A 71595-nucleotide genomic window follows, 5' to 3' on the forward strand; every position below is an offset into this window, starting at 1 on the left:
ACTTGGTAAGAGGCACGTAGCCCTCGAAAAGAGACACCTAGTTATTGCCAGACGATGCCAAGTGATGCCATACCCCCTAGCCATGGCCAAACATACTCAAGAAGAGTTGGAGTCATCTGTGGAAGGTGGGCCTAAGCTGTTATAATCATGGGTCATTAGTAAGTTTTTAGTACATTAGGTTTATTTTAGACCTTGTATCATGAGCCAAGTAGTATAAGATTTCCTTTTTAGGCTTTGTATAATAGGCCAAGTAGTGTAGTGTTTTGGTTAACTTAGGTCAACAAAGGTCAACACCCAATTTGACCCAAGAGAGGTTCGTATTGTAGAGTTGACTACATGGGTCAATGTTTAGTCTTTGCCTTGGTAAGCAAAGGAGAAAGGTATGTCCCACCTTTGGGAAAGAGTGGCCATGTGTCATGCTCTCAATGGAAAGGATTTCTCATAGATAGTGGTCATGTGTCATTCTAGGAATGGAGAGGATTCTCCTATGTTAGTGGTCACATGTCCTCCTCCTAAGAGAGAGAATTTGTACTTCGGTCTCCGAGCTAACCAAATTGAGGTTTTTAGGGTTTTACTTCTATAATTTAGAGACACCTTAAGTCTATAAATAGAGGTGTCTCCCCCATGTAAATTAACTTTTGAATTGAGTATTGTTATGCTACCAAATTTGTGTCATACTATCCAACTTAGGTCACCAAGACTAGAGCACCCCTTCTAGGTTTTTTCTAGTCATCATTCCTCTTAAGTTGGTCCAACCTCTCTTAAGAGTACACCAAACACCACCGTAGTCTCTCCACTAGCCATAACTTGAAGGAGGAGTCATCATCTCACCACATCAAATCCACCATTTGTACACAATATTTCTATCACCATCAAGCTTTCGCAACCATCAACACATTTGGAAATCCCCACTTTACTTGAGTCATATAGTTTGGAAGGGCTTATTCTATCGCCAAGTCTTGGTTGGCAGCAAATAGTCTTTAGCAAGCAGCACATGACCACCAACGAGCAACACTTAACCTTCTACATATAACACCCGATCCTAGATACATGGTATTTAGTAGACAGTGTTTAACCTTCAGTAGGTAGCATTCGACTCTCAACCCTCGACACGCAACACATGACACTTAGCATTTAACCTTATGTAGAGGACATTTGGCCATCAACAAGAGACACCAAAAGTGTGCTCTATACTAAGTTGTCCTAAAAAGAGATCAATGTTAATAAGAGTGAAAAATATTCGACTATGTACAACTAATTACAAACTTTTAAAATGTAAAATATTGATCGAAAATAATCCAAAACAAAATAAAATCCTAGTAGACATAAAAGGAACTTGCAATGGTACATTTACGATAAGTATTGTTGTAGGATATATACACTGTTATATACACTGTGATATTTTCCAGTCACCAAGAGAGAATGAGTATGTATAGAAAAAGTGTTAGTATAACGTTATTAAAATAATTAACAAATTATCTATAAGTCTTAAAACATAGGAATATTAGACGAGATCTGAAACTCCTATCTAAACCCCTAGCCCAACTTAATGGTTTTGACTGAACACAAACTAATTCACTTTTAAAAAGACTAGTCAGTTTAAATTAAGTTTAATTTAGTATAATTTTAATTCAGATAATTAAACTAATTTTATTACTATTTATTTAGTAACTTAATACAACAATAACGAGATTAGGTCGAATTAAATCATTAGTTAGATAATTTAAATTGTATAATCACTTCTTAATCTGTTAAAAAACTTCATAATCAACATGTACATTTCTTAATTCTTGTCAGATAGCAGTAGTACTATATAACAAACATAAACAATCTTTCTTAACTTATTTAAAGTTAAAAAGATAATCATATATCTATTTACAATCCTTAAAAAGATGTGTATTATACATTATTTACTATTAAATATTATACATGGAACAAAACATTTATACTGCCAACTATAAAATTGGTTTTCACACCAAATGTATTTGATAGATAATATTCTTGTCATATATTTATTATGTAATTGAATTGTATCAGATTCATCTGTCTGAAACTTAATGGATACACTAAACGAAACTTAACTCAATCCAAAGAATTCAAACCACAAAAGTGCAATTAGACTAGAAGGTTAGGGTTGTAAGCCATCCACTTCCACCGCTGAACATGAACCAAAATATCGAAACAATAACCAACTCAGAAAAGCAACTCACGGCTGCAAATAAATATATTGATGAAAAAATATTTCAATTTGGGAAAAATGGAACTGAAATTTACAAAAGGAAAATGTTTTGACACTACAACTAATGTTTAGAACAACAGAGACAAGCCCTCTTCAAGAGGACATGGTTTTTAATTGATAAATGCCAATGGAAGACCAGTAGAGCCACCATCAAATCGAAGAAAGGGCAAAGCCTGCATCATAACTTGCTGCAGCTAACTTCAAATTTGAAGTTAAATTACCTGTAAAAACTTGAATTATTTTCTTACTCTTGGTTTGTTGAACTTTGTTCTTTTTCCTTTGCTCTTTTACAAGGAGATGACTGTTATTAAATGACTGGTATGTTTTCCTTTCTTGAATTTTTGGAAGACCTGAAAAAGGGAGACAACCAGCAAGATGTTATGGCATATTCCTAGTCAACATAGAAACAGAAAGTATTTGAAGAGAAACGAATGGGAGAAGATCAATCTCCTTCCATTCCCTGTTCTTCACATACTTCCCACGAAAATGGGACTGATTAGAGCATAAAAAGAAAAAACAATAACCATAAGCAACTTGCAGTAAGTAGACTTGCCTCCTTTGGGGATAAGGCTTTAGATGACCCTGTGTGTCTTTACAGGCTTGTCTCCTCTCATGTTGATAACAATGTCCCTGAAAAATGACAGCACAAGAAATATAAAAATTCTTAGGACTGAAAATTATATGTATTTGAAGCAGGCCACATCCACAAAATGTGAATATTATCTCCATGACCCCAAAAAGAGAACAGTTCTTTAAACTGATTGGCTTATTACTACTTATTTCAAAGGTTAAAAACATTGCATACAACCACTTGCTTCACAACCTGAAACGTAAAACGGTTCAGCACAATATATATACACACACACACACACACACACACACACACAACACACACATTTATTTGTTTATGAACTATATGAACCGATAGAACAAGGAGCAGGAACGCAAGTGCTTTTTACCAGCTTTGCTATGTAGAAGAAAAAAAACAAGGACAAACTTGTACTCAATCTATGATGTCTATCATCATGGTAATTTTCAAACAGCACAAAGCTCATAGCAATAGCTGTTGACAGAAAAATGCCTCGCTCTCAATTTGCTAGAACAAGGAAACATAGATGTATCTGGGGAAATTATCTCAAAAAACAGAATTTAAATAAATCTAATCATTCAAGGGCATGCAGATTGAAGTACAACAAACTATTTATTGAAACCTGTGGAAACTTAAAAAAATACAAAGATAATACTATGATTGGAATTTAATACAAGGAACAGGATAAATTATATATGAAAATTGATTGTCTTAGAATGGGAGTGAATAACTTAAGTGGCTGAAGGGTTAGTTAAAAATACATTGACTCATAGGAAAATAGTATGACGCGTTTTTTGAGTACTGTTACTCTAAAACTAATTATGAACAGCTTAAAATAAAAGTAAAATAGAAAAAAGAGTACTTTTCAGAGGGCTTTATCCTTTATCTTTGAAATACAGTGAGAGGCTTGTACATAACAGAGTCTCCTACCAGTAAACTTGATTACCAGGATGTTATCCTTCATTTTCTTTCTGGATGTCAGGTTTTGTTGTCAACCAATTACAGTATTGTATGTAGTTGAAGAAATCCTCATCATAGTTTTTATATTTGAGAGAGGAGACTATACAAGTAGTATTAACAGATCTGCAAGCCCATCTCAATAAACATAGTTAGGAAGCCATAAGCACCAGATTAACTTCCAGTACTGTAATACGGAGATTTGCCCGCTTATAGTTAGATATATTTTTCTGTATATTTTCTTGATCTACTATTAAGCTTCAGGGAGAATGAAAAATGGTATGAAATGCTGAAAAGGTTTGTCTAAAAGAAGCACTCTGACCCAATAGGTAATAAACCGTTAATTCAATACACTGAAACCTCTTAAAACATAAATATCGTGTTTATGAGCACCCAATTAATTATATTTCTTACCAAAAAAAACATAATATACCCACGTCCGCACCACAATCATCTAAACATGCAATAACTAAACAGTAGTAAAGCTATACTTGAACACACAAAGCACTCTTAATCAAAGATTATGCAATGCTTATAAATATGGGGATGGAATAAGATAAGAATCTGTAATGAAATAAATGTTATCATTCGTTTTGGGTTCTAAATAACACCAACATTTCTATGATACATACATGCATAAACACACGTATATATATAGAAGATGTAGTGTGAACATTTACAAGGATTTATCTTACAGAAAGCAAACCTTATCATCAAGTTTAAGAACATAAGTAAGAACAGGAAATATAACGATTAAAGAAGCCAAAATAGCAGTTCAAAACCTCCGTCAGAAAGTGAGTGATAGGAAATATTGAGATAGATCCCATGCAATCATAAAAATCAGGAAGAAAACTAAACACTTTTTTAAGTTGCACTAGAAGTTGCAATTTTATTCTTCATCAAATAGCTGTCAAATCTAAACAAAACCTTCCGTACGTACAGCCAAAAGAATACTGACATTACCACTCCAAACTTCCACCAACACAAATCTTGAACAGGATATTGATCAATCTGCCGAAACCAACATAAAATATAAAGGCACCACCATTTTCCAAGCATGCGATAACGATGCAAGCAACAAAGCACACCCAATAACAGTAACAAAGAATAGAGAAATACAAAAAACAAAGCAAGTGGCAAACTCCTCGTATGTTAGTAAGAGTAACACAGTTCAAAAATTAAACGCAAGAGCCTCAGCAAAGGCACAAGGTATGAGAACTTCAATTTCAAAGTTCAAACCGGAGCAAAAGCATTCCAATGGTTTAAGATTCAGAAACAAAAGCTACGTACGCTCTTACTTGGAGTTCTCAATTGCATTGACATCAGCGTCACGATGCACGAGAGTAGAGTTACTCTTCCTCTTAGCGAGAAACTTGTTCTTAGGTTTCCTCTCTCTGACTTTCCAAACGTTGTTCTTCCTGAACACGAACTTGTCCACCTTCCACCCAGGGCAACTCGTGTCGATCACGGTCACCTCGCTCTTCGTGAAACCCTTCAACTCGTTACCCTCCTCCTCCTCGCCGCGATCCGCGACGGTCTCCTCTTCCACTTCCGCCACCAACGCATCGCCTCTCGGGGCGGCGGAGGCGACGGCTACGGCGGTTTTAGCGGTGGAGGACGAGAGGAAGATTTTAGGGTTGGTCTGTTTCCTGGGGCATTTTTTGTTGGTTTTAGTGATGGTGGCGCCCATGCAAAAGAGCTCAGCAAGGAGGGCCGTCATGGGCTTGGGCTCGTCTCGGGCTGCGGAGGGAGGTTTCCGGGGCGGGTCACTGGGGCGGGCCTGGGGGGACTGAGGATGGGCCGTGAGGAGGAAGGAATCGAGGTCAGGTTCGTCGCCGGTGGGGATGCCCTTGTTGGACCGGAGACGGTCGAGCCAATTCAGACCGGATTTTCCGGTCTGGGCTGAGCAGAGCATGGTAGTTGAGTAGAGATAGAAAGTGAATGTGGACGACAGTGGTGGGAGAGATAAACGAAACCAAACAAAAGAAAGAAAGGGGAAAGAGGAAGAGGAGTGCGCAATGCGCGTCGTGAGTCGTCGGTGACTGCCACGTGGGCGACAAAGTGATATACTGTGTTTAAAATTGGAGAAAACCTATTTATTATTTATTATCTGTTGTCCTTGATTGTATTTAGAATTTTATCGTATTTATTACTCATATACTTATATTTTAATGAAATGTAATGTATTGTTAAGGTAGAATTCTGAACACATTAAAAAAAAAACAACTGCAATATCTGTAAAATCGAAAGGAAAGAAGAAACAAGAAATGTGAGTAGGCAGTGTTTGGTGATTGCACTTACCTATGTATGAATGTATTTGGGAAGTGGCGAGAGTAAAAACAAAAACAACATGGATGTCTTGTGAACCACGCCCCTCAAAAACCGCTGAGAATAGATTTTTACTTTCAGTTTTTTTCTACTTCATCCTCAATAAATAAACAAACACTTTTATTGCAACTCTTAATGTTAGTAAGTAGGGTATTTACTGCATCTGTTCCTAAACTTTTATTGGAAATTATACAAGAATTGTATTGGCAGCTCTTTCCAATAAGAAGTTAGAGTTTAGAAAATAACGAAGTTCAAATTATATTTATATGTGCGAGGATCTTTATTAATTGTATTTCTCGTTTTGATTGTTGTAATAATAAATGTTGAAGTATGACATTAGATGTTATAGTTATTAGAATTACAAAATTTAAATCAATTGTATTAAAATAGGTTTGTTTGTTATAATTCATTCAAGCAATATTTCTTAACTTTTTTCATTATTGAAGTCATATGATTGTAGATAAATGTATATACTGATATTATTAACTTACTAGTATGTTATCAATGGGAATGATGATTATTTATATGATAATTTACTTATACAACATAAAAAGTGTAATTGAACATGAAACCATCAATCATTGGAAATATTCATGTTTCACGAATATTAAGAAAATAGATAAAGATACGAGATATGTGAGAAATTGATGAATTTGCACTATTATACAGTATAACAACATTAGAAAGTTCTCATGACTCTTATGAATTAATATGTAAGTGGATATATTCAAATTTTGAGAGTTAGTTATTAGCACATGATACTTGTATTTAATATTTGTCTTCTGTAAATTATTGAGTTATAAGTTAAGTCCATGATTCATAATAACATTAAATGAAGTTTAGGATACAAGTGAAAATTAATTTATAACTTTATTATTAGATACATTATAGTTTATAATTTTTAAAACAAAATATATTATTTAATTTTATTTAAATTGAAAGTCTTTCCAATTTTGAATCATATTATACTAATTTACCTTTTTTTAAAGTTTATGCCTAGAGTGTTGTTACGTGTGTGTATATATATATATAACATTGTATGTATTTTGGATGTCGCGTACACCAATAATTAAGTTTTGAGTTTTGCCGTAAGAGATAACTTCCCTTTAGTTCGAAACAAAGTTCTTCCTCCTCTAAAGGATAATAATTTTTTTTTAAAAAAAAGGTTATTTAGATAAAAATCCATTTAAGGGTAATCGGAATAAGAGGAATCGTGCAAGCAAGTAATTGTTTAGTATGAAAAACTGTTCCATTACTTTTATTATTATTATGTTAAGTCAAACATATTACAATTAATGCATGATATGGAATAAATATATATTCGGATATACAGCTAACAATTTTTTTTACTGTCTTTAAAGTAATTATTTTGTAGACAAAAATTTCAATTGAAAAATAAAAAACGCAAAAGGATTTGGTTCACACAAAACAAACATGAAAAAAGAAAGCTGGTGGCGAATTACGATGGCCGATGCCCTAACCTTAGTTTTCCACGATCTCATTATTAGACATTTAGACTAATACAAGTATGTTTCATATGCTAAGTTTGGTTATGGTCTTGTTAGAACTTTTTTAGTCTAACAAACACCACTGTGTGACTTATGCTTCCTTTAGTGGATACTTTTTTATTCTCCATAAGAAGAACTAAGTTCTACTTGTTATGATATATGAAAATGGAATATAGACCTTTTTTTGTTATACCATTAGTATAAAAAACAAAATTTTATGATATTTTTTATATCATTACTCACTTAGGTTTTCAACGTTTAAAAGTTTAGTAGTTTTCAATGTTGTATCTCTATTGTTCTTTTTCCTCATTGTCATAAAAGAAATTATTTACTCTTTTAGATGTTCTTCATAGAAGTCTTGCTTTATCTTTGACTTAGAATTCATATTGTAATTATTATTTTGATTATTTTACCCATTGAATTTTATTTCCGGGTATAAGTATTTTTTTCTGTGTGCATAATTAATTAAATATATATATTTACAAAACTATTTTTACGAAATAAATTAGTATAGTTCTTTCTTGGTATAATAAGTTTTGTTATTGTCATTTGCATTTATATAATTGTAGATGCGATGTAATAAATATAATAAATATCATTTAATCGACATAAAAGATATCGGCACTAACGAAGTATTCGCTTGAACAGATTATATTGTTCAGAGGCGAATGCGAGCGACGATTTGAAAATGAAATCATGTTCGGATGAGAGGAAACATGAGGGTTGCTGAAGACGGATTTGCGGGATGCCTTGATTTTTCATCACCCACGAAAGTGAAGAGATTTGGAGGGATTAGTGGTAAAAAGTCAATTGTGCCCTCAGTGTATTATAAAATTCCATCTCTATATGAGTTTAATATACCTAATCGATTCGTTTTTACACAGAACCGATTCCACTCCGACAAAAGATTCACAAAAACGCTGTATTCGGTTCGCATCAAGTGATATTCGGTTCTAGACATTTTGGTAACTTGACGAAGGAGATGTATTCGGTTACCATGGAGTGGTATTCGGTTCCCATTATGTAGAACCACTTCGAACAGCGCTATATTCGGTTGTTTCCTTCAAGCAGCAAGGTTGGCGTGGAGGTGGAGGCGGCCTGATGTTTGACAAAAGTGTTTCCATGGTGGTGGACGGCCGATATGTGTCGATGGTGGACAATCACCCTTGGCCCATGACCCGTGATGTTGGAGGATGCAGCTTAATCCCATGCTCCTACAAGCAGTCGACAAAGGTGGAGAACGACATGAATTAACAGGAAGTGATGGGCGAATGTTGAAGAAGATGAGGGAGGCGCGAGGAAGATGGCGGCCCTGGAGCAGCGGCGTCCGATTAAAGGGAGAGAGAGTATTAGTGGGGCGAGAGTTTGGCAACAAGCGTCGCAGCGACGACGACGATTGAGGGTTCGTCGATCTGGAGCGGTTTGGCGACAAGCGTCGCGGCCAAGGGCAACACTTGCCGTAACCCGCATCCTCAAAGACGATTGGTCGAGCGGTGGAGATTGGTCGAGCGGTGGCGTTTTGCAGGTTCTGCGGTGGCGGGATCGTCCATGACCAGTGATGACCGGCGAATATGACAGTGGTGGGGAACGAGCAAGCCGGTGACACGGTGGTGACTCGCTACTATTTCAGTTGTGGGAATGGAGAAGAACAGAGGCGTATTGGATTACACAACATCTATATTCGGTTTCTGCGGTACAAACAAATACAAAGGGACATGTACTCGGTTTCCTGTGTTTGTATTCGGTTTCCTAAAGTAAAAACATGTGTATTCGGTTCCATTTTTCTGTATTTGATTCCCTTACAATTTGGCTTCACATTACACGCTGTATTCCATTCTACAGTAGTATGTATTCGGTTCTTTTGGAGCATATTTGGGTTGCAAGCTTGTAGGTGGAGGTGCCATCATCTGTGATGAAGCTGGAGAGTGGGATCCTCACCGGAGGTTGCAAGCTTGAATAATTTTGTACTGACCTTTCTAGGTTTGAGAGAGCATGGGATCCTCACCAAAGCACTTTACTGGCGACTGGTACTTCGTGCCGGAACTCTGCTGCTTGCGAAATCACCGGTTGAAGGTCCACCTAGATCACTTATCGGGGACCCATTTTTCTGGATGATATAATCGGTTGATGTTGTTTAATTATTGTATTAAACATACATGATGTATCAACCTTTTGTCAATGGAGTATCTGGTATTAAGGCAGAATGTAGTTGTTGTTTTTTAGATTATATAATGGTTTTGAATCCTTTATTAGCTGCGTTTGAATTGATGAAAGAATATGGAATGAATTTAAGGTTTGGATCGAAAAATAAGAATAGAAAACGAAAGGTGATGTTTTGATAGTATCATTGTATTAGTACATTTTTGAAACCTGGTGGTGTGGAAACTACTTCTGAAATTATAAACACGACACTTCCAAACAGTAATAAAATCATACCGTTTGGTAATAAATAATATTATAAAAATATTATAATTAAAAATAAATTCATTTTACTAAAATAAATTTTTTTATAATATTATAATTAATTTTAATAATTATTTTTAGTTTTTTACTCTTTATAAATATTTTTACAATTAAATATAACATTAACAAATAACATTTTATATTGATATTTTGGTAATCTTTAATTTATATCAATTAAACAAATTTTTTAGATATGTCACATCAATCAAATCTTACACTAATTCTTAGAAATTGTACTTCCAAATCCACTTTCAATTACCTTCAAATTCACTCAAACAAACAACAACAAAATTATCCTCAAATTCATTCTCCCAAATCATCTTCTACAAATCATCTCATGTGAAGAAAACCTGAGACCCGAAATATTACTTCTTTTATGTACTACTTTCTAAAATATATATTATAGACCACTATTGTCGCTAATGTTATTTTCTTGTGCATATAGTTAATTATTTATTTATTGCCTTTGTCGTTTAAAAAGAAAACTGGAAATAAAAGGATTTGAAAGGTAAACAAAAACAACACTCAAGGAGAAACTAATTAATATAAAATACAACATTATAGCCCTTTTTTCATATTGAGAGATTATATAACCTTTCACAAACGCAATCTTCTAACATGTGTATTTGTTTTTGGGAGAATTAATGGGAAAAGGAGGAAGTAGAGTTAAAAGTGAAATTTTCATGATGTTTACGGTTTTTGTTTTTATTTTATTATACTTTTCTTTTGGTTAACTATAATCATATAATTTTATAATTTATTTTCTTATAGGAGGAAAAAAGTTTTAGCTATCTTCTCTTTTCTTTTGTAATTTGTACTAAAATATCTAAAAATAATCTCTTTTATTTTTTAAATATTTTTCCTGTTTTCCTTTATTATGCAATGCCTTCTAGGTTAAGTTTTGCTTATTGTGTTATTCGTTAGGTCTTATGTGTAAGTTTTCAATCCATACTATTGAAAGATAAAGTGTATCCGAGCAAATCCCCTTTGTAGTGAGATGCGTGATTTCTCTTACATTAAATTAAATATCTCATTCTTTATTTTTATACTTTTATTTCTCTCAAATAATAATTCTCAAATCTAGTCAATTTTAATTTGAGTTTGAATTTTGAAGTTGTTGTAGAGCTTGTTAGAATTCATACAATTATAATATCATCCTTTAATTCAAGTGTTATCCCTTTTAATTAAAGTCTCTTATTCTACTTGAAAATTCGTAATTTTGTAAAATTATTTAATAATTAATAATTTTATATGTATTTATAATAGAGCCGAAACTCACTAATTAATTATTGTAGACATCAAACGTTATGGACGGAAACCGTCCACTCCTTAATATATCTTATGAATATATTTTTTTCCATTTCTCCAATAAAAGGAGTACGCTAAAAGATAATTGTAACCAAAAGATAGAAAATTAAATTTAGGAATAATATGAGAGAAAATTACTTTTTTAGAATGCAGAAGAGACATTTTTGTGATCAGATTTGTAGTTGACTGTTTAGATCGATCGATCACCAAACTGACTAGTTGACTATCTAATGTTATAAACAATAATAACACATTAAGTCTCTAATGCAGATTAAAGTGTGATTAGATAATCATTAGATTAGCAAAGCCCTATCACCAATTAGTATAAATAAAAGTCTCAAGTATGACTTTAGGATCACGGTGCACATTACACGCATCACTTACTTAACTAACCGATCGATTATATTATTAACTTGATCGTCGGAATGTCTTTGATAGGTACTGCCCGCACGGCTTTGACGAAAAGGAGGAAGAGCAAATATAAATTGAAGGATGAAGGACCACTAAGAAGTTCGCCCAGTCTTCAGAACAACTTGGAATGATTTAAGTAAGGAACTTCAATCTCGTACTCGAAACAAGGTTCATCTTTGTATTGAACTAACGAAGATGAGAAAAAAAAAAACAGAAAGAGATTAGATATTTCCAATCCAAGACATGACAATATTAACTTCATACCGAGCTGGTATAGTTTTGTTAAGATTACTGTGAGTTTTCCCCTTTTCTCTTATTCTTATTAAACAGATTGTAAAGGAAGCATCAAGAAAGGGAAAATAGAGAGAAGCAAATATTTTGGTGTGTGGAAGTCGTTCTCTTCTTGTGCGCTGTGCGGCTAGAATTCAATTGTACTTTTCTTTTCCTGTGGAAGAGTGAATTGTGTAGAAAGTGCAAGCCCACCTTCTGTGTTCTGTCACTGTCAATGTGGCAAACCATTTTGTTTCTATCCCTGTTCTGCTGGAGACCTTTTTCGTCGTTTGCTTTTTTTTTTTTTTAATGTGCAAAGTGTTTCTTCTTATCTTTTGTTAGGCAAAGACAATAGCATTATTCTAAACTTTGTCCCTCTAACAGTGTTATGCTTTCGAATTAACCTATGATTAGTGTTGCCCCACAGATAGTTAACTCACATAAAGACAGTCAAAAGAATCATTTACTTAACAGCAAATGTTAAGTAAGAAATTTAGTTTTCACCAAATGAAAAAAACAAATACCTTTTACATATTAAACGGCAATCTAGTATGTCACTCTTAGGAATAACCAACGACGTGAGAAAGTTGAAAATTAAACTAAATTTTACATGAAAAAGTTTATAAAAAACATACTCCTTGATTTATTATTTTAAAGTTTAAAAAATAATACCACTTTTTATATAAATTAGACTTAGATGTTATTAATATTGTATTTTTTTATAATTCTTTTTCAAAAGACTCATTGGTTGTATAAAGATAATATTAGCCAAGATAATGGAAACACAATCACTGTTATAATATTCTTCATGTTTGCACTTACAGAGTGTCAGCTTCCACATTATGTTTTGCTGCAGATAATGGTGTCATGATCTCTTCATCAGTCTCTATTCAAAACAATGTGGAGCATATGGTGCATGGTGGATAATATTTTTCTCCATTCTCATTATGAAACTCGAGTCTTTATTAGTGTCTCGTGGGTCTAAATTCGTGTTCCCATTCAGGAAAAAAAAAAATGTTTCAAAACCGTGTTTGATGACTTTTCACTCGCAAGGCCAAGCTATTTAGTAGTTTATTATTGCACAGTTTGTGCACAAGTTGCAAATTACGTTGACTACATCTATAGTCAAATAATTAAGAACAATGGTAATATTACTATAAGATTTAGTATTCCTATTATCACTAAGGTTTTGGGGGTTAAATTTTATTTATATGGATTTTGTTGAATAATTTGATTTATTGTTTCTTTAATTAAACTTGCATAATTTAACTTAATATTAAGGATAAGAATGTGTTAAGATTTCTCACATTCAAACCCCAAGCATCAATGCATTAGTTAATATCACTGGTAAGGATAATTAATGCAATTGTCAACTATTCACTTTGGTCTCTTCAAACATTCAATAAATGAAAGTTAATTTTAGTTATGTGTTGCTGTATATCTGGTCTATGCCTCCCATTTAGAAAGCATAAATTAGACCTGACTATCCAATTTCATACAAATATATATGTACGGCCATTGCTTACCACTTTAATTCTAAGTATAACATATTATCTATATTGACCACGGAATTAATTAAACATTAATTGGACGTGGTAATAAAATGGATGATATCCTCTTAATTAATTTATTGCTGAAGTTAAATATTTCTATTTGTAATTCTTAATTACTAAACGTTAATAGTTATTAAAACTATATGTAAGAACCCAAAACATTATTCATTTATTGAATGAAATTTTTTACACGTAACTTCTGATCATGTTTGAATACGTCTTCGTATCTTATTTATAATAAAATTAGTTGTTCATTAAGAAATACTTAAGTTGTTAATACAAGAAGTATTAAAAAACTCATTTAATCAAAAAAATTATCATAATTGTGGACTTTAATATTAATAGAATTATATTTTAAATATTTTCGAGATTATTACTATTTTGTTTTTATACTAAATTTAATTGCGTTAGTAAAAAATTGATTCACATTTTTTGAAGTTTCAACAACCAACTCGATTAAAAGACGAATGAGATTCAAAAATCGTATTTTTAGTTAATAATCGATCAATAATATAAGAGTCAAAGTTAAACTATCTATTAAATAGTTAGTTTAGTCTTAAGCCGATTTAAGAGTAAAAACTGTCAGATGTTTTAAAAATTTATAGAAATTCTTGTGGATTATGAAGGTACACAATCAAACAAAACTATACATTAATTTTAATTTTTTAATACGTGTATTTGATTTTAGATAAATAGATTTTAATTAATGAATATAATTTTGTAGAAAGGTAAATGTAAATGAAAACTTTTGATATTGCATAACACAGAAAAGTCTAACCACTGTAAATCGTTTTACATGAATTTCGTACACAACAACATGACCTGACTTTTATTTTGACTTTATCGTGTTGTTATCTCTGTTCACCAAACGTTTCAAACCAAAAACCTAAAGTCATATCTTTCCATAATTTATTATAAATTCGTGAGTTTTTTCAACTTATGTTATTTTATTCATTACTATTGCAAAAACATAATTTTGCTATGTAATAAACATAATTTCAGAGATAATTTTTTAACATGATTGTAATAAAAGTTGAAACTTTGTTATGGTGTAATTTATATTTGATTGACAGAATAAAAAATAATATAAATATTTTTCAACTATGGTTTGATTAGGTGAGTGATGTTAGATGATTAATAATTAATAGTTTAATGTAAAGAAATAAACATACCAACCACAGCTAGTCGGTGCCGCAACTGGAGTTGGTCTGTGTTAAGAAATTTGGTAAAGTGTCACTAAAAAGGAAGAAGTCAAGTGTAAAAGATGTGTATGTGGTGCAATTTAAAAAACTGGAAAAAAAAATCAATTTAAAACTTCATTGATTATGATTTCAAATTTTGAAAATTAGTATTTAACTAGGAATGTATATGTGTTGCATTTTACTTATAATATTATACTTAACTAAAAAATTTAAATACAATTGTTTGTAATTTTATCATCTTATTGTTGCTATAAATACCATCCTAATTTTCTATTCACACTTCATATACAGTTATCTAATGATGAAAATTTATTGTATTCCTTCTATATATTCAACGTAGTTTTGCTCCAACTAATATAATTGGTATAACAAATATTTTAAAATATATTTTTAAGGAGTTATTTTTACAAAAGCAACTTACATCCATAACAAACACATCTCTAAATTCTGGAATTGTTATCTCGAGTTCCTAAGTTCATTCCAATAATTGAATATTTTTTGTAAAGTCTAGGAAAAGCTTTTAAGAATGACACGTGGTTATTTTAATATTACGTGATAACATTATGCCTAAAATATTTCCTTGAGTGTGACTAAAAGTATAAATAATTGTCAAGTCTAATTTAGTTAGTTGTGTGATTAGTTTATAAATTTACATGTTTAATTTATACAAATAAAAAATAATAATTAATGATTACTATTAAAGGTGAAACGGGTCAATAAATAAATAAATAATCCCAATTTATTAAAATCGATCTCGTATTAATGAAAATTTATTAATTTCCGTTAGAAAACCGAACTTGTTGGCGTCTTTATTCCTATTAACATTTATAAAATTCAAGTGAAGACTTAAAGAAATAAATCCAATTTAATGAAGTAATTAGGTAATAATACAAATAAAAAAAATGTGTTATATTTTTAGTAAGGTGTTTTAACACTTTGAATAATCATAATGATTGCATGGTTTGAGTGAGTGATAAACATTCAAGTGATATGTAAAACATAACAAAGAAATCAAAAGACTTGCACAATAATTTATTAAAAAAATCAACTCAACCATTTTATATATTTTAATTATTTTAACGATGGATCGAAAATCACAATCAAAACATTCATTCATAATTTTCTTTCTATCCTTTAGGCCTTACTCACTTGAATGTATTTGAGAGAGAGTGATTGAGGAGATTTGAGAGGATTTGAAAGTAAATTTTTTTGTTGTTTATTTGAGTGAATTTGGAGGTAAATGAGAGTGAATTTGAAAGTAAAGTTTATGAGAATTAGTGTAGGATTTGATTGACGTGACAGATTAAAAAAATTTACTTCCAAATCCACTCTCATTTACTTCCAAATTCATTCAAATAAACAACAAAAAAATTTATCTTCAAATCCTCTCAAATATTCTTAATTACTCTCCCCCAAATCCATTCAAGTGAACAAAGCCTTAACGTCGTCTTAGGTCTCTGTTATAAAGTTATGTTTAGTTGTTTATATTCAAACTTTGAATACCTGTTAAAGACACACTGACATTCAAGTTACTTACTGTCCGATCAATATCATAGTAAAGTCTTAAATTCATAATAAATGCAATCATCTACATCCTTACTTTATTTATCTATTTATAAGTTTCAAAATAAGCTTTTAGTTAGAGTTGATCTAATCATGGTCCAAAAGTTGAAAAATGCATTTTACCTGTAAATATATTTGATTTGTAATGTGAGTGTCTAATAGATGTCTAACCAAACGGTTTGTTGAATAGTCATCCAATTTGCATAAATTTAAGATTGAAAATAACTCTTTCACCTAATGTTCTTTTGAAAACATTGATCATCCCATCAGTACGAAACCGATAGGACACACCGTACAGTAATTTATATTAACAACTCTTAGTTTCATCAAAATCGTCAACATAACAATTAGAAATTTCAAAACTAATCATTATACATTTAATATTCAACTCATAATTTCAAATTAATCTAAACAAATCTAAATAACGGTGAAATATATTTAAACTCCTATTTAAAAATTGTTTTCGTTTCATGCAACACTAATTCTAGTTTAGAGGGAAAAAAACTCTTAAAGTTTCAAAAATCTTTATTTATACCACATAACCGATAAAACAATATCGATACGTTAAACTAGTAGAACCTTATGATATTCACAATCTGAACCAAAGACTAAAGGAGAAACTTACAATAAATCAAATTTCGATAGGATAAAATTTATTCAATCAAAACCTAATACTTTTGTGGTCAAAAAATTGTTTAAGAGGTAAAGCAGAGACAACAAAAAAAAGGTATAAAAAAATCAGTTTACAAATATAGTGACTTTTAAAAGTAAATAACTAAATAATTACTTAATTATATACTTAATAGGAATATATTTATAATATTTGATACTTGTATATAGGAGGTTTTCAACTAATAAATAAATAGATCTTATATTTATCATTATCTATATATAAAAATATTACCCTATTTGATATTTATATTTATTTTTTAATTTTAATTTTTAAATATTTTTAAAATTAAAATAATTATTTTATCAATATTAGATTTTAAATAATTGTTTACTTAAATTTAATTTTTTAATTAAAAATATCTATAAAATACATAAAAATTACTTACAATCAAATTATAAAAAATATTTATATTTAATTTTATTATTATCATACAAAAATAACACACATACCTACGTAATCTATGTGTTTTCATATATATATATATATATATATATATATATATATATATATATATATATATATATTATTCTATACCTCTTATAAAAACCTGTGTATATAATATATTTGTAAAATTAATATTTAAAAAAGGCATATTTATATAAATTAGAAAGATATAATATATGTGTAGATATTTAAGCATTTTTTCTACATAATTTTTTTTCAAAAATAAAAATAAATAAAAATTAATAACATAAATAAGTGTAGATTGGATTTGGTATACATGGAGAGTTGGAGAGGCATTAACTTTTCTGAATGGATGACTGTTACCATATAAATAAAAAAATGATGACAGTTGGATACTACTATCTTCAACCATGAATATCATAAAATTGAGTTATATTATCTACAGACAAAGCTACGAGCATCTCAATGATAAAATAAATAAAACTTTCTTTATTTATTGAATAAAATGATTTGTAATAATAGACGTTATGAGAGAATTAAAGGTCATTTTCTAAAAAAAAAATCATACAAAAATATTTATACTTATTTTTAGCAAAGTAAAGATTCCCCAAGGATGTGTTCAATGTTACCTAAACCATGTGCAGTCAAATGAAGTAATTTTTGTAGCTTTTATATAGATAAATGAAAAGAATATACTAAGTAAGGAAGAATAAAATGTATTATGATGTTCACCCAGAGGTAAAGGGAAGCTAAAAAAATACATGTGTGCCCAAAGGAACAGACCCATGTGAGGTAATAAGAAATGCAAGAAAAACGAGTTGGCGCAACGTGAAAAACAAGGCCTATGAAAAACTCGGTAGTCTGGTCTTAAAAAACCACACCCTTGCTCGGTCCTTTCAAATGGATTGTCTCCATTCACTCGTTAACAATTCTTATACACTATTTATTTATTTATCAGCCTCCAATTCAACCAACCAAGCAACAAACACCGTCAGTCAAATAGAGGAACAACGTTAGACTTCCACCCCCACGGTTTCTTTCGGTTCTACGTCACACTGTCGAATAATTCACACGCATCACTTCGCCACCATTCTTTTTTATGTGGTCGTTTTGATTCCTTCCCTCTCACGTCCATTGGCTCCTCCAAAACACTTATCCCTTTTCATCTTACACCGCCATTGGCCACATCACGACACGGCGTCGTTTTGCACCAACCCCTTTCTCCTCCTCTACCCTTCCCATCTCTATCCTCACACCCTTATCGCCTCAAATCTTTTTTGTCCTTCTCCCCCTCTGATTTTTCGCCAAATTTCTCATCTTTTTGTTTCCTCCGCTTGATTTTTCTTCGCCTCAAATATTCTTCTGCGTCTCCTTCTCCCAAACCCCCTTTAACTCTTGTGAGGAGCTCAACAGATTTTGGGGGTTCTTTCTACTTGTTATTATTATATCATTCCCTCCTAGTTTTTTTTTCTTTCTTTCTTCTTCTTATGCCTTTGCCACAATCTTTATACGATATGTTGGAGAACCCTGCAACATTGGGGTTCTGTACACTTGTGGGAATGTTTTTTAGTCCTCTGTGGGTAGCATTTTTCGTTGGGGTCATTGTTGGATGGTTTTGGAAGCCGAAATGGGCGAGGTTGGGTAAGGAAAAATTAACAACTTCTCTTGCCAAATCCTTAGATTTTGCCTCACCCTCCTCGGCTTCTTCTCCTTCTAAGTCTGTAGTTTCTCCCATTAGGAGTTCTTCTTCGTCTCCCTGCCTTAACTCCATTAAGATGCAACGACCGAACCCAGAATCTCTGGCCATGAAGAAAGGGACAGATAAAAAAACTTCTTCTTCGTCCTCTCCCGTGAAATTTGCAAGTTTCGTTAGGTATTTTTGGATTTATACATTATTCTCATGTTATTCTGATAACATAAACAGTTGTTGCACAAATACAGAGTATTAATTAATCCATCTACCTTTTATTGTTCTTATAATGAAATTGGGGAAAAAGATGGAGACAGAAGAAATTTGGACATGTTAATATGAATTTGTAACATGTTCTTGCAGACTGTTTTTTTTGTGATTGACAAATTAGAATGTGGTGTTAGCATGCCGTTGTATTTATCACTTTGTTTTACCGTGCAGTTCACCCAAAACGGCTGAAGAAGCGCCCGATGCCGTGACAATAAGGGATTTTCATCATCTGTGGTTGCTTGTGGAGGAGAAAGATGGAGGTCTCGCTTGGAATCAGATGATGGATCGTTCTACCCCTACTATGAGTTATAAAGCATGGAAAAGAGAACCAAAGGTATGCTATTTCCTTGGTAAAATCTTTTGCTCGTATTTGAATTACCTACTCTACTTGGTTGTTTTTTATATTTTTTTTGTTCGCTTGTTAGGATGGTCCTCCCCAATATAGAAGCAGCACTATTTTTGAAGATGCTACCCCTGAGATGGTGAGGGACTTGTTCTGGGATGATGAATTCAGGCCTAGATGGGACGACATGCTTACAAGCTCCTCAACTATTGAAGAGTGTCCAACTACTGGTACCATGAAAGTGCAATGGATACGGAAGGTGCATAACAAGTTTCTCCTGATTTAAGTGTATTTAATTGTTCTCCTAGCTCAGTGTGCTAATGGGTGCTAATTATCTGTGAAACAGTTTCCCTTTTTCTGTAAGGATAGAGAATACATAATTGGTCGGCGAATATGGGAATCTGGAAGACATTACTATTGTGTGACTAAGGTATGAGAATAAAGCTCACCCTTTGTTCTGGACTATTTGATTATGTTGATTGATGGTGGATGTTTTCCACTGTTATTACAGTATTATGCTTAACTTCGTTTTGTTTTGCTTTTTGTTCTTTCAGGGAATAGATTGCCCTTCAATCCCTAGAAGAGACAAACCTAGACGTGTTGATGTGTACTATTCTAGTTGGTGCATTAGAGCAGGTGAAATTTGATACCCTTGTAATTGAATTATAACTTGTACTTGTTCTTTTCTAACCCACCATTTAAAGTAGATGTTCCGTCACTGCTAGAATTGCTGGGACTGATATGGTATTCTTTTAACAGTGGAATCAAAGAGAGGGACCGGTCAGTTAACTGCCTGTGAAGTCTTACTTTTCCATCATGAAGAAATGGGCATTCCATGGGAAATTGCAAAGCTTGGAGTAAGGAAAGGAATGTGGGGAACTGTTCAGAAGATTGAACCTGGTTTGAGAGCCTATCAAGAAACAAGAGCTTCTGGTGCTGCACTTTCTCATTCAGCCTTTATGGCTCAAGTCAACACAAAAATAAGTCCTGAAGACTTGCAATCCATTGGAGCCAATGATAATTCAGAGGAGGATAGAAGTGTTGCTTCTCCTGAGAAACCACAGGGCGTGAACATTCCCAAGATGCTAGTTATTGGTGGTGCTGTAGCTCTTGCTTGTAGTCTGGATAGGGGTCTAGTGACCAAGTATCTTTTATTTGGTGTTGCTAGAAGATTTGCTAATATAGGTAAAAGATAGTTAAAAATGGAGAAGGAATGAATGCCTTAAATGGCATTCTTTTGGACGATAACTCTTGTTATTATTGCTCTAAAAAATTAGAATTTAGAGGTCTCTTTTGTGGAGCAATTAAGTTATAGTTCAAAAATAATATTAAAGAAAACAAGACAATCCCGAGGTGATGGAGGGAGTAGGTGGCGATTATTTTTTTCTTGGACTATGAGTAGTTCTCGTTGATCAAGATTCAGGGCTGTGTAAGTTTGTGTAAATTCAGTATCAATTAAAAAGGAAATACATGAAAAAGTCTTTCTGTGGTTCCTTTATTCTCCAAGTCACTCCTCTGGTGTAATTCCTTTGTCTGTTTTGAGTTATCCACACCCACAATCACTGTAACGACAGTAGTATAATATCTTTATATCGGTAACATTTTCTAGATTCTATTTGCAGAGCTCTTGGAGCTAATAATGAGTATTTGGCTCTGTCAGGCGACATCAGCTTTTAACCACCGAGATACTGGTTGTTGCTTTCATCTGACAACGTTTTTTTGTGTTTAACGTCTATTTCTACTAATCTACGGTTACCAGAAAATATCCAACATAGAAAATTACAAAGTGGGATTCGTTATATCTAATTTTGAATGAATAATACATATAGACTGCCTCAGTTTTAAAAATTTAAGAAGCTTTTAACGATGCAGGAAGAAAATAAAATAAGCTAGGATTATTTTGGTCTCGTATTAATTTATGCTCCATGTTTTCCTTTTCATTATATTTTAACTAGTGATATGTCAACGCTTCCTCTCTTTAAAACTTGCCAAGACCTAGTGAAGATGGAATTGATATGAAACAGTAATGAAGTTGTTGGGAGGAAATATCATCTTATAATAACAAATGGGTAATAGTAGGTTAACACATATATTAATTTGACAGATTTTTTAATGGAAAAGTGAAAAATAATTATCAAATGAATATAGAAGTATCTCAAAATAATTTTTCCCCGTATCTAACATTCATTCTGCACAAGGCACAAACAGTTCCATCCCAAGCAAACTCAATTCATCACCAAGGTTTCGAAACAATCTAAACCATCAAACTGTGGTGCCAATTTTGGCATTTGAAGGCTCTTTGCTCGTTCTTTCACTTCTGCTAGCATCTTTTGACTGGATACTGATGACCCTTGTTTGATTTCCTGCAGACAAGACATCTTGAACTTTAGCTATACAAAACATTGCATAGCCTTTCTTACCTTGACATACCCTTATGTTCTTCCTAAATAAAACAATAGATGCAACTTTTCTTACCTTGACGTTGTTTCTGCCTATGAAATAAAATCCAGCAGCAGCAGCAATAGCTGGCACAGCTGCAAAAATACTTCCCATGGCCATTATTCCCCCTGAAAGATCAATTCTTGAAATTGGAATGAACAACTAGTCTTTCATCAAGATATAAGGCAGAGGAGGACCTAAAGAGACAGAGAAGATGCCTTGGTGATGAAGAGAAGCAAACACTGATCTATAAAGATAGGAAAAGGATAAAAAGACAGTTAAGTAAGGTTTGCACTATCTTCAACTTTCTGAAAAGTAACTTCAAATGGCGGGATCATGGGAATATTTAACAAATGAAGACTTCACTTATTCTATGTTTCTGCTGTAAAACACCTTTATTTTTTCCCCAGTCGTTAAGAAATAACATTATCCCTTGCTTCATCTGAGTTTGTCACCTATCCCTCAAAGAAAATCCATGGCCTTGTCTCCTAAAATTGACCGGATCTGTAAAAAAGGTTTTAAAGTTTTGAAATTTAATTGAAATATTGAACTTTCTAAAAATAACTTTGTGGTACCTAATAGGAAAATGCATGTACTTTATTAATTAAGACTTGCTTAAAGGAAGAGAATGAGTGTGTGATAGGATTTAACTCTCTAATAAACTAATAGTCCTGCTTAAGTCTGTCAAATTTATAAGTTAACAGTTTTATCTTTTAAAAGAAATATCAGTAAGAAATAAGAGTACATATAAATTGTTATTAACCTTAACTTCTATTCATTGTCAAGCTTTTCTTAAGATGAAACACCTGTATATTGTTGATTCATTGTTTATTTTAGGCGACTCACTACCTTAAGCCCGAATTTCTAGTCCTATTTCAACAAGCATATACGAGCAAGATAATTTGTAAGCTAAAAAAATAGATTGTATGATTATACAATAATGCAAGAAAATTCTCAAATGATCTATTTAACCCATTATATAAAAGAGTGTAAAGAAGTTAGGTGATTCAAACACCCGATTCTGAGAAGGGAGAAAGTAATTTCAATTTTTCTTATTGTTCATTTCGTAATGCTAATTTTATCAATCTCTGCAGAAATTATACATGGTCCGTAGCAAATATACGTTACTCATTGTTGCACCAACCCTGCGCAACATAAAAACATGTACATTTGATTAAAGGATTACTGAGGTTATTGCATGAAGCTCTGTTGAAAGAATGGCACGTTGTTGTGTTCGAACAGCACATGTCATTTAGCTCATGCTTTTCTGTACCCTCCACCGTCCCTTTAGTTCTTCCCGTTCCATTATTTTTTTGTTTTCTGGCAGAAAACATGTTTTTCCTTCCTCTGTTGACTCTAATGAAGGACAGAAAAAGATATATCCACCTTGATGTCGTGGTCGGTTTTTAGTATCTTGAAGGAGAGTGGAGTAGAGACCACCAAATCCAAAATGGCTATGGTCGGCAATGGGAAAACGAGAAGAGCACTATTTTGGTGGCAATGAAATTACGTGGTGCACTACCAACTGAAAGAAAATCTGCACCTGCTTCACATTTTTCTCCTCTAACTCTGAATAAGTGATCACCGACCAAAATACCCTTTTGTTATCCCTTTACCTTGGTGGAATTGTGTGGAGGAAATTGGCAGAAAAAAAAAACATACAGATACTGTATCATTGCCTTTAATTGAAGCAGATTGCTGTGGGAGTAGGATTCAATCACTGTAATTTTAAAAAAAAAAAGATCTATTTTTTATTGTTAACAGCTTATTTATACATCCAGTTTTCTTACACGATGATTGATGAAGATTACTGGTAAAAAAGTAGAACTGCAATTATGGCCACGAGCAATTTTTAAGTTACGGGATAAACATAGTTCGATTTCTGGTGTACACACAAGTTTTCTCAACCGTTGATTAAACTATACAGAAAACAAATTAATTGAATTGAATTGTCTCGTATTTGTATACGACGTAATTATTACAAACAAATTGAGAAGGTTGGAGACGAAGGAATCCGTCTAACAGAGGACGATGGATTCAAAGCAGTGTAACCCGTCGAACTCTGGAGCAAACCTGGGCTTCAAACGGGCCGGGTTTTGCTTGGATCCACCGGTTGAAGATTGATTGGGATCTTTTCTAGCGGTTTTAGACTCGGCGGAGGAAGAAGTGCCGTTGGAGTTTGGTTTTGAATCGGCTCCTTTCACCGGGCCCAGGCCCAACGAGAAGCTCCAGTTCTGGCCCTGCGCGATGTCAAAGTGGCTGAACATAGACATAAACATGTTGTTGAGTAATGGGGATTTTGAAAACAGCGGTGTCTGGTATTTTGCTTAAGTTGAAGTTGTTGTTTCTGCGACGATGGAAATATGTTATACGAGTATTTATATGGAATTAGACGAATAGGTGCAAAGGAAGAGTCGTAGGAAATTTGATTTGGATTTTTCAGGAAGTTTCTGCATATATGCGGTGTTTGGGTGGACGCTGCTAGAAGTTTCGTTGCATTGACACGTAATTGAACGATTTACGCGATCAACCTTCACCTTAGTTGACTCGTGTATGGACAACCAACTTTGATTCAACTTAATTTTCTTATTCATTCTTCACCATACACGGTTGACCAAAATTGAAAAGTTAGTATAATAACAGAATAATAGTTCCATATTGGTTAGTGATAATGTGAAAAACCCTTAGATGATGATGGTAAGGTTTGGTATTTTCACCTGCAATTTACTTCAATTGTTTTCGTTATTTGATCGAGGTTAGAAGCTGACATTCAATTTAACTAAACCCAACTCAAATATCTTAGGTTCAGTTTCTTTTGTTTAATTGTTTTTAAACCACTTTAACCCAATTTAGTTTGAGTAAGTTGTTTTTAGTTGTCTTAGAACAGCTTGCCCAAGTCAATTTAGTCAACCTTCCCTACATGATTAGGTAATAGATGACATATGTGAAATTCACACAACCAAAAGTAACTACATGTGTATTTTTTTTAAATATTAAAGTATTCAAGTATTAAATAATATAATCTATTTTTAAAATATTTTAAAAATCTAAACAAAATCATCTTAAATTATAAAATTTAATAAAAATAAATTTAAATTCATAATCAAATTGATCTAATAACCCAATTAATGATGGATTGAGCTAAATTGATATAACAAAAAAAATGTACAAACTTCATCCAACTTAACTCAACTTTTGGATGACGTTTATGATTTATTTGTCATAAACATCACTATTAATATATACCATATGTGTACGTGTGTGTTATTAATAAAATAAGATAAGATAAGAAATGTTAAAATGAGTCACTACATCCATTTTGGTTACTCTTAATTTTTGTTGCCAAAAGAAACTAAAAAATCCATAAAAAGGAAGCTGAATTTCTAACTCGTTAACTTATCTATATATCTATATAAAAATAATTAGTGTTGATATTTTCTTCTAATTTTATCTTTTAAATAATTTTTAAATTAAAATAATTATTTTATTAATTTTATTTTTGAAACAATTATTTTTTAAAATTTAATCTATTTTTTATTATCCGTTTTGTTAAACTTAACTACTTTTTTCACTACCAGAGAAATTATTTTTAAATAGAGTAATTTTGGCATTTATGACGATTTTAAATTTCACTAAAGGCAGTACTTACGGTTTGTTTTTTCTTTAAAAAAAAAAAGAAAAAAAAAACGACGTTAACGAATTATCGACAGTTTTGACTAACTCTTGATAAGGTAGTACTTACTGGATATCGGATATTTACATGTGATTTGATAACCTTTGTTACTTATTAATGACTATAAAATCCCTTTTATTTATGAGCAGTTTACAAATTCTTAGTACTTTGTAAGAGACCTCACCTAATATAACGGTTTTAAATCAGTATTACAAACCTCAGTGATTGTTATCCTTATAATATAATTAATTATTTATTAATATTTTACTTAATGTTTTAAATTTCCTTAATTTATTTATTACACTTTTTTAATGCACATAATTCCTAAAACATATGAAATAAAAAGTAAAATTTTAAAAATTTGTTATTTGTTTATATTTAGATATAGCATTCATAAAAAAAAAAAGCATTGTTCATCTAACCTCTCATTTAATAGTATAAATTACTAAATAAAAGATTATATATCCTAATATAGTACAACATATAGATAAAAAAACATATAAAATATTGTTAAACTTATCCGAATAATAATTATATAACAAAATATATGTACAACCTCTATTACTAATTATCTCAAAAGAGTAAATTTCATAAACAAAACATCTATACATATAAACATATATATTAAAGCCCAAAACATCACTCAACTCCATCGTCTAACTCCAATAAAGGAAAGTTATCACCTATAGCGTCCTCTGCTTTCACTAATAGGTAATTATTGCAAAGAAATAAAACAAAACACATAGAAACAAAGCAGAATAAATAGTATACAAAGAAATTATCATAGTTTAAAATAACATATCAAGTTTCAATTCAATGTTTACAACATTATATCAAACATATAATCATGCAAGCAAGTGACTCTAGATTCAATTATCCGGATATGATGCTTTGGCACAAACTTCAATGAAGGCTTGCATCCATGGTAGCATTTATGCTCTGCAACATTATAAATAAGGGTTACTCGACCTACTACTCATGAGGTTAATCTTTTACTCCTAAGACTCAAAAGTCTAAGGTAAAAACCTTCTATCATTCTCTTCGCCACGCCATTCCTCTTTACTTGAGTTGAATGGTTGGTAGAATATCAAGATACCTCCTTTCGAAATATTTGTCTGCCAAGCATACATTATAACTTTCTCAAACACGGAACCTATCCTCGAAGTTCTTCTCATATCACATATCTTCCATTCTCACAATCATATATATATATATATATATATATATATATATATATATATATATATATATATATCATCCAATAAACATTAATAGATATCAACATAAGTATACTTTAAACCATTTCAAACAAAGCATCACTTAGAAAACATTTAAGGAACTAAAAGAAATAGGTGTCGTGAGGTTAATAATCTCTATTTCTTTTGAGATAATCGATTATCTTACTTGATAATCGATTATTTCAGAGAACTCTTCAATAAAGAAGGAACTTTGTCTAAAATAATCAATTACTAGATAGGATAATCATTATTCCAAAGAGATTCTAAGCAAAGAAATTTTTTTGACTAAGATAATTGATTATCAGATAGGATAATTGATTATTTAAGAGAGTTTTGAAGAAAAGAAAAAATTTTGATTGAGATAATCGATTATCTGATAGGATAATTAACTATTCCATAGAGTTTTGAAGAAAAGAAGGAATTTTGAGTGAAATAATTGATTATCAAATATGATAATGACTATTTCTGTCAATTTTTGACCACTACCTAATTTTTTGATATGGTTGTACCTAAGACTCATTCAAATGACCAAAGTGGTATCCTTCACACTATAATTAATCCAAAAACATGTTTATGACCATAATTGAATACCATTTTGCTCTTTTGGTCAGGAATCAGATGTATCATATCAAATCATCATTCTAAAATCCGTATACCATATTTTACACATTTCAAATCAAAATTTTGGTGACCTAAGTGGCCAAACAAATCTTAAATGGCATAAAAACAAACTCCAACCATCAAGTTTCTTCCCAATATAACTTCTCTAGAAAATCATCTATCAAACCCTCATGTTAGCACCATTTTTCTTTAATATATTATTAGACCAAGATTCAACAACACTTAATCAAATCAAGATAACTAATCTTATCATTCTAAATCCTCAAGACTCAAGCATAAACATAATAAATCATCTAGACACAAAATACATCAAATTCCACTCAACATACCTACTTTATCAAGTAACTCAACATATCAAGTTTCACAAATCAATTCAATTTCATAAAACAACTACCATACCATCATACAATCATGAGTTAAAACGTGTTTCTAAAATCTCTCCCATAGCTCCACAAACTCTATCCGCTTCTACAAATCACAACAACTTGATCAGAGCATACCTCTATTACCATTAGAGAAAACTCAAACCGCAAATTAGAGAGAGACACAGAGATATGTAAAACACCTCAATCATGAAAACAATAGAAATCAACTTACTCTTTAGCGAAACTTGGTCGGCTAGAAACCGTTTCAAAGATTCCTCAAGTGATCTATGATATTCAAACAGGTAGAGATTATGTATTTTAAAGAAAAGGTAATAAATCTTAAAAGAAAAAGTTTTAGAAATATAAAACTTTTTAAATAATAAAACTCCTTAATAAAAAAATTCTATTTATACTTTTATTATTTTTAAATTAAAATAATGAAATATCAAACAGTATATTATATTTAAAACACTCTACCACATCTAATATTTGATATCTTACCATTTAAAGTAAATAATAAATTTTAAAAATTCAAATATATTGAAAGTCCAATAACATTCTTTAATTATTTATCTTAATATAATAAAAGTCTAATAATATTCTTTAATTATCTATTTAATTTAAATCATTTGTTTTCTAAAACTCCATACTTAACACAAAAACTAAATAACATTCATTATAATATAAAATATATATTAATATACTTAAGATTTTATAATTAAATTCAATTATAAATTTATTTATAAAATAAATAAAAATTATTTATAATAAAATTGAAAATATAATAATATAATTTGATTGGTTCAATAAGATAAATTATTTACTTATTAATTCTTATTATGTCCTGAATAAAAAGAAGTTGTTATGGTTATTTTATGTTTAATTGATTAAATAAATCTGTAATAAATTAATTAATTCATCCAATGATATGTTCACGGTGATTAATACAGTCATTATATAGTCTGACTTGTATAATTGTTTGATAGAAACGTAACATCACTAGTTTTGGTAAAATGAATTTTAAATCACTTGAAGAATTTTAAATATTTATCTCATGACACAATAAAATTGATCCCAGTATTAAACTTAACAGGGTTCTTATCTTGGTTATAGATGGTATAAAAGTAGAACTGCAGTTATGTAATCAGCAACAAGAAGAAGAATAATGCATCAAAATTTAACTTCCGATATTTTCAAGTTTCAGCAAAACACTGTTAGATCAATCCAATACATGGCTTTCTCAAGAACATAACTAGTGATAAAAATAAATTGAATTGAATTTAAACGAATTGAGATCAGAGACTGAAGGAATCCATCTAACAGGCCAAGATAGTTTCAAAACAGTGTATCCCATCCAACTCCGGCGCAAATCTGGGTCTCAAACGGGTCGGGTTTTGTTTGGTTGTAACGGCCGGTGATGGATTCGGATATTTTCCGGTGGTTTCGGACTCAGCGGTGGAAGAAGTGCCTTTTGTGTTGGGCTTGGAAGACAATTCCTTCTTGGGGCCCGTGCCCAAAGAAAAACCCCACTTTTGACCCTGAGCAATCTCGAAGTGGCTGAACATAGACATCATGGTGATGTTGCTAAGGTTTGCAGATATATAAAAACTGGTTAAGGAAGTGGTCGATTTGTGTGTTATTGTTCTGCTAAGGTGGTTGTTGTGTTGTCTGCAACTGTACTAAACGATGAGGAGTATTTATATTGAATGAGACGAAAGGGTGCGAAGAAATGGTGGAGGAGTCTGGTAGAAGTTTGTGTGGTTGACACGCAGTTGAATCATTTACTCGTTCAACCTTCACCTCCGTTTGACTCAGTAATGGTGAGCCGAGTTTGATTCAATTCAATTTTCCATAACTTTCTTGACTCTTCTCCACACACGCGCTTCACCTCCAACTATGTCATCTTTTTATTTTATTAATTACATCACACATATAAAGTGTTGTTAGTACAATAGGACAATTGTTCACAATTGGATTGTTTTTAAGATTTTTTTTCTTGACATGGCACATGTTAGATTTTAAATTACGAACATAGCATACTGTTTCTTAAAATTACACAAGCATATTTTTCTTAGTTCGGAATTCGGTTTTTCGTTAGTTCGGAATTCGGTTTTTCGAAAATCGAATTCTCACTTTGTTATCCTTTTCTTTTTTTATAAGTTTGAGTTAGTATTTGGTTTCTCTGAAAGAGGGTGGTACATCAAGTGTAGTTGAGTGAAAGAAGATAGCAAGTGTTATGAGAATTCAAGATCTGATGAATGCAAGTGAAGAAGATATGATGTTGTTCTTTTATAAGTTTGAGGTGTGATCTCAAGTGAATGTTTGATGGTTTCAATTCGTTTTGAGTGGTTATAGTCTTCAAAAGAAGAGTTGTGTTTAGAGAAGGAGAACCATTGGTTATGCATTAGAAAGTGGATCAAGTTATAGATGTGAAGACGAAGGGTTGTAGAAGCCAGAAGAATTTAACAAGGATAAGTGGAGTTCACTTTAGAATGATGTCTAAAGCAGAACCGGTGTTAGTAATATTTTGGATGGTTCCTATTGATGTGGTGTAGTAACAGAGGAAGGTAGAAGTTTGGTTAGAGCAATAGTGTTTTTGGGACTCTATATAATTGTAAGGGAGTATGTTTTCATAGAATAGAAACACGGTTGGGAAAATAAATGACAAGGTTATTGTGGAAGAGAAGAGTTATAACGATTGTTACAATATCATAGCAGTTAGGAATGAAGTCCTTGAGAGAGATCGTTTCGGGTTACAGTTGGTGTGAAGAGAGTATCCGGTAAACAAAGGAGTAAGCAAGTATGAGAATCAGAGTAACGCAACGTATGATAGTGGATAGGTTCTTATCAGTAAGTGGTGTGGGCAAAGCGTTCTATTAATCATGGATTGGTGGTTTGTGAGGGATGAGTTTCTTTGAAACAATATTGGTGTTGTTATATGAATATGAGTCGGGAGTGTTTGGTAATCCTCAAGAGTTAGAAATGAGTTGGGTATGGAAGAATTAGGTATCTGGCAGAAAAGATAAGTGAGTCTACGGTTTCAAGATGAAAGGTCAACTTTAAAAGTGAGGAAGTATTTATGGATTTGAAGAATGGGTCAGTGGACGAAGGAAATGATTTGAGCTATGGTTTTGAGTTGTAGTGGCAATCTAGAGGTAAGAAAATGTTAACAGATAGTTTGAACAAAGAAAAGATTTAGATTCTTGGTTTGATAAGTAAGTGTAAATTGGTTGAAGAATACGAAGATTTGGAGTCTATAGTGAAGTTTATAAAGTGATTTCATTAGTATAATTGAAGTACTATAACTAGTGTGTTTCCTAAAATGGTTGAGAAAGTGCAGTGTGGACAATCCTAGTTTGAGATGTATCATAAGTTGGCTGGATACTGATCAAGCTAGTGATCGCAAGTTGAGGAGGTTGCAGATCTAAGTGTGATGGAGATAAATGGGTCATGAAATGCATATGGTTCAGTCTAACAAGTTGAAGGAGTGAAGATGGAGTGTTCACTTTGTTTTGGGAAGTTGCAACAAAGAAGAGTTTATTTCGGGTAATGAGATAGGATAGTTGGAAACTATGCTACTCAAGAGTGGAGATCAGTAAAGCAAGGTGAAGCCCCCAAATGTCAGTAGTTGAAGGTAATAAAGAGCATATCAATTAGTAGTTAGATCAGAAGTGGTAGTGATCAAGTCAGTAACATGATGGTTATTAGAATAAACATGAGGAGGTATAAGAGTATCAATCAAGGTTTTATCTGAAGTGAAGACTAGTGGAAGATAGATGAAGGGTTGGCGGTGTGGCAGACAATAGGGTTGGTTATGAGAAAGAAAGGTTCTCAAAAAGCTCAGGTGTAGTAGTTCAGAGTTGTTTTAAGGTTAATGGCTAGACCAATCTACACTATTTAACACTAGAGTATTTTAACACAGAGACAAGGTTTTCTTGTTAGCCAGGTTGTTGGAGAGTAGTATCTTTGTTAAATAGGTAGTTGAAATAGAAAATGTGATGAGAGTAGGTTGTTCCTTCTAGCTGATAAGTGAATTTTTGAGGTCGAAAATGTTTGATGTTGGGGAGAATGTAAAGACCTAGAAAATGGAATAATAGAGTAGATAGAGGTATTAAAATAATTGAACTGAGCTTTTAAGGTTGAAATACACAAACAGTATAAATAGAAATTTCTAAATACTCAGTTCATTATCTTAAAATTGTTTCTCTCTAGAACCACTATTTCCTAATTTTCCTCTCCCTTCTCTCTAGATTTCTCTCATCTCACTTCATCTGATTCAAAATCGTGTTGCGCTTACGACATCCTGGTGTTAAGGGCTCCCTTTTCCACCGGTCAATTTCGTGTTTAGAGCCGGTAAGTGCGTCTCTCTTTGATTCTTGAAATTTCTGCAATTTCTGGTACATGCAAGCACTGTTCGGCTTTGCATGTGTTCATCAACTCTTCATCTGAGTTCTGATTCTATTTTTGGTTCGATGGTTGGTTTCCTTTCATCGATTCAAAGTCTGTAGGATGTTCTAGGATCACTTGCGGTTTAGCAAAGCTGTGAAGAAGGTTAAAATCTGTCAAGTTGTGTTGTGCAATTGAGAGGTAAGGGAAGCTAGTTAATTTAATTACGATTTTCTGAGTATGAAAATCATGTTGGATGACCCTGCATGTGTATGAAATTGGATTTTTGGTGTGCTCGGCATTGTCCCATGAACTGTCATATTCTATGAACATGTTGATTTGCTTCTGTAGTGTTTTGTTATTGTGCCATGTGAATTTCTATGAATTGGAGTAGTGAAATTGGGGAATTTTAGATTGGGTATGGAGTTGGTTGATAGAAAGAGTCTGGAAAAGTTGTTTTGGACCTGTTAGAGCTCTTAGAACCTTTAAAAATGTGTAAAAAGTAGGAAAACAGAGTTTGGGTCTTTGAGTTGTGGATTATGTAGAATTTGAAGAGAAATCTGGTACGAGACTCTTTGGAATGATGTTAGAAAGATTTAGGTACTATTGGATAGGTGTAAATGTGTATATGATTCGTGTTTGAAAGATTAGAAGTTTGGAAAAATATTTAGTTTTGGTAAAATTTGATGTGTTCATAATTCTGCAGAAGTTTCTGTAGAATTATGCAGAAAACTGAGGGTTTGCTGTTGACCGCTCGATCATGCGTTGATTGGCCGTTCGGCCATATTCAGGTGCTCGGTCATTAACTGGGTTTAGTCTCTTTGGAGTCTTACCAGTTCATGACCGTTCGGTATTAGGTGTGGGTGGTCTTCCTCTAGTGTTCGATCTTAACTGAGTTATACTTCTGTGGAGTTTTCAGTTAATGATCGGACGATCTTGCACTAGTACTCGGTATGGTATTGATGTTCAGTCTTAACTGTGTTCGGCCTTTGATGGGTCTTACCAGTTAATGATCGTTAGGTCATGCTTTAGTGTTCGGTCCTGAGAGAGTATTTTGTCTAAGTCCAGAGTGTTCAGTTTTAAGTGGGTACTTTGTCTTGGTAGTGCTCGGACTTATATTAGTGTTTTGTCTTTCCCTGGTGATTTGGTCCTTAATAGTGTTCGAACATTTCCTTAACCTTACCGAGTATGGATCGTTCAGTCCTATTCTTTGGATAGTGAAGACCGCTCGATCTTACACTAAGTGTTAAACTTAAGTTCTTAGTATTCAGGCCAAGATCTAAGTGTTCGGTTGTTATAGTGTTTGATCCTCAAATTGTATCTAGCTCATGTTTGAGCCTTATTCTTCAAATTGACCGTTCGGTCATATTTATGTGTGATAGTTGTTACCGATAGGTTCTATACTGGGATAGTGAGAAACTGGTCGGTCTCCAACATTCGTAGGGTGTTCGGCCTTGTCTATAGGTTGTGTTGATCTTTCAAGTTCGGTTGTGCTCGAGTGTGGTAGTGGTTTTACTATTCGGTTTGATTTTACTTAAATGTGTTATGAATGAAGGAATATGATGGAATTAAAGTATGATGTGACTTATATCAATTGGATATGAACGAGTGTTCCAAGGAGGAATATCTCAAGGATGATTATTGAATGGTAAAGTATGAATGTGGTTATGGTTAGCTGGCATTTATCCTGATATTTTGTGATTACTCATTCTCCCGTAGAGAGGAGTAACTCATGTGTGAGAATGATAGGAGGTCCTAGTCCATAAGGTGAACTTGGGCGAGGTATAACGGACTAACCTCGGTGGCAGCTGTTGGGGGCATCCCAGCTACTACACCATCCGGGTGCAAAAACGTCGTAGCTACACAATTCATACATTCCGGACAATCAAAGTAAAAGTGGTCGGTCATTGCATGTATTATACGTACGATCATTACTAGAAATGTATGTTTGGTTGTTGCATGATTGACATGTTCATTTTTGTTTACTCTTATGTTTGTCTGAAGTATATGTTATCATAGTTAATTAAATTACACTAGCTTACCCTTGCTTTTATGTGGTTTGTTGTTGTATGTTGTTACTCTTTTGCGATGATCGCCTTGATGGTGTGAGCTTAGGGATGTAGTGTTTTCCGTGGAGCAGTCGAAGGGAAAAAAGCTAAGTTTGTAGAATAGGTGGTTATTTTTGTTACTCTGGTGAAAATTTTTATTCACTAAATTTGTAGTTTTGTTTTATCATTATGCATGTAATGTTTCATTTTAGTAATTTTTACATTACTAAATTTGGGATGTTACATTAGTAGTGATCCAGATAATCGATTTCAGAGATAATTTATTATTTAGTTTTTATTTAATTGGAATGAAGAAGGAGAATGATTTTTTTAAGACAAATATAAGTTTTATTCAATGAGTTTAATGATGGGATGTGGATCCTCTAATGCCAGGATTGTGAGGACAATGATTTCTTGTGTGACCTGGGGTTTGACAGTATGAGCAATTTTGTGGGTGTGGTCGTTCTCTAATATCCATTTCAGTCCTGATTCTGGATGATTTTGGTCGACCCTTTGCATTCCTTTTTGTGGCTGCATGAGGCCAAATTTATGTGCCTTGGTATGGTGGCCAATATTCTTCAGGTCGTTGTCGGAACAATCGGTACCGTTATAGAGTCGCGCAACGGAATTAAATAAAGATAGCGAAAAGCGTGTTCAGTCAAACTCGTATTAAGATGGTTCGTTTTTGAAAATTAATTTTCTTAGAGAAAATTTATCGAACAATTTATATGCGCAAAATGTAAAGAGTGTAGGGAGTAGAAAAATTCAACATAGAATTTTTATCCTAGTTCGAATCAAAAGATTATACGTCCAGTTGTTAATCACTATAAAAAGTGATTAACGTTTTCACTAAAAATCAGTTTCACAGATTACAATGGAGTGAAAGAATAGAATGATAAAACCTTCCTTCGACCAACGAACCGGAAGCAGGAATCTACACTTTCCTTCGACCAACGAACCGGAACAGTGCAAATAAAATCTTCCTTCGACACACGAACCGAAAGATGACAACCTTGCCAACTCGAAGAGAACCGCTCCGACCTTTGACCCACAAAGCGCAAGCTTCTCCTATTCACGAGACCAGGCAAAACCCTTGAACTAGCTTTTTGGAACTTCCTCATACAAACTGTATTATCAAAAAGCTGAGAGTTGACCCACTAAGGGTTTTGGAACAACTATATATAGGCAACTGGTCTAAGTTAGAAAAGACAGATTACAACTGCCAGATAATCGATTATTGTTAGTGATAATCGATTATTTAAGTCCGTTACACGGTTTTCAGAAAGTGATAATCGATTATCCTAAGGAACAATCGATTATTCCAGAGACTTGTGTAGTTCTCATCAGGACCAATGGATAATCGATTATTTGAAGGAATAATCGATTATTCCAGAGCGAAATGCTCTTTTCAAGAGTGCTCATGATAATCGATTATAGCTTCACATAATTGATTAAATGCGTAACTTAACTAAAGATACGAGATTTTCTAAGTATTACATATTCAAAGACTTTCCTAATACATTTATATTCTACAAAGTGCTTTTAAAATAATTTTAACAACTTCTTCGAGTCTATCTTCTTGCAGCATCATTAAAATCATTTATCTTCATATTTACCAATGCTCTTCATTGGTAACAATCTCCCTCTTTTTGATGATGATAAAAAATACTTGTTTAAAAGCAACTTTGGTTAGTCTGCAGAAAATACAAGCTGATAGACAACAAGAAAGTTAGCAGTAACTGCACCACTTCTCCCCCTTTTTTATCATAGGCAAAAAGATGAATGAAAAAAATGCTCCCCCTTAATATGAGCTTCCCTTCAATTAAACATGCACTAAAATAAGAGATCATTTTATTCATGAAAAGAAAGGTTACGTTTTTCATAAAGAAGAACATAAAACATAGAGTCAAAACAAACAATCATCAAAGCATACTAACATAAAATCCTAAATCTAAAACTCAAGACTGAGTGGTCTTTCTGGAGGTTGAAGATTAAAGTGATTTTCAATGTTTCCAAGAGGAGTATCAAGGTCATTGAACTGATCGATCACATATTCTTCATGATTTTGTTGCCACTCATATATCTGTTTAAAGTGAGCTTGTTGAGCAAGACGCATATCCTCCATTTGTTTAGACAGGTTTGCAAAATGCTCCTCCATAGTTAGTGAGGAAGAGGAAGGCATTTGAGAAGGACCAGCATCAGCAGCTTGGACTGGGTAAGCCATATGGGCGTCCATATTGTCATTGTCATCATCTTGGTGATCATCATCCTTGTGAATGATGACGTGGCCACGAGCAACAAATCCCATTTGGCAAAATGTTGTCTCATCAATCTCAGTTCCAATTGCTTGAATGGCTTGAGTGAGTTCGCCTTCAACACTTAGGCCTTTGTATTCTAAAATTCGAGAGATGAGAAGGGCATATGGAAAATTATAAGAATTATATTTCTTGGCCTTCAACATGGTGTCGGAGATGAGTATTGGCCAATCAATGTGGATGTGATTTAAAATCCCATACAAGAGTAGAAGATCTTGCTCTGAACATTGAGCATGGTTAGTGGCACGAGGACAAAGAAGCCACATAATTAAGTAGTGGATCATTCGTTCTTCAACCTTGAATCCACAAACTAGCAGTTGTCGACGGTTGGTTTGTTGTTCAAGATGGCGCAAAAAGGATTGAAAGGCGAGGAGACGATTGAAGTCCGGGATGCCAAGATGGACTTTGACAACATCATCCCAGATTGTGAGTTGTGCGACATTCGTCCTGACGTCATCATCCAAAATGATTGGGACTCCTTTCACTTTTGTTGTGATGATTCTGTCACGATAACGCAGATTGAAGTAGAAGACACGGATGAGATCTGGGTAGATGCACCTCTTTTTCTCCACGAGATGAGTAAGTCCTTGAGCACCAAACAGATCTGGAAATTGAAAACCATAAAATTGATAAAAATCAAGGTGTATGAAATTTACCGCCATGATTCGTCGTTCTTACTAGAAGTGGACATAATCTGCATGTTTTTCTTGATCTGAAATCCACCCATCAATGGTTGCAGGACGAGGTCTGGAAGAAGAAGATGCACCAGTGGTTCTCCTACGGTTTCTTCTTGATTCAACCATGAAAGAAATGGACAGAGGGAAAGTTGGAAAAAATGGAGAGAAATGAAGAAAACTGGTTCAGATTAGAATTGAACAAAGTTTTGGGTGCAAAGGAGTGACCATTAATCGATTATAGGGGGCTATTTATAAGAAAAATCAAGAAACTAGCCGTTTTGAGCCGTTTATAGCCGTTAGGATTCGCTGCAACGACTCTATTTTAGAAACTGGTCGTACAATAATCGATTATTGTAAGTGATAATCGATTATTGTAAGTGATAATCGATTATCTGCTCAGAGAGTCACTTTCCAGAAATTGTATGATAATTGATTATATATTAAGATAATCGATTATCTGCTCATAAGTGTCCAGATTTGGGTTTGAGTGAGAATAATCGATTGTTCTATGGGATAATCGATTATCTGCGATTAGATAGTTTTGAAAAAGCAAAAAATAATCGATTATTCTCGTGTGATAATCGATTAAAAACCTAAGTTTACGAGAATTGTGAAAATTTCAGAAATCTTGAGCCTAAGACATATCTAACACTCCTAACTCTCTTCTAAGTTCATAAGGTAAAGATATCCCCTTAAATATGTAATTAAAATTCAGTTTTCAGCATACTCAATTAACCCACAAAATCAACAATCATTTTTCAAACAATTAAGATATCAATGATTCAACAACCAATTTATAAACTAAAATGAATGCAACAGTAGCTTAAATGGAAATAATCCAAGCTACTACAGGTTTGTCATGAAAGCATTTTAGCTAACACAATCAGTTCAAAAACTAACTTTGACAGCACAATTTACAACTTCCAAAACAACAACTATGTTCAAAAAACTAACTCTCATATCCCAATCTGTTCAACCCAATGAATTCAGCTCTGCATATAAAACAACATATATAAAAATTAAAACAACAATATGCAGTAATTAGATTTAATTCAATAACATTGTTTATCTTGGTTCAATGGATTTTATCCATGAAATATTGGTAAACCAAAATTTAAAACTGGAAATTTGACTCAAACAAGGAAATGCAATTTCGGCAACTACTTTTAAAGACTATTCTACAGTGATTTTCACAATGGCAATCAAGCTTTATGCGGAGCAAATCATAGCTTATATGGCATGCATATAAATAGATCTCTACAGAAAACATCTGTGAAACAAAAATGCCAATTCAATCATCAAATAGCTTAATCATCTAAAAATGTCGATGAAAATCTATCAACCAACTCATTTAAATGAATATAACAGTAATCAAATAATGGAAAATCAGAAAGATAAGTAGAACAAAGTGCAACAACACAGTTCAAACAACACTAGCTCAATCACATGAAGTTCGAACCAAGGCTTTGAATGTCATTTGATGGATTCACTTCCCGGTCTTAGATCATTATTTCCAAAAGCATAATAACATGGAGCTCTCCTCTCCTTTTGAGAACTTGACCTGCAAAACCATCCAAGAGAGGTTTGGTCCCCAAAATCTCATTTGGGTCCTTGGGTTTAGTATATGCAAGCAAACATCATTTCACAACTTTAACCCATGCATATTTTCCATTTGGAACTCCAAAATATTTAATGTTGCATTTGTTTGATGTATGACCATGTTTCATGCAATAAAAACAAACAAACATCGTGCACCTTATTTTTCACAAAAGTCCCTTTTTCAACCAAAACTCTACGAGTTCTCTTAACTTTAGACTTTTGATGATGATGCATGTTTTTATTTCTAACATTGCTCTTTCTAAAACCATTTTGAACATGTGAGACAGACTTGGTTGCTTTAGAAAGTAAATTTTCAAGTATGTCAATCTTAAACATGTGAATTTTACAAGATAAACACTCAAAGGGTTTTTCATTTGCATTGGATTCAATCAACTTAGTTTCAAGATTGTTAACTTTATTTCTTAATATGACTTCCTCATCTAATACATTTTCATATTTCAATTTCAATTCTTTAAATTCCTTTTTCAAATTTTTATGAGAAGCATTCAATTTTTCAGATTCATCAAGTAATTCAAGAAAAGCCTTTTTGTAAATCAAATTCACTAGATTCATAGCTAGAATTACTTACTTGGCTTCTAACATCATCAAAAGTAGTTGTTAAACACAAGTTTACTTCTTCAACATAATCACTTGAACTAGAGGTGGTTGATGCATTATCCTCCCAAGCAACGTGAACCTTCTTCTTCTTGTGAATTTTCTTTTCTTTTCTTTCTTTACTTCTTTTGTTGCTTGAATAATCAGCTTTCACATGGCCTCTTTCACCACATCCATAACATTTGAAACTTGAAGAGAAGCCTTGATAGTCCTTCTTTTCCTTCAAGATTTCGCTTTTAGATTATTTATCTTTGGCCATCAAGCATAGATTTTCTTGCTCAATAGAATCGCTTGAGCTTGAGGAGTTTGATGTAGAGCTTGAATCAGACAATGTCAACTTATCCACATCTATGACTTCATTATAAGTGAGTCTTAAACATTTCCACATTTCCTCTGCGCTTTTATAAACAAAAACTTTAAAGAATTCATCAAGGGTTAGTGCAGATAAAATTATATTCCGAGCCTTAATATCAAATTGGGCTCTTCTGTTTTCCTCAACAGTCCAGTCAAGATATGATTTTTCTACTTCTACACCATCAACTGTACTTTTAGGAATATATGGACCATTTTGTACAGCTTCCCAAATGCCTCTGTCAAAAGACCCCATAAAAATTTCCATTCTGACTTTCCATAATGCATAGTTATCACCAGTAAAAAGTGGTGGTCTGTTGATGGAAGCACCTTCGGCATACACTTGAGTTTGATGACCTGCCATTTTTGCAAATGTTTGAAAGAATATCAAAGCAAGCTCTGATGCCAATTGTCGGAACAATCGATACCATTATATAGTCGCGCAGCGGAATTAAATAAAGATAGCGGAATGTGTGTTCGGTCAAACTCGTATTAAGATGCTTCGTTTTAGAAAATTAATTTTCTTAGAGAAAATTTATCGAACAATTTATATGCGCAAAATGTAAAGAGTGTAGGGAGTAGAAAAATTCAAGACAGAATTTTTATCCTGGTTCGAATCAAAAGATTCTACGTCCAATTGTTAATCACTATAAATAATGATTAACGTTTTCACTTAAAATTAGTTTCACAGATTACAATGGAGTGAAAGAATAGAATGATAAAACCTTCCTTCGACCAACGAACCGGAATCAGGAATCTACACTTTCCTTCGACCAACGAACCGGAACACTGCAGATAAAATCTTCCTTCAACACAAGAACCGGAAGATGACAGCCTTGCCAACTCGAAGAGAACCGCTCCGACCTTTGACCCACAAAGCACGAGCTACTCCTATTCACGAGACTAGGCAAAACACTTGAACTAGCTTTTTGGAACTTCCTCAGACAAACTCTATTCTCAAAAAGCTCAGAGTTGACCCACTAAGGGTTTTGGAACAACTATATATAGGCAACTGGTATGAGTTAGAAAAGACAAATTACAACTGCCACTGATTATCGATTATTGTTAGTGATAATCGATTATTTAAGTCCGTTATAGGGTTTTCAGAAAGTGGTAATCGATTATCCTGAGGAACAATCGATTATTCCAAAGACTTGTGCAGTTCTTATCAGGACCAGTGGATAATCGATTATTTGAAGGAATAATTGATTATTCTAGAGCGAAATGCTTTTTTCAAGAGTGCTCATGATAATCGATTATAGCTTCACATAATCGATTAAATGCATAACTTAACTAAAGATACGAGATTTTCTAAGTATTACATATTCAAAGATTTTCCTAATACATTTATATTCTACAAAGTGCTTTTAAAATAATTTTAACAACTTCTTCAAGTCTATCTTCTTGCAGCATCATCAAAATCATTTATCTTCATATTTACCAATGCTCCTCAATGGTAACAGTCGTAACTCCCCAAACATATTATTATACAGTTTCATGATGACATCCAACCTATAGTAGGAACTGATGTAAATGTTAAAGTCTTGATGAGCATGTTTGCAAGCTGCTAAGACATGTGAACACAATAGATTAATCTTTTGAAACTTGCCACAATCACACCATCGTTCATCCAATCTGACAAAAATTTTCATGCAGGTCGTATTTCTCTTGGGATTACAATCTCCTCGACTTTGAATCTTGTGTCATTTCTATCAAATTCAACAACCCTGTGGGTGTTTGATTTCGAATCACCATCCTATAGGACCTTCGTGGCATTTTCAGAATAGACATGACCAACACTTATCATTGCAATTATCTATTTCCCTCTTTCTGTGAAAACGGCGTTGCATCTTGTGTATGTGGCCAATACTATAGAGGAGATTGGTAAATTTCTTGTCTTCTTCAAGACTGAGTTAATTGCTTCAGCTAGATTTGTTGTTAGATGACTCCATCTTCTGCCTTCATCATACGCAAGTTTGAATTGTTGTCTTGGAATTTGATCAATCCAAGTTGTTGCTTCAGGATTGTTTTCCCTAATGATATTGTAGTAATAGTTACATCGCGGCTCAGTCATTGCGTATGCTGCAAAAATATTTAAGAAAATAGAAATGATTACAGATAACGAAGAATAATAAAGACTACATTTAATTGGTTAAAATTTGTAAAAATGAAGTAATTGCCCATGTTGACAAGCTCCTTCTTCAAACTTGTATCCCTGAATCTTCGGTGAAATTTTGTGCAATGTGTTGAATGCAATAGACGTACACACATTGTCCTTCTGTCCACCCACTGGTCGGTCTGTTGAATGCTGCACTAATAGAGTTGTGGCGATCCGAAATTAAGCACAAGTTTTTGTTGAGGTGTGGCATGTCTCCGAAGGTTTTTTAGGAAAAACAACCAAGCGTCTGCTGTTTCACCCTCAACTATAGCAAAAGCAATGGGGAGTATGTTGTTTCTCGCATCTTGTGCCACAGCCACCAGAAGAGTCCCCCTATATCTTTCGTACAGGAATGTTCCGTCCACTTGCACCAACGGTTTGTAATATGGGAATCCATCAACACAAGGTTTGAAGGTCCAGAAAAGTCTTTTGAAATATTGTTGGTTTTGGCGGGCCTCCTAGCCATCAATAATTGGTTGTGTTTTCAATTTGTACATAAAATCGGAAAGAAAAGTTTGCATGGCTTTCAGTAGGCATGGCAATTTGTTGAACGATTCTTCCCAATTTCCATACACATGTTCAATTGCATGTTGTTTAGCATACCAAGCCTTTCTGTAGGATGTAGTGTACCCCATAGAGATCTTGATGGAAGCAATAATTGTTGCAATTGGTGTGGGTGGGTCAGATTCAACCATCTCACGTATGTGATGGGAAATGATTCGTGATCCTAGCCTATTGTGATCTTGTGTGATGAGTTGTGAAGCACATGTGTGGGCAGCATCAATTTTTCTTATTTCCCAGACTTGATCTCGTGTACGAAGGATGGCTTGACAGTTCTATGGACACTGTTGATGTACACATTGCACCCTCAACCTTGTTGTGTTAGAATATGTCGTTTTGTATGTACAATGGTTTTGTATGTGAAATGTGTTTAGAGCATCGATGACTTGTTCCTTGGTTTGGAATCTCATTCCTTGAGTCGAGGTTCCAGGTTGATGGTCGATAGTGTCATGCAAAATCGAATGGTGATCATATGCATGAGGATATTGTTGTAGATGCGAGGGAAATTCTTCATAGCATTGGAAGTGTTGGGGTGGGTTATAGGGTTGTTGTTGTTGTTGTGTGGAGGGGATATCTAAGTTTTGTTGTTCATCATGATCGTGTTGGCTTAGGATTTCATCCTCATCTTCACTAAATGGATCTAATGACGATGAAGGTAAGCCTACTATTTCATTTTCTTGTAAAGTAGGAGGCGATAAGGGTTCTGTGTTTTGATGTGGGAGATATTGGAAAAGTTGTGAGCTGGATTGACCGGTTAATAGTTCAGTGTGTGAATGTATGTCATTTTTCCATTCCCCTAAATATGTGTTGTTAAGGTCACAAGAGTGATGTGTGGGTTGGGTAAGTGAGGGTGGTTCATCTTGGTTAGATTGTGTTCCAAAATTCGGTAAGGAAGATGGAATGGTTGTGGTATAGGTGGAACAAATTTGTATGCATGTTAAAATTGGGTTGGCCTCTGTGATGTCGATTGCACCTTCCAAGTCATCGTCATCTTCAATCTGAGTTGTTGTGAAGGTGATAACGTTGCACAAATGATTATTTGTAAGTCCAACTTTCCTATTAACACAATAATTGAGTTGTTTGTTACATTCACAAGATCCACTGAAGAAATATTTTCTCTTCTTAACCAAAATTCATCTTCTTCCACTACCCCAAATCGTATCCCATATTTACCAGCAATAGTTTATTATGGCGGACCTCTAAAAAGGGCAACCATCACAGATAGTCCATATGGTTATGGTCTATACTTTAGATCAGACACCCCTCTGACCATGTCAATCCCACACGATTATACCTTCAATGACCTTCTACAAAAAATAACCAAAAGAATACATTGTGGGGATCGCAAAATAGTAACTCAAATTGACTACCTTCGTCCAACATATAGATCCATCTATGTATCGTCCTAAAAGTAGAGACGAAATGATGTATTAAACCTTATATTTATTTATAGTTTTATTATTACTATTATAATTTTATAATAATTATTAAAATAATAACATATATTAAATTATATTAAAATAAATTAAATATTTTCTAAATTTTGTAATAAAATTAATTTAAGAAATTTGTTAGATTAAAAAATATTACGTTAAATATTAAACCAAGTTAATTATTTATTAAAATTAAATCAAAAAACAAAATTTTAAAAAATATGTTAAACTTCAAAAACCGTTTAACATTTTTTTTAAAATTTTTTTTTCAAATTAAAATTGATAAATAACTAATTTATTTTAATGTTTTAATATTTTAAAATATATTAAAAAACATCTTATATTACTATTATTATTATTATTACTTTTAGTTTTATTATTTTTATTACTAATTTAATAATAAAATAATAATAACATAAGATGTTATTTAATATATTATAAAATATTAAATCATATTAAAATAAATTAGTTATTTATTAATTTTAATTTTAAAAAATGTTTAAAAAAAATGTTAAACGGGTTTTGAAGTTTAACGTATTTTTTAAAATTTTGTTTTTTGATTTAAATTTTAATTAATATCTAACTTGGTTTAATATTTTAACGTAATATTTTTGAATTAAAAAAATTTCTTAAATTAATTTTATTACAAAATTTAGAAAATATTTAATTTATTTTAATATAATTTAATATATGTTATTATTTTAATAATTATTATGAAAATTATAATAGTAATAATAAAACGAAAAATAAAAATAAATATAATAATATTAATAATAATGTAAAATTTTGTTTAATATAGTGTAACATATTAAATAATATTAGAATAAATTAATTATTTGTTAATTTTAAATTAAAAGCAAAATTTTAAAAATATGTTAAAAGTTAATATATTCAACGGTTTTCGAAGAAAACCGTTTAAGCCTTCAGAGAAAGCGTTTTAAGCTTTCAGTGGGTTTGGAAAACTCTTAAAGCCTTAGATGGTTGTAATCGAAAATCAAGTTAAATCAATTTAGGTTGAGATTAAAATAAGTTAATATTAGTTTAGGTTAAGACAAGTTGGTCTAGACTCATGTTGACTCAAGTCAATTATGACTCATGTTGAAGTAAGTATGAGTGACAAAATAGATTGTAACACAAATTAACTTGTCAAAAGCGGATAGATCAAGTTGAAATTTTCAACCCATCAGTCAGTTTTTGTTCAGCTCACCTAATCCACCAAATTAATGAATCAAAAACAAGTCAAAATCCGCTTTTTATTTTTTAAATTAAAAATTAAAATTAAAATAATTCATAAGATTATAATTTTTGTATTATATTTTTGCAAAAATATAAATATATGATACTATTATAATTTAAATCATTAATACTTATAAATTAAGAATAAAATAATTTCACAAGTAATAATTATTTATAAAAAGTTATGTATTAAATACATATTCTTATAAAATGTTATTTTCAACATTTTCCATATAATCCAATACCAATTAAATTTTTACCAAATAAGTTAACATGGACAAATTCATATATTTTTCAAGTTTACAAAACAATAATATAATTTCTTTTAATAAATTAAAAAATCTAAATATTTATAATAGCTTGAGTTATATTACGTTTGTAACATCCCGATTTAGGATACTACGTGTGTAAGTAAAAGAACAGTATTTGATTAAGATAAATATAACTTTGATATCATTCCAATATAGTAAAATATTTAAAGACCTCTTTACATCGTTATAAAATTAATTAAAATTGGTAGAAATAATAAACAATCTTAATACAACTCGAAATATCGTACTAAAATTCCTAAACATAATTTATTTAAAAGAAATAAAGTTTGAAAACCACGAAAATTCCTTACTCGCCTCTTTATCTACATTTCATCATCACCATCAACAATATCCTCTATAACATCATATGCTCCAATATAAATGCAATCATCGCAAGTGAAAATCATTATCATAAATGCAAGGGTGAGCTAATAACATCAACATCCAAAAACACATATAATAGTACAATTATTATAATACAATTATCTAATAATGTATAAGCTCACAACATCTATTTATTTCACAACACAAAACACATTGTTAATCCAAAGTCTTGTCCAAATAAATCATGTCAACATCACCAATCACTATCGCTATATTTCATCTTTTGTACTCTAGCACACACAACTAGTTAACCAAAAATGGGATTACGCACCAACGTAAGACTTTTTTGTTCACCAAAACGGGCTCATGCACTAATGAAGGTCTTGCCTGCAGGACCCATGCACCAACGCAGAACTTGCTCGTTCACCAAAACAGGGTCTGCTAACTAAAGCAAGGACTTTCTCACATCACAACTAAAAAGTACGTAGCACGACATACAATCCATTGTCTCAAACATAGTTAAGACAATAACATGGATTTTCAAACAATAGTAATGAAAAATAGTTCAACCAACACTACAAACACTCCAAACAACTCGGCACATACACACAACAACTTGACAAACACATCACACAACTTAGAAAGTAATTTAAACATTCGGCCTCACCTATACTAGCTCGGCAAAGTGCTCAAAAAGTTGAACCAACACCATAGACACCTTAACCAGGTGCTAAAACCCTAATCCGACCTAAACCACACTAAAAAACAATTTCCAGAACCCTAAAATTGAGGTCCCCAAACAACACAACCATACAGCTCGATCGAAACATAAACAATGCAAACAACACCTCAAACAACTCGGCCAACCTCACCAGGAAGACGGTTAACATAAAAACACCCCCAAAATGACTGTAAGAACATTCAAATATGAGCTCTAGAACCTCGAGACTGATGCCAACTTGACCAAACACCTTGGCCAGCTTGACAACAACTCGACCAACCCGGTTTCACACCTTATTTCTCCCATAATAGACCAACAAGGCATAAAAACATGGAAACACAACAAGTATTCATCAATAAAATCATAAAATATAATAATAACAACATAAGAAGCATATGGAAATCAACTATAGTAATCCATATAATTTGACCATCCCTTAAACACCATTACCTCATGTAAAACAACCTTAAAGAATGGCCTAGGTGTATATCAACATAGCATGACACATACATAACTTGGCAACCCCATAGCACATGTTATACTAACCCTAAAGCAATATGATATAACCCAATATGACCCCTACACAGCCCGATCTCAAAAAACAATAATCCAATAAAACCATATAATACATAAAATCATGTCTCATGTTTATACAACACGTAGAAACCCAAAAACTCTAAACCCATTCATAATAAATTACAAATATAAGCATGAACATAATTCAACAAAACACATGCAACACAATAACATTTGGTTAAAACAATTAAGATGACTCACACGATACATACAATCACCTTCACGACACACACAACAAACAAAAGGGCCTTGAACTCACACATGAATCATACCATCACCTCTTGACCAATTTCTCTACTTGGACCAGTGTGTTCCAAACTAATAAATAGCACAAAAACAACTATATAATCCCTCTTTAACTCTTTTGATAATTCCCCAACATCATAAAAAAATAACAATCACTTATATCATATACATACATTCACTGAACACATTTAAATTATGATAAATTCATACAATTATTATTTCTAAATATTCTTAAATTTTCCAAATCTTACTATGCTTCACGCTAATAAAAAGAATATCTAATTACTTATGTTGGAAAAACATTTTCTAATAATGATTTAAATAATGTTAGAGTTATTTAATTTATAAAGACTAATATACACCTCTTGTTTCTTCTTTTATAAGATTTCTTTTTTATTCAAGTAAAATATTATTTTTTTTTTATCTTCTCAAATTCCTACCAAATTTTATCATTTTTATTAAGATGAGTAAAAGTTGTAGGGATTTATAAAATATAATAATGGATATTATGTAAGTATTGAGTAAATACTTTCTATTAGAATATATTGTGTTCCTGTATATAAATGAGTAGGGCTGAGAGACACACCTTTCTGCTATCACCTTCCTTTCTTTCTTACTCCTGAATCACTTGCACCAAGTTCTTCGAGTCCAAACCGAGCGGTGAGTACTTGCTTAAGAAACTCCGACACTCAAGTCAGATTTTAATCAATGAACTTAATTCACAATTAAGTATGAGAACTAATTAAGCTAACCTTACTTCTGTAGCTTACCCTTATATTTATAGGTATTTGATGGACCTTAAATTGATGTTGGCCCAATAACATAGATATTTCGTGGACCTTAAATTGATGTTGGCCCACTAACACTAATGTTCACGCTGGCCCAATTACAGCTCAACACTTACAGGCCTACTTTTGCCTGCTTAACTATTAATTTAAAGAATACACCGAACGACCATAAATATATACCGTTGGGTTAACATATCATGTTTGTCATCGGCGCTGACTTATTACTTAACTTACCGATCATATAAGATATTATACCATACATATTGTACTTTTAAACTTAAGATTAAAAATATTTAGTAATTGAGTATCTCTCCAAATACACTATCTTATATCAATATAACTAAATTTTTTAGATAATGATAATCATTTATTCGAGTATTATAAAAATTTAATCTAAATACTTGAATATTCCAATTCGAGGAGGTAAATTTAGTTTTTTTTATCTCATTTTCAATAATTAATAAAAATTACAAATCTAGTTCCTTGCATAATGACAATATTTATAATATTTTTTTATTTGAGTATTATGAAAATTTACTCTAAATACCTAAATATCCTGGTTTGAGTTACTACAAATCTATTTTTTTATATTTCACACTTTCTATGACTAATCAAAATTACTACATTTAATACTAATAATAAAGTAAAATATTACAACTTTAAAATAAAAAGTATTTCTAGACAATAAAATCTAAAACTAAAATTATAAATTTAACAACAGTTTTAAAAACACTATTATTAAGTGTTTCAAATAAATGATTGAAATTTTCATTTCAAAAGTGCTAATTATTCTAATCACAAGTATAAACGATAAAATTTTCACTCTCCACTCCATAGTTCATAAATAACCTAAACTAATTAAACCAACATTAAATAAAAGGAGGGTGACAAAGTTCGTGTGAATGGTGATGCTTATAACCTACATAAACAGTTACCAATAGTAATTTAAGAGAAGATAAATAAAGACTATATTTATTTTTCTATTTTTCTCTAATTACTTATTTCCAACAATTATTTGCTTACCGGTGCATATAACTAGAGTGTTATAAAAGTCACAACTAGTTAACCACAACAACCACATTCATCATCCACATAATAGTACATATAACAAAAGAAAAATAACCAACCACAATTGTTGAACACTTATGCACAAGAAAATAAAAAACTATAATGAAGAGTCAATTGCAACATTTCTCCACCTTAACACTTCAATGCAGTTTGTACAACCACTCCCATGAAATCAAACATGACTAAAACCCACCATGCTTAAGCATTTTTCAAACTTATTTCTAGGTAACACTTTAGTTAACATATCTGCTGGATTGTTACTAGAGTCAATCTTCACTACTTCAATAACACCTGAATCAATCACATCGCTAATGAATTGTAGTTTAACATCAATATGCTTGGTCTTTGAATGATACATTTGATGGTTGGCTAGATGAATAGCACTTTGGCTATCACACAATATTTGTACACTATTCTGTTTGAATCCAAGTTCAAAGAGCATTTCCTTTAGCCATAAACCTTCTTTTACCCCTTCAACCAAAGTGTTATATTCTGCTTCTGTGGTGGACAAAGCTACAACAGATTGGAGATTTGCCTTCTAACTCACAACTGTTCCAAACAGAGTAAATACATAACTTGAGAGAGATTTTCTAGTATCAAGACATCCAGCATAGTCAGCATCAACAAAACCTTCAATGATGGATTTAAAATGAGTCTTTCTCTGATATAGAAGACTTGAGTTTAGAGATCCATTCACATATCTGAGAATCACTTCAGAGCTTCCCAGTGAGCATGTGCAGATTTTATTGTTCCCAAGGAGCATTTTTCCACATTCCTTCAAAACAATATTCTCAAAATAATCTTTGATTGAACACATATGATACGTGCAACCGGAATTCATAACCCAACTTTTATGGGAATCATCGGATGAAGCCACCAAAACTCCAGTAGATTCATAGCCAGATTCATAGTCATCTGAAGCCTCTACAACATCAACAATTTCTTTCACCTAAGAGTCTTGGTCATGATTCTCAGGACAATACTTCTTAATATGACCAATTTTCTAACATTTGAAACATCGAACCTGCTTCTTGATTTCTTACTTTGCCTTGCCTGATTTTCCTTCTCTCTTCTTCCACTTTATCCTTGATACTACAAGCCCAGAAGATATTTCTTCCATATTCTTGGAATCTTGAAGTTTCTGAAATTCCTTAGTTCGGATGGAAGTGATGACTTCTTCCAAAGTAATCACTTGATCTTTCTCATACAGTAAGGCATCTCTAAAATGCTCGAAGGTTTTAGGCAAAACATTTAGAAGAATCACAACTTTATCTTCATCTTCAAGTTTTACCCTGATATTCTCAAGATCATCAATGATCTCGTTAAAATCAGAAATCTATATGTTCTTCAATGGATCTCGACTCCATAATCTTGAACGAGTAAAGTTGTTGTTTCAAGCACAATTTATGAGCTAATGATCTCTAGTCATGTATAATGACTTCAATCTTGCACATATGCTTGCTGCACCTTTTTCCTTGGCAACCTCTCTAAGAGCCTTGTCGCCCAACATAAGATAATGGCACTTTTGGCCTTATCAATCATGTTCTTCTTCTCCGCTTGTGATAAGACTAGTGACATACTTGCTCCACCCTTCAATCTTCATCACAACCTTGCTAAATTAAGATAGCTTCCATCTTGATCTTCCATAACCCAAAATCATTTGATTCATTGAACTTCTCAATATCAAATTTTGTTGCCATTGTTTCTTGGTGAATAAAACAATCTTTGTCTTATTTATATCCCCACAGATGGCGCCACTTGTTGGTTCAAACAAGTATAAACAAGATATACAAAATAGAGAGAATAAAGAAAAGCATAATACTATCTATTATTCTGTTAACCACAACAACCACATTCATCATCACATAACAGTAAACATAACAAAAGAAAAATAATCAATCATAACAATTATGAACAGTTTATGCACAAGAAAATAAAAAACTGTAATGACTAGTCAACTGCAACAGTATTGATACTATGTTATTGTTACTTAAAAAACTAGTACCTAAAGTGAGTTCATTTTTTAAAAAAAATTACATCATCAACACAAATTTTGACTTAAAAATTAGGACTACCTTATTTTAGGATCTGACACGGATAGTTAAAGTAAGTGAATTATAGAAAATAAACTAATACCATAACATTATATTATACATGTACTTGTTTATAATTTCAATTTTTTTTAGGTTATTTTCAAAGTTGTTTAAAATAAAAAAAAATTACCAAGTTAAAAATTTGATAATATACTTATTTTTTTATAAATTAATTTTTTTTGTTAATTAAATAATTCCACCATATTCACATATTTAATTTAATTTTACCATTTACTTATCACATTTCAAAGGCGTTTTGGTTGGAAAAAAAAAACAATGCACAAAGTAAATATTCATTGGAAAAGAAAAAATCTAAAGACAAGATTAAAGGTTAACGAAAATAAAAAATAAATGTGAATAGATTAGTTAAAATGTTAATAATCTCACTTAAAAGTTATTAAAAAGTAAAATGTATTTTTATGAAATATGTGATTTTTTAAATTTCTTAAATAAAAAAAGTAGCCAGCCCAAATTAGGTCGAAGGCCCATGTAACAGTAACCAAAACGAAGGGAAACCCTACTTAGACTCTGCCAACATTATATATTCAATTGTCATCCTTGTCAAAACCCTAGTTTTGTATCTCTTATACTTCGCAAGCAGCAGGAGCTTCTAATCGATCCAGCAATGGCTGCTATGGATACCGGTGTTCAGGGCTGCATCTTATCCGTTTTGATTCTCCACGACGAGGAAATCTCAGTCACCGTGAGTTTACTATTTTCTTTTAACCCTTCTTCCATTATAATTCTTCCTCAATCGTAGATCTCAATTTCTGTGTTCCTTTTCTAGGCCGAGAAGATCAACGCTTTGTTGAAGGCTGCCAATGTCTCCGTCGAGTCCTACTGGCCAAGCCTCTTCGCCAAGCTCGCTCAGAATAAGAACATCGAAGACCTTATCTTGAACGCCGGTTCAGGCGGAGGTGCCGCCGTTGCCGTTGCCGCTCCCGCCGCCGGTGGTGCTGGTGCCGGTGCCGCAGCACCCGCCGCTGAGGAAAAGAAGGTAAAATGTCGTGAATATGTTGTTTAACGTGTGTTGCTAGCGAATGGTTAATTGTGTTCCGGTGACGGAACAATGTTGAAAATGGTTTGAGGTTATTGATGTCATAGTGATGTGTAATGTTAGATACAGTTTGAAAAGTCAGCACTCGATTGTATATACCATTGCGAGGCAAACTGAGTGACTTGGTCAAATTGTCTAGGAGAGGAATAATTGCATATTTGTGAATTATATTTTCTAACTTGAAAATTAGCAATTAGAGGCGAATGATATTTTGCTTCATAGAAATAACCGGCAAGCTTCAAACATAAAAAGCAGCTGCGACACGATTAAAAGAGTTGTGTTGTGGGTCATAGTCGGCCTAGTTTTGTTGGGTATTCTCTATTTTATTTTATATTCTTGAGTGGTTCTCGTTGAATTTTGTGTTTGGCCTTGATAGCAGATCCAGTTAGACATTGCATAATTTTTCTGGAACTTGTGATTGGTTTTTCTGTATCTGTGTAAGGGATTTGTTGTAACATCTTATCATTCTTGGGAAAATATGATGAAAGCTAGCCATTATATTGGAATGAGGTTTGATTTTATTTTTGAGGCAATGATAATCAGTGTTTTTCTTGTTTTTCAAAAACTTGTTTTGTACATAATGAATGGTCAAAATATGTAAGGCTCGTTTTGAATTTGCTTTATATAATATTATATTCGGCTATTGAGTTAGTTGGAAAGCTTACATGCATTGCTCGGACATTTCACAGCTCTTGAATTTTTAGTGTTGGCAGTATGCACTGCGGACATTTGATGCCATTTTGTTCTTGTGCCGTGATTATTATTCATCTTGCCCTTGTATTCATTATTTATTCAAGGTTGCTTTCAATTTGTGTTTACAGGAAGAAGTGAAGGAAGAAAGCGACGACGATATGGGATTCGGTTTGTTTGATTAGGTCTTCTTTAGATAGTTTGTAGCCAGTTTTTGAATTTAAAACGTGTTTTGTTCTATAAAATTTTTATTGGAGAGATTCTTGGCCGTGATTTTTAGTGGGTTTTTAATATATCTGTTGCAATTACATTTCTGATCAACCTATTTATTTTCTTGTTCTAGTTTTCGTTATTTATTGCATGTTGAAAGATTTCAGGTGGTTTCTACCGAATAACTGTTATAAAATAAATATCGGTCTAGTTTTTACCCGTGTCGTCTCAATGGAATTATTACTGCTTTGAAATTTAGTCCGCGTTGTTTGATATAAATGTTTAACAAAACCCTATATACGTGAGGGCAATATCCCATTCCAAGAGTCTTTATTGTTGGCCAGATGAATAGAAAGTAATTTTATCAATCGATAGCGAGCACTTCATTTTTTTTCCTCCAATGTTATTCGACATTAATGTGCTTTTCTCAAAATTTTGTAGTTTCAATTTTTACTTTACACCTTATAAGAAAATATGGTATCTATTGGATAAAAGTGTAGTAAGATGACTTTGATAGACTAGTATGATTGAAATAATAAATTATAAGAACAGGCTGATGTAATTTTTAATAAAGTGGGAATGGGATTTGTAAGAACAGGCCTTGTAGTTGTTCAATGGTTGATCAAGACTTGTATCATGTGTATCCTTATATATAAATGGGGCTTCCGTGGGGAGTTTAGTCATCCACTACTTGATGCTTTCAACTACTTCCAATGGACTAATTTTTGGGTGAAATTCAGTTAAGGAAGTTTTCCAAAGTTTGTATTTAGGGAAGTTTTCCAAATGTTTGATTTTTTTTTTCTAAAATGTTCCTGAAACCAAAGTCGGGGTAAAGCTTTTTGTAAAACTAAAATTGAAAATGGGACAAAGCTTTCAGGTTTCAGTATTCCATAAAACAATTGAAATTATTGTCTCGTTTCTTAACCTGTAATTTATAATGAAATGTTTCTAACGAATAATCTATAATTGTTAATTATCAATTTTGAGTTGTATATTTTAAATTTTTTATTCTTAATTTCCTCCCTTCATGCTTAGAGGATATATAATTGGATTTTTTTAATATATCTTTCATAACATTAACATTGTTCACGAGTGATGATGATAAAGAAAACAAAACATTGTTCAGGAGTGGCTTGCAGTTTCTTTCTAAAGGGATATATACCGTGGATTAACATTGTATGTTTACTTTAAAATGAATACTTATTTTAACGAAGCAAATTTAAGTTTAAGTGAATGTTGTATATTTATGCTGCTAATTTGGCGAGTCTTCATAGAGAAATCTGATTAATGAATTACGTCTATTTTCAGTTATAAGATTTTTAATAAATGCCTCGTCTAATTCATTACCAATCCAATTTTATATAAGCTCTTGATGATTTAAAAAACAGTTTATTTATATATTTTTACTCTTTAATTTTCATCATTTAATAACTAATTTTTAATATTTTTGTTGTACCAATCATAGTTAGCATAAATATACTACTAAGTATATGTACGATGAATTTAAAACCTTTCAGTCATATCAAAAAAATAAGGTAAGTTAGCCAAACTATAATGTATCATCTAAAATATAAATCAGCACATTAAATATATCTTAATAAAAAATAAATATCTAACATAACACAAAACATGTTTGTATTAATACCAAATAAGACAATCCCAAACTAATTTAGTCTTGTAAGCTTTTTTAAAACATAGACATTTGATTTTATTTTTGAAAAACAAGATTTTGCACCTTTCATACTTTTCTCCTCCTACACAAAACAATACATGAATTATGACCAATGTCCTCTCTATTAGTATGACAAGATAAATTTCTTATACTTACCAAGTTCGATTATTTTTCATATTGAATCTTTAGATGGTAGAAACCTCCTTTAACTCTTCCGAGTGGATATATTTATTTTTGTGAGTTGGATTCTAGTATAATCAAGATAATATCATTAAATCACCATTTAATATACTCTAAACTTAACTTACTATATCACCTCCTCACTATAAGCTACCATACTCTCATTATCCACACAATTCATACATCACATACCTCATGTCAAACATTTATTTAAATAAGTATAAGTTCAAAAATATTTTAACTTTAATTTTCACACATTAAAACAATTAATCTCACTTAGTGCCTTCATTTTCCCACCTAACGAACTACCTTTGGAGCTGAGCTCGCTTAATGGGTAACATGTCTCCCCTAACAAAATCATACTATTAGAGCTCTTTGGAATTTTTAAAAATATTTTCACTTAGCAAAGATAATGACTCATTTAGGGGGTGAGTATTGAAACAATTTTTTTTAAAATTTGCCTTGTGAAACTCAAGCCCTCCCAAAAACCACACTCATCTTAAACTCACCAGACTTTTACAAAAGTTTTTCGTTTAGCGAGGGTCTCTCATATCCAACAAATAAGGTCATTGGGAGTTTGTTTCACATACTCATTCAGTGAGTTTAATTTGACCCAACGAGTAACACCACTCTTTCTCTTTGGAATTTTCAAAACCATTTCATCTGGCAAATAAAATACTCCCGTAGCTAGTCTGCATAATTATTTAGAGACAAATATATATGAGATCACCAAGTGAACCATTTGGGTAATTTTACTCATTTCTCATGTTAAAACACTTACATTCTGGTTAAAAAAAGGTCTTAGAGGGAGTCACTTGATCAAACTGATACATCAATTTTCAAATCACAAATCAATCCACATAATAAATCTCAATGCAAAACAATTACTTGACATTCAACATTTCTAAAAATCTTAATAAAACAAATGAGTTTTCATAACTATCCTACTCTCATTCAAATAATGAATTATAGTCCCAAAACAACAATTAAACAATTCAAATATAATTATAATTTACTATCTTTCCTTACCTTGTTATCGACTTTCTAGACTACAAGTGCTCCACAAAATTCAATGTTCACAGGTAATTCTAACTAGATAAAAAAAAACTCAGATAAATTATTTAAATATACTTCATAATCACAAAAAATAAAGATTCACTTTGAGCTACCTAAAGTCACACAATCCTTCAAGACATTACATGTATAAAACCAAAGATTGACCAAAGAAAAAGAAAACAAAATGTAAACTTACTCTAATAAGATGATTATGTTATCCTTTATATCAAAAGTCATAAGATTAACTTTGATCTTCAAATAAATAAAGGATGAAATCAGAAATATAGAAAGAATACATAAAAAGAATATACAATAAATAAATGTTTTGGAAAGATACTAGTTTTTATTAAATGAAACTAGATTAAAAAAATATTTATAACTTAACCTTCTAATAATAAAATAATTGAATGTTATATATGAAATCATTACTGCTCTTAAATTATTTTTTCAATTCTCGCCGAAAGAATTTATATACATTGAAAAAGAAAAAAATGAACAATATTTATTTTAAATTAAACAATAAAGTACTCCTTTAAATATTTGAACAAATCTTAATTTTTTTATTGATGTTAATATTATTTTAACGTTTTTTATTTTAAATTTTTGATATGTTAAAAAGAACTACTTTTCGTGATGTACTTGTTTATTTTGGTATGTAGGTAATATAGAAGAAACTAATTTAAGAAAGTACAAAGATGACACATGAATTAATGGTAAAACAAAAATATTATATATCTTCTTAGAAGTTTCTAGAAGTTTCATCACTTATATTATGTTTTCATCTATTCACTGTTCAAGTAGATGCATTTGAGATTATTTTGCATGAGTGAGTAATTTTTGTTCATGCATTGTGCTATACTAAAACGCCTTTCACTTGTTTTTTAAGTGTGGATGACACATTTAGACCTATGTGGTGGTGCCCTCTTCTCGTCGAGGATCTATTCTCGAACTATTTCTAGAGAAAGTAAAATAAATTTTTATCCATCTACATTCACAAAGAATCAATTCTTATCATTTGCGGAACGAGAATCGATTCTCTTATTTATGATTTTAGATAGGATTGGTTATCTACTCCTCACATTTGTTCAAGAATCAATTTTTGTGATTTTTTTTGTTTTAAAATCGATTTCAAAAACTTTTTTTTCAAAACTTTTTACTTTGGCATCTTTATTTCTTAAAATAAACAAGATCATATTTATGTAATGTTTCAATAGTTATGTTCTCATATACAATAAAGAAAACCGTGGAACCACTTTTCTTTTGGAATTTTGTTGCCACTATCGTATGACATTAAACTTGATTCATGAATTCAAGCATTATATTATGGAATTCGTTGTATAATTTATTAAGTTTCTCAAATTCATTATCATATGTCATGATGTTCATATTGATTCCTTTATTTTAAAACTATTCAATAACTCAATTTTTTTTTCTTATTTTAACAAAGCTGACTAGGATCGATGTAGATAACTCACCAAAATGAAACTTAATAAAAAAAAGGTTTAATACCTCTTTTGGTCCCTAGAAAGGGGGCCAAAGTTCAATGTGGTCCCACCTTTTTTTAGAAGTTCAATGTGATCCCACCTTTTGTAAAAAGTGTGCAATCAAGTCCTTTTTGCAAACGGCGTGAAGTTTTTAACGGAGCAGCTGACAGGGTGGACTGAGTATCATTACGTGGCTTTGTGTGGGTAAGACGTGGCAAAGAGAGGGTGATACGTGGCTGTGAGAGGGTCAATTTGGTAATATTAGTGAGGTTAGGAAATCAGAAATTAGGGTTCAGGAGTTTTAGAGAAATTGCTAATTTGTGATTGATCATCGTGGACGAAGTGCACATTCAGGATCTCAAGCGCGAATTGGAGACCACAAATCTGAAGCTCAAATTGGAAACCGCAAATCAGGTTAGGGTTTATGATATGTATTTGTTGTATATGTTATCACTGTTGTCGCTTTATAGGGGGATTAAGTAGGGGTGAAAAGTTGTCTTGTTTTGATGGTTCATAGTGGTCCCATAGATATTAGTTTAACTTAAATTAGTGGTCCCCGTTTGCATTTGCAGGGTTGGGGTAGGGATGGGTGATGACATGTTTCAGGTTGTGGTCCATCACGGTGGGACCTTGATCAAAGAAGTCCCCTTTAAGTATATGGGTGGGGAGATAGTTTATTGGGACGTAGATCCCGATAAATGGTGTTATTTTGGAGTATTAGGTTCACTTAAAGATCTGGGTTACATGGAAGTAAAAGAATTATATTACAATATCCAACATGTTTTACATAAGCTTGATGATGATAAAGGAGCCATGAACATGATGAAGGTGGCTAATTATTTGGGGAAAGTGAACCTGTATGTTGTGCATGGGGTGGACGAACCAGCTATTGTAGAAAATGATGACAATGAGATTTTGTACGTATGTGAAGGTCCAGCAGACAGTGGTGAGGGTAGTGACGTTGGAGGAGAAGCACATGTTGAGGGTGACAATGAGGATGGTGAGAATGAAAATGTCTGGGAGGAAGACAAGGAGGATGCAGAAGATGTTGAGGTTGAGAATGAGGGATTAGTGGAAGTGCACATTGAGGATGGAAGGGAGGATGGAAGGGAGGTTGAAAGTGAAGAAGAATTGGAAGTGGACATTGAGGAGGGAGGGGAGGTTCGTACTGAACAAGAGGTGGAAGTTGACATTGAGGATGGAGGGGAGGTTCCTACTGAACAAGAAGTGGAAGTTGACATTGAGGATGGAGGGGAGGTTCATACTGCACAAGAATTGGAAGCAGACATTGAGGATGGAGGGGAGGTTCATAGTGAACAAGAATTGGAAGAAAACATTGAGGATGGAGGGGACAGTGATGATGAACCTGGAATGGATGATCTCAGTGGTGATGAGTATGTGGATGCAGACAATGATGAAGAAACCCAACAACAATGCAGGGGTTTGTCAGATGATGATTGGGAGTCTGATATGCTTGTAACTCCTGAAAACAGTTCAAGTGAGGAGGATTACAACGAGGATAGATTATGTATGGGTGGTTTCTCAAAATATACAAAACAGAAGTCCATGGCAGATTACAAGTGGGAAGTGGGCACCATTTTCAGTGGGAAGGAAGAGTTTAAGGATGCTATTAGAAGGTATGCTGTTCATGCTGGGAGGGATCTAAAATTTGTGAAGAATGATAAGCGTAGGGTGAGGGTGCGCTGCATGGGTGGCCAAGGGAAGTGCCCATGGGTAGCTTACTGTGGGTACTTGCCATCACGCAAAATTTGGCAATTAAGGAAGATAATTGATACTCACGGTTGTAGTAGGCAACTTAACATCAAACTAATGAATGCTCAGTGGTTGAGTGAAGAAATAGATAGGTCTTTAGTTGACAATCCTAACTTAAAGGTGAATGATATTCGTACTAAAGCATTAAGAAAATGGAATACAAATGTGTCAATATCCAAGGCACGAAGGGCAAAGTTAATTGCCACAAGACAGCTTGAAGGAGATTTCAAAGAACAGTATAAAAGGATATACGACTATGGACATGAGTTGTTGAGGTGTAACCCAGGTTCAACAGTGCAGATTAAAGTTGACTCGCATAATGGTGATACAATCTTCCAAAGAATGTATGTTTGTCTGAAAGCTTGTAAAGACAGCTTCAAAAGTTGTAGGCCCATAATATGTTTAGACGGATGTTTTTTGAAAGGTTATTACAAGGGAGAGCTTCTCACTGCTGTTGGTAGGGACCCAAACGATCAAATGCTACCACTTGCCTATGCAGTAGTAGAAGTGGAGAACAAAGACAGCTGGACATGGTTCTTGCAATTATTAATTGAAGACCTCGGTGGTAGTGAAGTATGTGGGGGGTGCACGTGGATGTCAGACCAGCAGAAGGTAAATATACACCTTATATTCAATTTTAGTTAATGCTTTGTTAAAGGATCTTGTTTTATGACTAAAATTATTTGTGCAGGGGTTGGTCCCAGCTATCCAAGAGCTTCTTCCTGGGGCAGAACAAAGATTCTGTATGAGGCACCTGTATGCAAACTTTAGAAAAAGGTTTGGTGGTCAAATTTTAAAAAACCTGATGTGGACAGCTGCCACAAGCACATATCCACAGGCTTGGGAGAGAGAGATGCTGAAAATTAAAGAAGTCAATATTGAAGCATATAAATACCTCATAGCCATTCCCCCGAGGTAACCCATTAGCCATTACATACAATTTACTGTCCCTGATGCATTGTAACCCATTTGAGTGTGCAACAGGTTTTGGTCAAGATCTCGCTTCACAGGTCAAGCAATGACTGATACACTAGATAACAACATCAGTGAAGCTTTCAACAGTGTTCTTATTCATTCAAGAGGAAAACCTATTATAACCATGATGGAGGATATCAGAGTTTATCTCATGAAAAGGTGGGCCACCAATAGAACCAAGGTGGCATCTATGGAGTTCACAATATGCCCAAAGATAAAGAAGAGACTTGAGAAGGAATGTAATCTGTCAAGATATTGGGTGCCAAGGTAATATAACTCCATTTATTTTATATACAAGTTATTTATCTACATTGTTGATGTGCTTCATTTGTTTCAGCTGGTCTGCACGAAAGATTTTTGAGGTTAGGCATACTTCTTCAGTTGGGAACAAGTTCACACTGGACCTGGACACAAAGGAGTGTAGCTGCAGAAAGTGGATGATTAGTGCCATTCCATGCTGTCATGCAATTGCAGCAATGAACTTCTCCAACGTTGATCCACAGACTTTTGTCCCCAATGTGTTCACAAGATCCACCTATGAAGAGGTCTATGCGTCCATCATTTTTCCACTCAATGGCCACCTACTATGGGAAAAGACAAATTTCAATGATGTACTACCACCACTGATCAGGAAGATGCCTGGGAGGCCAAAGAAAAAAAGGAGGTTGGAAGCATGGGAGCTAACTAAAGATCAGACTCAAATGCGTGTTGGTGGCCATAAGAAAAAATGTAGTCTTTGTCGTAACATGGGGCACAACAAGAGTAACTGCCCTTTAAATCCCCAGCCAGTAGAAACAACACAACCATCACAGCCACCTCCAAGTTCACCAACCCCTGAACCATCACAGCCACCTCCAAGTCCCCAATCACCCCGGCCAACAAAATGCAAAGTTAGAAGAAAACGTACTTAGATGCAAAGTCAGAAGAATTGTTATTAGATATTTAAATTTTGTGGTGCTGTAATATGTACTATTTCTTACATGGTGGTGTAATACATACTTAACGTACTTACTGAACTGATTTTCTGTATTTCTTTTATGTGTCGTAATGAATGAAACTGCTTTTATGTATTTGTTTTATGTACTTGTTTTATGTATTTGTTTTATGTATTTGTTTTATGTATTTGTTTTATGTGCCAATATTCAGCATCATATGCATTATTTGGTGACCTTGGTGAACAGTTTTAAAGCAAATGGGGGACTCATTTCAACATTTTTAAAACATCAGGGGACTGATTTCAACATTGTTAAAACATCAGGGGGACTGATTTCAACATTGTTAAAACATCAGGGGGACTGATTTCAACATTAATCACTAAAATTTACTCATTAAAATAGTCAATACGTAATACATTGAATTGCATAATTCATCTTACACCTTACAATCTAACTAAATGAACCTAGACAGAACCTGAACAAGGCACACCACAATACACACACACAAAGCTACAACTAAGATCTTCATCATTTTCTGCAAGTCCTGCACTGATTTTTCCAGCTGACTTATCCTCCTCACCATTGTGCAATCTTTTTCATCAACTTTCTCTTCAACACACCACTTGAAAAAGTTACACGAGCTGCCAATTGCAGATCCACCCTGTTATTCACCAAGTTATGGATTCTATCAACAAATGCATCATCAATTCAAAAAAACTTTAACTCAAACGGGTATAATTCAAACCTTGTAACGTGGACAACCCCAGAAATTTCTCCCAGCATTCTTCGTAGTTCTCGCCACTTTGGTTACAGCAACATCACCACAGTAACAAGTAGGGATTATCCCACCTCCTCTCACACCACAACCATGGGACCACCCAGAAGATCCTTTGCCCCAACTTCTCGAACACGATGAACACCCTTCAGAAGAAGCCATTCGTATCCCAAATTAGCAATTTCTCTAAAACTCCTGAAACCCTAACTTTTGATTTCCTAACCTCACTAATATTACCAAATTTACCCCCTCACAGCCACGTATCACCCTCTCTTTGCCACGTCTTACCCACACAAAGCCACGTAATGATACTCAGTCCACCCTGTCAGCTGCTCCGTTAAAAACTTCACGCCGTTTGCAAAAAGGACTTGATTGCACACTTTTTACAAAAGGTGGGATCACATTGAACTTCTAAAAAAAGGTGGGACCACATTGAACTTTGGCCCCCTTTCTAGGGACCAAAAGAGGTATTAAACCTAAAAAAAACTACAATACAGACACTAACAAGCCAAGGATACCTAACTTTATAATAAATTTATATTTTGATGTCTTGAAAAAAACAGACCAATTATTTTCATTCTTAAATCCTACTATTTTTTTTCACTGAAATTTCAATGGTAAAAAATTCTCAATCAATTTATTTTAATTAAAATTAAAAATGTTCATATTCATTGGAGAATTATCATATTCGTTAGTAATTAGTAATAAGTAATATGTCTTCACATTAGAAAAAAAATTTCAAATTGTTTACTAATGTAAAAACTTTGTTGAGTGGATAGTCCTAATAGCAGAATGTCTGAATAGTTTATTAATTTGTTTAACTTTGAATTTGATTGACGCCATTGTATATATACAAATAATGAAACTTTTTTTTATACCGAATATCCTGTTATTTTTCTAAAACAGTGCAATTTTAAACATTTAATTACTATTTTTAATAAATTTGCAAAAATGGGTCTGATAAACAAAATAGTTTAAATGTGTTTGACCAAGTCATTTTTACATATTACATATTGAGGGTTACTCCCTCCACCACCACGTCTTGCTTCCTACACCTCTACATTCCCATTTTACCCTGCATATCACAGATATGGGAGATCCGTTTGGACTTCAACGAATGTGAAGATTCATTTGGGCTTCATCTTGACATTCGTCTACCCCCGACCACATCATTATCGTTGCCATGTCCCTCAATGCAAACTACCTCCGCGGCACCATGGCAGCGGTCCTCTCCATGCTCCAGCATTCAACCTGCCAGAAAAATCTTTCCTTCCACTTTCTCTCTGCAAACGATGACGCTCGTGAACTCTTCTCCAGCATCAAGTCCACCTTCCCCTATCTAAACATGAAGATTTACCGCTTCGATAGCAGCAGGTCCGCGACAAGATTTACAGGTCCTAGGATCCCCGATAGAGCACTGCTTGATCAAAAGAAAACAAGCCCTTATTTTGGAGGATCAACCTGTAATATGTATTGTTGAAAGTTGCTGAAGAAGGATCCATAGTGGTGCCTGCATTTTTTGCCTGATTTTTTAGCGGACAAATTGATTTCAGTTTTGCTGCAAATTGATTTTCAACATCATGTGTAACATTAAAGCTGTGAAGTCTGCTCTTGAAAGATCTGATGCATGATGTTGAAGCCCACGGATCTCAAGTCCAAACGGATCTTTGAACAAAAAAAGTGGGGGTGTAGGATTTTTGTAAATATAAGGAATAATTTTGGAATTTTTAAAAAATGTGGAGGTATAAGGAGAAATTTGAGGTGGTAGAGGGAGTAACTCTCTTACATCTTTTAGGCATGTCCCGACATATGTTGAAAATAGGTCAATATCAATATGACTAAAAAAATATTCCAAATCTCAAAAAATTAAAATAAAACATGTATTTTTAAAATAAATTTGAAGAAGTAAAATTAATTTAAAATTTTACATGTAGATATATAAATTCTAAAACATATATATTTTAACAAAATGTTATTACTTTCAATTTTAAGAATTATAATTTCTTTTCATAAAAAACGAGTTATGCTCTAGTACATTTTTTTCATATCGATTTATCTTGTTCAATAAAATAAAAGAAGCGGATATTTAGAATTTAAAACATAATAATAATTGTTTTTATCCAATCCAATATACATATTAAAGGAGATGCAATTCAAGTTTTTTAAGTCTTTTTATTAAGAAACAGTTTAATCTACGTTACTTTTGTTAGAACTTAGAGAATGAAGTATTAGAATAGATAACTGTATTAAAATAATGAGACTGAGTATTTTATTATAAAATAATTTTATAATATATATAGAAATTTTTAAAACTCGGTTCATTATCTAAATATATATCATCTCTCTAAAATACTGTTTCCTTTCCTTTCTCTGCCTTCTCTCTAACTTTTCTTACAATTGGAGTCTCTGATTGACGATCAGGAAGTGCCTAGACAATCCTAGCATCAAGGGCAACAATCTAGACTGATCAATTTCTTATTCTGGGTCGGTAAGTCGTTTTCCCCTTTTTCCCGTACATTCTTGAACCTTGATCATGCAAGTGTTTCTATTGCATGTGTATAACAGTTTCTCTCTTCAATTCTCAGCTCAATTTAAGTTCTAAGAGTTGTTTTCTATCACCAATCGGTGAATTGTAGGTTTATGTTAAGTTTCCTTGTGGTGCAAGTTTCAGTTGGGGTTCTATGACCTGTGTAGAGCTTGAGTGAGGTAAGGGAAGCTGGATTTTCTTTATATTTATTGAATGATTTTCTGGCATGTGTGAAGTTTATATAAGTATTAGGAGGATTGGGCTGAAACTTATTATGTTAGAATTCATGTATGCAATGTGGTTGTTTTGAATGTGCATGTTTGAACTGTGAAAATGTACTAAATTGGATGATATTTGGACTGTTTTAGATGCATGAGAAGTGTTAAATCTGTGTTAGTAGTGAATGGTTATGAATCAAAATAAGTGGTCTTAGTTTAAAGCTAATTTAAAGGAAGTGGGGTAGTGAAAATGAAAAATTGGAGATGAGGGCTCAATTGGTCTGTTAGGACAGTTTGAGTAAGTCAAATGTGACTTGTTTGAGTCATCAAAATGGTCAAAAACATCTTCAAAGTGGCATATTGTGATTTGGGTTCCTAAGTTGATAAATTTGATGTTCTAAAGTAGGAATTGATCCATAAACACTTTAGATTGATGTTTTAGGAAGGTTTAGAATCACTTAGTCAAGTCTAATTAGGTATATAACACAATCTAGAAGTGTTATAATTTGGGAAAAATAGATAGAATTGGTAATTGGGGGCTGAGTTGCATAATTCTGCAGATTTTCGTTATGCAGATTATGCAGACTCGCTGAGCGAATAGATTCGCACAGTGAGTCACCCTGACGAGATGCTCTTTGCCAGGGCATTAGCACAGCGAACTAGTGCGTTGTTCGAATGACTTGAGAGGTTTGCTCTCTGCCTGGGCATTAGCGCAGCGAGTTGGTGCGTTGTGCGAATGGTTGGAGAGGGTTGCTCTATGCCTAGTGATTCACATAGCGAATCTGGACGCTGAGCGACTGATGTTGGTTTGGGATTAATGCCAAGTTTATTCGAATAACGAAAAGGGGCGCACAACGAGTGTTTGGGGAGTTTGGTCTCTGTATGGGCTTTCGCATAACGATCTGGCGGCGCTATGCGAGGGGTTGAGGTCTGGTACCTCTACGAGTTAATTCGCACAACGAGATAGGTCGCTATGCGAGAAACTCCTGGTTTCGCCCTACGAATAGGGTACGCTGAGCGAAAGGTTTAAGTTAGTCTACTCTTTATTTCTTTGTCTTGAGTTGAATTAAGTTAAGTGTTGCATGTATTGTGAAGTGTGTTTGAAGGTGTATGATAATATATAATTAAGTATTATTATGAGTGAATTTACAAGTAAAAGGATGTGACTCAAAGTGGTGAATGTAAGCTTTAGTGTAGAATCTCTTGGTGAGATACCAGGTTGTTTAGAATGAATGCAGGAGCTCAGTCTTGGGGGTTATCTTAAAACTCCAATGGTCTTTCATTCTCAAGTAGAGATGATTGAACCATGTCGTGAGGAGTAGTAAGAGGTCTTAGTCTTGGGGGCTTCTAGTATGCCTCAAGGCCCGTAACAGACTAACCTCGTGAGTGTGGTAGGGTGAAACCCATTGACAATGACTTTGCAAAGCAGTAGAGGCCACCACGAGTGCATGACCCACCATAGCTCGACAATCATTCTAAGTCCGGACAAGTCAAGTCTAGAACATAACATGCTAGGATGTTTGATTTAGTTATTTTGCTTGATTTATCTTGTGTATGTTATGTGCTATTAAACTGTATGTTTTCTTGTATATCTAGCTTACCCTTCTGCTTGTGTTTGTATTTTGTATGTGTGGTTCTTTTGCAATGATCATCCGATGGATGCACTAGTTCAAAAATAACGTATAATGTTACGCGTCCAACGTCCAATCACTGAATAGCTAACGTTAAAAATGAGCGGTGACATTTTTGTAAATAAATGCAATTATTAAACATAGTTTAGAATTGTAATTCGACGTAAAAGGATATAAAACGTCGAATGCCCTTTAAATTCGACGTCAAAAGGTTAGTGAATTCAATAAAAATTTGAGCGGGAGATTGAAAATTCATTCACTTTATCTTAGCGCGCGATACCTTCTTCTTTTCTCAAACTTTTCTCGAACGAAGTTTGACAAGCATCACATGTAATCTTTCTTTCATTTGATACAAATGCATGTTAATTAATTACTTTATGTATGATTTTTGTTTGTTTTAACCGATTATTTTCGTGCTCTTCTCCTTCAAAGGCGCATTCTGCTTTCTCTCTCACTGGTGACGAAACTTTATTCCGATGAACCCACCTTTTGAAGGTTAGTTTTCGTTTTCGTTTTGCAGAACTTATGTGTTGAACTTGTTTGTTGTTGTTTGATTGAACTTGTTTGTTGTTGGTTATTATTGTTTGTTGTTGATACTACACTACACGTTCACGTTCATAATTCATGCTTTATAAAATACCAAACACCAGAAATTTGTTGTTCTTTTTTGCTTTTCAGGTCTGAGAGTTATAAAAAAGGATCAGAATTAATTAAAAAAAACAAAAAAAATTGATTAACATCGAATATTGACAAAATTCGACGTTAAGTTAATGTCGTATATTAACAAAATTCGATGTTAATTTAACGTCGAATTTTTTAAATTCGACGTAAATTTAACGTTTCCTGATATGACGTCGTTCGCGAATTTGCCGTTAAAAACCCAAAATATTCGACGATGTACTCGATTTTTGTACTAGTGATGTGAGCATAGGGAGATGAGATGCCTCTGAAGCATGCTTTGGAGGGCGAGGATGCTCTTGTTTAGTTTAGATAGGTTATTTATTTTAGTGTATAGTTTTTGAATACTCTTTTGTATCTAAAGTTTTAAATTCTACGGTTATTTTGGATGATTGTAAAGTTTATACTTTATATCCTAGTCTATAATCGTTGTATTTTATTATTTCTGTGACTATTATTATATAGTTTATTATTATGTTTTGGGATGTTACAAATTTAAATCATATTTTATTTTATAATTAAAATATTTATTTTAATAAAGATATAGACTCACGTTCATATTAATCCTCTAAATTCAAATACAAAGTATTCTTCATAATGTTCATCTTAGAAACAATCACTCGGACTATTCTAAAAAAATCTTAATTTTGTTATGAACTTGAACATAAATTAATGTCCAATGATAATATTTTTTTATTGAGAATATTTATGATATTATAGATTAAGTTTTTATAAAATTAAAACAGAAAAAGAAAAGTTTATTTTTGTTTTTTGTTTTGGAGGAATATAGAAGAGCAGTTCATTTTGGCCTTCCTGTTACTTACCAAGTTAAACCAAACAAGGGATGTAGAAGGATGGTCTGAATGACAGAGCATGTTTGATTATTAATAATAATATTTTCCGCTTTGACGCGGTTGATTGATACATGGGCATGTAACGGCAGTTGTTGGACTGAGGGAAGAGAAGAGTATTAGTGAATAAAAAGAAGCATGTGAAAGAGTGAGGTGATTTTGGATCCACAATTACACAAAGCAAAATCCACACACATTCATCCCATTCATTTTTCACACACACACTCTTCTTCACACTGCCTCAAATTCCCAATTCCGAATCTCGCCGCCACCAAACCGCCGAATCCTTTGAGCTGAGACGCCCCACGCTACGCTACTTGCTGGCTGGGCGCTTTCTCTCTCTTCCACACTCTCTTCCCCGCCCTCCCCTGATTGCGAATCGCAGGTTCCTTTTCGAATCCCTATTTAATTCTCTTATTGCTCCCACCCAATTGCATGTGCTCACCTTTTGATCCGACGTTCAATTCTCTGTCGGTTCTTTTAAGGCCTTTTTGTTGCTTTCGTCTTTGCATGGTTGACTTTGTCCTGAGATGTGTTGCTTCGCTTCTCATTTTGTATCCTCGGTGATTGCAGAGGAAAAATCCATGGCTGAACGCCTTGGATGTTTGGGCATTTCTTATGATCTGACTAGTTTGTCTCTCTTTTTTCTGTAACATCGTTATTTTAATTTATTGTTGAAGGGAAATAATAGCGGTAACCTTATTGCTGTTATTTGCTGGATACGCTTAAAATTTTACACGTGATGCTGTAACGTGAGTAATTACTGGTATTGATCTTAGTGTCGGTGGATTGGGATAACTGTGGAGAAGTTGTTATTTAGGGACACGGTTATAGCGCGGCCCGCTTTGGGTTTAACATACTTTTTTTTATAGACACTGAAATGAGAAGAAATTAAGAAAAAATGAGTTGAGTTTCTCTCCTGAAGGGAAACCAACTTGTGTACTTCAGCTTTTAGGGATATTAAATGAGATAATTTCCTTAAGGATTGGCTACGTGAGTTAATAACTCATGGGATAAGAACAATTGATTTTGTTTCATACTTTCTCTTTATGTAAGTGTTTATGTGGAAGTTTTTCCTTAGCAGGGCCTAATTAAAGTTTGTAAGGAGATTGGGATTGAATTTAGGACAATTACGGGGATGCAAAACATTATTCTTTGTTCTTGTGGCTGTCAACTATGACTCCATGAGCACTGTGCTGCGTAAGTTTTTGATGAACCAAATTGTTTGTACACTTTCTTGCAGATTGATGTCGCAGCTATTTAGTTCAAAGTTGGCTGGTGCAGGATTGGTGATGTATACTTACTGAACCAAGATGGCATTCGTAACCAAGATAAAATGGGTTGTTCTTTCTGTAGTCACTTTATCTGTGGCGTCTATCATCATTCATCTATCTTTTGCAAAGTTGTGGTCCGTTAATTTAGTGCAGTATAAAGCACTACCCATTCTTCCTGAAGATTTTGGGTTTGTGTTGGGTAGACAGGTTAGTTTCTTTGTATTTACTGCTTGTGCGTGCTAATGTCTTTTGAGTTTGACTCAAGTTATTTTGATTTTATTTTCTCGAAATGCTACAGGTTATAAAAAATAAGAAGCTATGGGGTTCCATTGAGTCTTTGGAAACATTACAACCTAATGCCAATGCTAGAAGCAATTATTCTGGTAATAATTTTGGTTAAATGTCTTAACTTATTGTGCGGGAGATATGGCAGGAATGTATGTACAATTTAGATATCTAGTTAAGTCATAAGTGGGTGCAACATAAACTATTTTGAAGCATAAAATTAATTTTTATCATCATGACTTGTTTTTTGATTTTTTATTTTGTTTCCCTTTGTAATGGTATTATCTTATAAACAGAAAATAGATTAGGGGAATCTCTGCTCCATGTGATATCAGAGACAGTAAATCTTTTCCAAAGTATCACTCATATTTTAAAAGATTTTGATTTTAATCTAGTTGGAAATATTTTTCATTTGAGTGTTATTGAAGTACTATTGGGAGTAAAATTAAATTCCCGCAAAGGCTTTTCTTGGGAATGTATAATTCAAAGTGTTAGTTTTTGGACATAATGTCGCATGCAATTAGATGCTATGATAGAATGAGCCATCATAATCAATGATTGAAATAGGCTGACTAAAATTTGGTCCATGATGATGTGGGATAAACTCTGCTGACTGAAGATTTATCAACACTGTGAGACAGATTTGTCGTTTTAAGAATTGTTGTGGACCGTAAATGATCAATCAAGTACTTGAGAATGATTGGGTAATTAACTGTTTGCTTGGTTTCTAGTTTATGGAACCGATATTTGGTGGCGGATTTTTTCAGTTGTGACAATTTTTATCAAGAGAGAGGACACGGGTGACTCTGCAATCTAAATATATCTATTGGAAATTTTCAGCTGAAGCAAAGTATAATGCTAATATGCAATCATTAAATAAAGTGACAGTCATAGAGAAAAATGTCAATGTAAAAAAAGGGTAGTTGTGATGTGGTTATTGTAGTAAGTACATGAGCAAAATGATGCTAATAGAATCAAATAGTGTTGGTTCCATTGATGTTTAATTTTTCCTTTGACAAGAAATTAGAATGGTATTTTTGGTAGAGTAATGCCAGCATAAAAACTATCAAAACTATATTACAAGTTGGTGATTGTTACCAGATCAAATCTTACTAGTGGGTGGCGCCACCTAACAATTCGAATCAAACAAAGTTTCAGCATATTATGGTCCTTCATTGAATACCTGCTTAAATCTAGTTATTTATAAAATTGTGTTTTGAATTCAAATTTGTGCAAAAGTTTTAAGACTTGAAGTAGTTATTTGTTAGATCTATAAATAAAACTTAAGATGAAGAACCTGGAGCTTGCAACTCGTGGAAACACTCCCTCAGATTTATACTCTCTAGGATTCCAAGTAGTTAGCTCGCCTTAGATTTTACATTTCCCCAAATTTAACATTTTCCTCAATGCTATCTTAATTCCTTTATATTTTTGGCATCTCTATTGTTCTGGCTCTTTAATTTCCTTTCACTTTAATTTTTCCTTCCATTTTATTCCTGACATTTCACCTTTCTACACTTCCTATTTCTTGCCATTTAGTTTTTGTTTTCTTTTAATTTCAAAGAATATTATCTTGCCTGCAACTTTATTTTTTAATGCTCTTTACGTTTCTGGTACTTTACTTTAGTTGCACATTTAACTGCTTTCTCTTTTCAGGTCTGTTTACTTCCTCCACCTTCTTTATGCTCTTCAATTTCCTGTTAATTTCAT

At 32.9% G+C, this 71595-nt stretch overlaps 8 protein-coding genes, 1 long non-coding RNA gene and 1 pseudogene across 10 annotated transcripts in view; 4 read left to right on the plus strand and 6 right to left on the minus strand.

The window, feature by feature from the left end:
- Nucleotides 1-2193: 2193 nt before the first annotated feature.
- On the minus strand, nucleotides 2194-5812 carry LOC124824950 (fantom protein). Of its 2 annotated transcripts, none has more exons than XR_015784280.1 (3): nucleotides 5076-5812; nucleotides 2793-2869; nucleotides 2194-2589 (listed from the first exon to the last, which is right to left on the minus strand). XR_015784280.1 is itself a non-coding variant. In XM_047297470.2 (3 exons), exons 1-2 carry the CDS (start codon nucleotides 5698-5700, stop codon nucleotides 2812-2814), a joined length of 675 nt encoding a protein of 224 aa, XP_047153426.1. In that variant the 5' UTR covers nucleotides 5701-5805; the 3' UTR covers nucleotides 2194-2589; nucleotides 2793-2811. The 2 variants fall into 2 exon arrangements, 1 of the variants encoding a protein (XP_047153426.1); XM_047297470.2 differs by having other exon boundaries at nucleotides 5084-5805.
- Nucleotides 5813-18468: 12656 nt separating this feature from the next.
- On the plus strand, nucleotides 18469-21265 carry LOC124824951 (uncharacterized). Its single transcript, XM_088106642.1, has 6 exons — nucleotides 18469-19342; nucleotides 19601-19763; nucleotides 19855-20031; nucleotides 20119-20202; nucleotides 20327-20408; nucleotides 20532-21265. Exons 1-6 carry the CDS (start codon nucleotides 18957-18959, stop codon nucleotides 20966-20968), a joined length of 1329 nt encoding a protein of 442 aa, XP_087962768.1. The 5' UTR covers nucleotides 18469-18956; the 3' UTR covers nucleotides 20969-21265.
- Nucleotides 21266-21799: 534 nt separating this feature from the next.
- LOC124824952 (uncharacterized) lies at nucleotides 21800-22710 on the minus strand. The gene is made up of 2 exons (XR_007027753.2): nucleotides 22248-22710; nucleotides 21800-22135 (listed from the first exon to the last, which is right to left on the minus strand). It is a non-coding gene; the product is annotated as an uncharacterized LOC124824952 (long non-coding RNA).
- Nucleotides 22711-24008: 1298 nt separating this feature from the next.
- LOC148203891 (uncharacterized) lies at nucleotides 24009-24614 on the minus strand. Its single transcript, XM_088107955.1, has one exon. It carries the CDS (start codon nucleotides 24488-24490, stop codon nucleotides 24230-24232), a length of 261 nt encoding a protein of 86 aa, XP_087964081.1. The 5' UTR covers nucleotides 24491-24614; the 3' UTR covers nucleotides 24009-24229.
- A 4657-nt stretch (nucleotides 24615-29271) lies between these two features.
- On the minus strand, nucleotides 29272-29997 carry LOC148203892 (uncharacterized). Its single transcript, XM_088108086.1, has one exon. The coding sequence runs from the start codon at nucleotides 29680-29682 to the stop codon at nucleotides 29425-29427; it is 258 nt and encodes an 85-aa protein (XP_087964212.1). The 5' UTR covers nucleotides 29683-29997; the 3' UTR covers nucleotides 29272-29424.
- A 4906-nt stretch (nucleotides 29998-34903) lies between these two features.
- LOC148203893 (uncharacterized) lies at nucleotides 34904-44211 on the minus strand (annotated as a pseudogene).
- A 7945-nt stretch (nucleotides 44212-52156) lies between these two features.
- On the plus strand, nucleotides 52157-53703 carry LOC124824953 (60S acidic ribosomal protein family). The gene is made up of 3 exons (XM_047297473.2): nucleotides 52157-52317; nucleotides 52402-52611; nucleotides 53493-53703. The coding sequence occupies exons 1-3, from the start codon at nucleotides 52240-52242 to the stop codon at nucleotides 53544-53546; spliced, it is 342 nt and encodes a 113-aa protein (XP_047153429.1). The 5' UTR covers nucleotides 52157-52239; the 3' UTR covers nucleotides 53547-53703.
- Nucleotides 53704-58380: 4677 nt separating this feature from the next.
- On the plus strand, nucleotides 58381-61749 carry LOC148203894 (uncharacterized). The gene is made up of 4 exons (XM_088107962.1): nucleotides 58381-60348; nucleotides 60428-60651; nucleotides 60721-60978; nucleotides 61049-61749. Exons 1-4 carry the CDS (start codon nucleotides 58549-58551, stop codon nucleotides 61620-61622), a joined length of 2856 nt encoding a protein of 951 aa, XP_087964088.1. The 5' UTR covers nucleotides 58381-58548; the 3' UTR covers nucleotides 61623-61749.
- A 261-nt stretch (nucleotides 61750-62010) lies between these two features.
- Nucleotides 62011-62611, minus strand: LOC148203895 (uncharacterized). Its single transcript, XM_088106013.1, has 2 exons — nucleotides 62392-62611; nucleotides 62011-62307 (listed from the first exon to the last, which is right to left on the minus strand). Exons 1-2 carry the CDS (start codon nucleotides 62581-62583, stop codon nucleotides 62101-62103), a joined length of 399 nt encoding a protein of 132 aa, XP_087962139.1. The 5' UTR covers nucleotides 62584-62611; the 3' UTR covers nucleotides 62011-62100.
- A 5728-nt stretch (nucleotides 62612-68339) lies between these two features.
- The window catches only part of EDA30 (O-fucosyltransferase family protein), a 12972-nt gene continuing 9716 nt past the window's right edge, over nucleotides 68340-71595 (plus strand). The window contains exons 1-3 of the mRNA XM_047292247.2: nucleotides 68340-68711; nucleotides 69570-69807; nucleotides 69899-69983. Of these exons, the coding sequence (XP_047148203.2) occupies nucleotides 69640-69807; nucleotides 69899-69983 (253 nt within the window). The 5' untranslated portion in view covers nucleotides 68340-68711; nucleotides 69570-69639. The remainder of the gene's footprint in view (nucleotides 68712-69569; nucleotides 69808-69898; nucleotides 69984-71595) is intronic.

Source organism: Vigna umbellata, chromosome 2 (assembly GCF_029865625.1).
Source record: "Vigna umbellata cultivar VRB3 chromosome 2, Vumbellata_1.0, whole genome shotgun sequence".
Taxonomy (NCBI): domain Eukaryota; kingdom Viridiplantae; phylum Streptophyta; class Magnoliopsida; order Fabales; family Fabaceae; genus Vigna; species Vigna umbellata.

Excerpts from the sequence above, each read along its gene's own strand:
- LOC124824950 (XM_047297470.2), bottom strand. The coding sequence starts at position 5,700 with ATGCTCTGCTCAGCCCAGACCGGAAAATCCGGTCTGAATTGGCTCGAC. Across the intron at positions 2,870-5,083 it reads AATGCAATTGAGAACTCCAA|GGACATTGTTATCAACATGA; the intron begins GTAAGAGCGTAC and ends GTCATTTTTCAG.
- LOC124824951 (XM_088106642.1), top strand. The coding sequence starts at position 18,957 with ATGCCTTTGCCACAATCTTTATACGATATGTTGGAGAACCCTGCAACA. Across the intron at positions 20,032-20,118 it reads AAGTGCAATGGATACGGAAG|TTTCCCTTTTTCTGTAAGGA; the intron begins GTGCATAACAAG and ends TCTGTGAAACAG. Across the intron at positions 20,203-20,326 it reads ATTACTATTGTGTGACTAAG|GGAATAGATTGCCCTTCAAT; the intron begins GTATGAGAATAA and ends TTGTTCTTTCAG.
- LOC148203891 (XM_088107955.1), bottom strand. The coding sequence starts at position 24,490 with ATGTTTATGTCTATGTTCAGCCACTTTGACATCGCGCAGGGCCAGAAC.
- LOC148203892 (XM_088108086.1), bottom strand. The coding sequence starts at position 29,682 with ATGATGTCTATGTTCAGCCACTTCGAGATTGCTCAGGGTCAAAAGTGG.
- LOC124824953 (XM_047297473.2), top strand. The coding sequence starts at position 52,240 with ATGGCTGCTATGGATACCGGTGTTCAGGGCTGCATCTTATCCGTTTTG. Across the intron at positions 52,318-52,401 it reads ACGAGGAAATCTCAGTCACC|GCCGAGAAGATCAACGCTTT; the intron begins GTGAGTTTACTA and ends TTCCTTTTCTAG. Across the intron at positions 52,612-53,492 it reads CCGCCGCTGAGGAAAAGAAG|GAAGAAGTGAAGGAAGAAAG; the intron begins GTAAAATGTCGT and ends TTGTGTTTACAG.
- LOC148203894 (XM_088107962.1), top strand. The coding sequence starts at position 58,549 with ATGGGTGATGACATGTTTCAGGTTGTGGTCCATCACGGTGGGACCTTG. Across the intron at positions 60,349-60,427 it reads GGATGTCAGACCAGCAGAAG|GGGTTGGTCCCAGCTATCCA; the intron begins GTAAATATACAC and ends TTATTTGTGCAG. Across the intron at positions 60,979-61,048 it reads TCAAGATATTGGGTGCCAAG|CTGGTCTGCACGAAAGATTT; the intron begins GTAATATAACTC and ends CATTTGTTTCAG.
- LOC148203895 (XM_088106013.1), bottom strand. The coding sequence starts at position 62,583 with ATGGCTTCTTCTGAAGGGTGTTCATCGTGTTCGAGAAGTTGGGGCAAA. Across the intron at positions 62,308-62,391 it reads GGGGTTGTCCACGTTACAAG|GGTGGATCTGCAATTGGCAG; the intron begins GTTTGAATTATA and ends GGTGAATAACAG.